This window comes from Lepus europaeus, chromosome 7, assembly GCF_033115175.1.
Source record: "Lepus europaeus isolate LE1 chromosome 7, mLepTim1.pri, whole genome shotgun sequence".
Lineage (NCBI taxonomy): Eukaryota > Metazoa > Chordata > Mammalia > Lagomorpha > Leporidae > Lepus > Lepus europaeus.
In genome coordinates, this window is record NC_084833.1 from 114,413,071 (window position 1) to 114,484,542 (window position 71,472).

The window sequence follows — 71,472 nt, forward strand, 5'->3', positions numbered from 1 at the left end:
GCTTCAGCCTGGCCCAGCCTCAGCCGGTGCAGACATTTAGGGAGTAAACCAGCTGATGGAGGATCTCTCTCTTCTCTCTTCCTCTGTCGCTCCTCTCTCTGTGTAACTCTGACTTTCAAATAAATAAAAAATGAGTCTTTATAAAAAAAAGAAAAAAATTTCTCATCAGTACGTTTCATATTTTTCATTTCCTGAGACAATGTTTTAGATACATTGAGCTAGATAAAATATGTTTTTAAAATTAATTTTGACCATTTTTAATCTTTTACTATGTCTAACTAGGAAATTTTTAGTTTCTTATGTAGTTTACAACTACTCTTATTGAACAGGATAGTTCATAATGAAGTAGCACCTTGACAGTAGTGACGCCATTTTCGAGCACCTAAGGCTCCATCTTGAGAAAGCACCCCCCACTGTGAGACTCTGGTCTGAAACTGCGATCTAAAACTTAGACAATAGCAGCCCCCTGCAGCCCACTTGGCAGAACATAGGAACTCCCTAGCGTGATCGCTCAAGCTTAAAACAGATAGGCTGCACCTGGATTAATGTTATGATTGTAATCTGTCTATGTCCCAGAGATGATTTAGGTCAACACTTGGACTAACGTCATGACTGTAACAGGTATTGTTAAGATTGTAACTGGCATTGTCAAGATTGTAATTGACATTAGTTTCACGTAGCACTTAGGTCAGCTTGACCCTGGTAAACATGTAGCCCTCTCGATCCTAGCAACCATCTCTACCCCCTCTCCTCCTTGTGGTTTTTGCCTTTATAAACCCTGTTGCTTTGAGCTTCGGGATTGAGATTCCTTTAGGGCATGAGCCCGCTCTCCATAACCAGCAATAAAGGACCATCCAGTTTTATCAGTGTGTGGTGTTCCTCTGTTGGCACTCACTCAACAACCACAGTAACACCCCATGTTAAGGACTGGAATTTTATTCTAATTTGAAGAGGCCTATTGTGCTATTAGAAGGGTTTTTTTGTTTGTTGTTGTTAAAATTTACTTATTTGTTTGAAAGCAGAGTTACAGAGAGAGAGAGAGAGAGAATCTCCCGTCCTCTGGTTCACTCCTCAAATGGCTGCAATAGCCAGAGCTGGACCTATTCAAAGCCAGGAGCCAGGAGCTTCTTCTGGGTCTCCCATGTGTGTACAGAGGCCCAAGGACTTGGCTCATCTTCTGATGTCTTTCCAGGAACATTAGCAGAAACAGGTTTGGAGTGGAGCAGTCAAGAATAGCTATGCCACTGCACCAACCCAGAGGGTTTTTTTTTTTTTTGTTAAAGAATTATTTGTTTGTTTTGAAAATCAGAGTTAGAAAGCAGAGGGAGAGAGAGAGACAGAGAGAAGGCAGAGAGAGAGAAATCTTCCATCTGCTGATTCTCTCCCTAGATGGCTGCAACAGCCAGGCTGAAGCCAGGAGCTAGTAACTTTATTTTGGTTTGCCATGTGGGTGGCAGGGGCCTGACTCTTGGGTCATCTTCCACTGCTTCCTCCAGACCTTTAGCAGGGAGCTGGACAGAAGTGGAGCAGCCAGACATGAACCTGCACACATACAGGATGCCAGCATAGCATGTGGCAGCTTAACCTGCTTCGTCACAATACCAGTCCCCAAGAGATCTTTAAATAGGGAGGGATTGAGTGCCAGAGTTATGGTGTAACATGGTAAGCCACCTCCTGCAACGCTGGCATCCGTATGAGCACTGGTTCAAATCCTGGCCCTGCCCCTTCCAATCCGGCTCACTGCTAATATGCCTGGGAAAGCAGCAGCAATGGCTCAAGTCCTTGGGTCCCTGCACCCATGTGGGAGACCTGGAAGAAGCTGGCTCCTGGCTTCAGATCAACAGAGCATGGATGTTGCGGCCATCTGGGGAGTGAACGAGCAGATGGAAGATCTCCCTCTCTGCCTCTGCCTCCTTGTAATTCTGCCTTTCAAAATAGATGGATTAATTTTTTAAAATATTTATTTATTTGAAAGTCAGAGAGAAAGTTACACAGAGAGAGGAGAGGCAGAGAGAGAGAGAAAGAGAGAGAGAGAGAGAGAGAGGTCTTCCACCCGATGGTTCACTCCCCAATTGGCAGCAAAGGCTGGAGCTGCGCCAATCTGATGCCAGGAGCCAGGAGCTTCCTCCGTGTCTTCCCATGCAGGTGCAGGGGCCCAAGGACTCAGGCCATCTTCTACCTCTTTTCCAGGCCACAGCAGAGAGCAAACAGGACTGCAGGCAGTGGCTTTACCGGCTACACCATAGCACCAGCCCCAGATAGATTAATTTTAAAAAGTGCCTGGGTTCAATACTTGGCTCTGCTCCCAAGTCTAGCTTCCTGCAATGCAGACCCTGGGAAGAAGTGTTGAAAGGTCAAGTAATGGGATTCCTGTCACCCACGTGGGAGACCTGGATTGAGTTCCCAGCTCTGGCCTCAGCCAACAGGCATTTAGGGAGTGAACCAACAAATGGAGCATCTCTGTCTCTCTTATTGTGCATGTCTCTCTGTCTCTCAAATAATTTTTTTCAGAGAAGAATGTTATTTTTGGAAATATTATATGTAGAGATTTTCTATTGTTCTGCTAATATAAAACACTGATTTTTCAGCTAATAAATATTTCAGAACGTTACACATTTGTAATGATTTTATTGCCCTTTCATACACATCAACACCCCAGCGTAAGTCATAGATTAGCTGGTAACCCCAGTTGCTGGAGAGTCTCCTAACGGGGCAGCATACAGAAGCATCTGGATTCATAGAGAGAATAAACATGCAATGCCACTCAGCTAGATTCTCCCCAGTGCCCAGTGCCCTCTTAGGTGCATGCCCGTGGTTCACAGCAGGAAGCCAAGCAGTGCTGACTTGACCACCCATAAAGGCAGCAAGAGGCATTTACACATCTCTGGGGTAGGCCCTAGCTAGCACCAAGGAAAGGGATTAGGTGGTACAGAACTGCAAGAACAAAGAGCCCCTGAGAGTCCCTGCTTTAGAATCCCAGTCTGGGGGCCGGCGCTGTGGCACAGCTTGCTAAGCCTCTGCTTGTGGCACCAGCATCCTGTAGGGGAGCTGGTTCTAGTCCCAGCTGCTCCTCTTCTGATCCAGTTCTCTGCTTGTGGCCCGGGAAGCAGTGGAAGATGGCCCAAGTGCTTGGGCCCCTACAACCATGTGGGAGACCCAGAAAGAAGTCCTGGCTCCTGGCTTCAGATCAGCTCAGCTCTGGCTGTTGCGGTCATTTGGGGAGTGAACCAATGGATGGAAGACCTTTCTCTATGCCTCTTCCTTTCTCTGCCTGTAACTCTACCTCTTGAATGATTGAATGAATGAATGAATAAAATCTTAAAAAGAATCCCAGCTGGGAGGGGCAGTGGGTGGGAGCCCAGGCCAGGGGCTGTGCTGCTCCAGGCTGAGGAGTGAGCAGAGCATCTGAAAGCAATCCGTGCCCTTGTGTTCCTCCCAGCATCACTGCCTGTGTGCACCTGTACTGACCCTGCTGAGAGAGCCCAGTTCCATAAGGAAAGCTGGTCCTTTTCTGTCTCAACCTCCCACTTGCAAAGTGGAGAATGAAGTCTGACTCAGTGCTTGGGAAAACTTCACGGCATTACTGAAGTGCCACCATCTTCCAAGGTTTGCCGTAAGTCAGGGATACCAAACTATGGTGTGAATAAAGCCATTCACATCTCCAATTAAAATGAGCACAGAGCTGGATATGGTGCTATGGCATTGTGGGTAAAGCCTCCGCTCCGCCAGCATCCCATATGGGCGCCGTTCAAGTCTTGGCTGCTCCACTTCTGATCCAGCTCTCTCCTATGGCCTGGGGAAACAGTAGAAGATGGCCCAAGTCCTTGGGCCCCTGCACCTGCGAAGGAAACCTGACGGGAACTCTTGGCTTCTGGCTTCAGATTGGCCCAGCTTCGGCCATTGCGGCCAACTGGGGAGTAAACCAGGGGATGGAAGACCTCTCTCTCTCTCTCTCTCTCTCTCTCTCTCTCTCTCTCTCCATCTCTGCCTTTCAAATAAATAAATGAATCTTTTTAAAAAAAATGAACACAGGGAAATAAGCGTGACTGGACCTTGGGAAGTGCAGGCCAGAACACGAACAGAGACTGGTGGTGCAGCTGCCTCCCTTCTTGGGACTGAAACATCTGTGTTTGTTTCGCTGAGTTTGAGCAAGCAGTAGCAGAGTAAAAGATGCCTCCCAAGTCCTCAAGATCTGTGGCAGAAAAACATGATGGTTGTTTTTAATGCCACTATTGCTTTAAAACACAATGTTTTTTCCATTCTGGATGTTGGATGACTATCAGGGTCCTCTTTGGAATTCAGACCCACCTCCACCTCACCCAGCAATACAACCACACTGCTGGGAAACACTCTTACAGCAATCCTGCGGAGCCTCGGGAATCAGTCCTAAGAGCGAGTGAAGAAACACTTAAACAAGAAGCCCTAGGAACTCTCAGCAAGAGCATGAGCACCTGTGGCAGTGAGTCCCGCTCTTACTGCTGCCTCAGCCCGCCCAATTCGGCAGAAGGTTCCCCTCAGGTGAGTGTGGCCAGCAGACGGGCCTCAGCTCTCCATCAAGGGACCCAGGATCCCACTGGAGAGTCAGACCCCTGGCACTTCTCACAAACCCCAGCTCCGAGGTGCAGAGGTTCCATTCCCAGCCAGTGAAGCCACAGTTAGAGGCCCCTGGCCCCAAACAGTAGCTGGGGTCGGGGGTGATGTGTCCTGTCCCTCCCGTGCCCGGCAACTCTGGCTTACGTGGTGACGCCGTGTATCCGTCTCTTCTGCCCTGTCTTGGGCTTGCACTGGCACAGTGCAAGGGTCCTTGATCACGATTCGCGTGTGCTTTCAAGTTCTGAAGACTTCCACTTGCCGGTCTCGTGTGTCAAGGAGCATGTTGCATTTTCAGATGCTGAAGAAGCCGTGCCGAACGGGAATATTCACTGTTTTGTTTATTTTATTACCTGTTCTTTCCTCACTCTTTCTTCCTCATAATTTAGGTCCAGCAAGGTGAGGACTTAAATTCAAGGTCATGGCAAAACATCTGAAGTTCATGGCCAGGACTGGGATGGTGCAGGATGGAAATGTAGAAGGTGCCTAATGACCCTAAACAGGATCCTCACTCACAGAGGACATTAAGCGACAGTGATACTATGAGAAGCCTTGCCACCGGCAACAGCGGGAAAGTTATAAAACCTGCAGGTGCATCTACAACATGGACATGACGCAAAAGATCAACTTCTGATGCGAAAGCATAGAGTGGGCCCACGGCAGGGCTGCTGGGGCTTGTGGATAGAAGGCCCAGGATGAAACCCTTGTGCATTTTGTATTTCCACTTCTCACCCTTCTCAAACCCTGCTTACTGTTACCTTCATCTACAATAAACTCAATCACATACAACAACCAAAACAAGTTAGGCGCCCCTGCCTCTAGGCACTCGTCCACAGAGAGCAGCGGCCCTCACTGAGGTTCAGTCGTCCACACCCTCACCCTGGCCTTTTGTTGAGCAGCAGAGACCAGCAAAGAAGAACAAGGCTCTTGTCCCTGCTCTGCCCTGCTCAGGAGGCAGGACCGGAACTGTGAGATCTGCAGGCCTCTGCCCTTTGCCCAAGCCCTGGAGCGGTGGCTCGGAGCTTTAGCTCAGGGCAAGAGACAGTTCTTAAGAACAGAGATCGCCGAAGCCCTCCGTGAGAGGAACAAACTTGATTGGAAATAGCGTTCGGTGTTTTCAGGCCTAAGGTTTCTTCCTTAAAAACAGGGGCCTAAAAAATTAAAATTGGTGATAAAATTGGTCCTTAAAATTGGTGATAAGCAATTGAGCGGAGGCTCTTTTCTCCATGTGCACAATAAGCTATACTGTAGGTCAGCAAGTTTACCAGCAAGAATCTGACACAGCCCAGAACTGTCCAGCTGTCCTGGGAGTAGAACAAACCACAGAGACTGATCAGAGCTCGCAGGCATACCTGGGAGATATAGTTTGGGGCGGTGCCGACCACTGCAATACAGGGAGTATCATTATAAAGCAAGTCACACACATTTTTGAATTCCTATTACATATAAAAGTTATGTTTGTGCTATTCTGCTCTATTAAGTGTACAATGGCATTATATCTTTTTTAAAATGTATGTAACTTTTTAAAAATTTTTAATGTTATATTTATTTGAGAGGCAGAAACAGAGAGATGGAAGATGTCTCTCTCTCTCTGCCTCTGCCTCTCTCTGTAACTCTGCTTTTCAAATAAATAGATAAATCTTTAAAAAAAAATGAAAAGAAATGGAATCTCAAGGACATCGGTAAGTGAAGATGTTATAAATAACGTGATATCAGAGGGGTTCCTGCTGATAAGCTCAATAGTAAACTCAACACAGCTGGGGAAAAAATCACTAAACTTGAAATCAATCAACAGAATTATTCAGAATAAAACATAAACCAACACATAGCATCTAGGAGCTATGGATAATATGAGGCTTTCTATGTAATCATCTCATGTGAGTGGTTTCCAAAAGTAGAGGAGAGAAAATTGTCAGAATATATACTTGAGATATAATAGCCAAGATTTCCCCAAAATAATAAAAAACATCAAAGCACAGATCCAAGAAGATGGAAAATCCTGAACAGGATAAATACTGAAAACACCAACACCTTTAAGCTCCTGAAAACAATCAAGGATGAAGAGAAAATCCTGAGGATATGCAGAGAAAAATCTACACAATTATTGAGAGACAAAGGTAACAGCAGAATGTTTGGAACTGGAAAATATCATGTTGAGTGACACAGGCCAGACACAAAAGGCCAAATACCTCATGTACTCTTTCATGTGTGGGAGCTAAAATTTTTTAAGTATTTTATTTGTTTGCTGAGAGGCAGAGTTACAGACAGAGAGAAAGTTCTTCCATCCACTGGCTCATGACTCGGCACTGGCCTTGGCCGCCAACTGGGGAGTGAGCCAGCAGATGGAGGACCTCTTTCTCCCCCTCTCTTTCTGCAAATCTACCTTTCAAATAAACAAATAAATCTTTTTTTTTTTTCAAAAAAAAAAAAAGAAATTATGCTATACAGTAGACAATGGAGTGTTTTCTAATACTGATAGAAAACAACCAAAAATTACAGTCCAGAATTCTTTTTTTAATATAAAAGGGTATCTATTAAATAAATTCAAGAACATTTAAGTTTTTAAAGAAATAATTTAAGACATCAGATCCGTAGTAACAACTTATATAAATACTATTACTTTCCCAAATAGACTAGGTAGATACACTAACACATCAATGTTCAAAATAACGAAATGAATCTATTTTTCTAAGCTATTTCCATTTCCTAAGACGACTAAATGGGAAACTTGTCACCAGATGCACTCCCTCCCCAAGAGGGAGTTTGCTATGCTACCATTGACACGTATGTTTAGAATGTAAAAAATACATAAACCTCTCATCCAAGGCCTTTTCTACTTTGTTTACTTCATTATCGCTCCTCCGATAACACCTGATTCTGTAATCATTCTTCTCTGAGCAGGACCGAATTAGTCAAAGCAGGATGTAGCAGTATGGATGGCTCTAGACCGAGAAAAGCCTCCAGTAAACTCAGTCCTGTCTTTGTTTTTTTTTTTTTTTTTTTTTTTGGGGGGGGGTACTACCTAATGATGCCTAAAATGGTGTGGAAAAACATACACAGAGCAAACTGGAAAAGAAAGGCATTTTGGAGCATCAGTCTTCTCCTTTGTCCTAGAGTTTTCCCTTCTCCAGTATAAGCAATACTATAAATTCCCAGCTGTAAACACACACAGCATCTAATAAAGCACCCAGAACATTTGCTGTAGCACCATACAATTTCCAAGCAGGATGTGTTAGAGGCAAAGAAAATCCGACAATTCACACACCAAAAAATGATTTTATGACTTTCAAAAAATGGACAAATTAAATTTTCAGTGATATTTGCCTCATGACCAACATCTCCTCAGTGTTTTAGCATTCTGAAAAGGTTTAGCAGGGCCGGCGCTATGGCGCAGCAGGTTAAAGCCTTGGCCTGAAGCACCGCCATCCCATATGGGCGCCAGTTCTAGTCCCGGCTGTTCCTCTTCCGATCCAGCTCTCTGCTATGTCCTGGGAAAGCAGTAGAAGATGGCCCAAGTCCTTGGGCCCCTGCACCCACGTGGGAGACCCGGAAGAAGCTTCTGGCCCCTGGCTTTGGATCAGCGCAGCTCTGGCTGCTATGTCCATCTGGGGGAATGAACCAGCAGACGGAGGACATCTCTCTCTGTCTCTACCTCTCTCTGTAACTCTGTCTTTCAAATAAATAAAATAACTCTTAAAAAAAAAAAGGTTTAGCATATGCTTCTAGAAAAGGGAATTGCCTTCTTTCCCTACAAAATTATTACAGCCCAGGCCCTGGGTTGAATTTTCCTAAGCACACATAGCTCATATGATAACTCAGCAAACTATGTATTTTAAATCATTTAATCCCTATCACGTCTGTTAACTTTCAGACTTGCACATCGGGCTGTTATGTACTAGGCTAAAAACTGCTCCATTGTTTGCAAATGTCAGTGAAATAGAGAAACTAAAGCTATGATTCTACTTGAGTGGATTTAACTCAAAGAAGATCACGTTGTTAGCCCAACGAACTATCCCAGGCATTTTTTTTTTTTTTTTTTGACAGGCAGAGTGGACAGTGAGAGAGAGAGAGACAGAGAGAAAGGTCTTCCTTTTTGCTGTTGGTTCACCCTTGTGCTGTGCCAATCTGAAGCCAGGAGCCAGGTGCTTCTCCTGGTTTCCCTAGCGGGTGCAGGGCCCAAGGACGTGGGCCATCCTCTACTGCACTCCCGGGCCACAGCAGAGAGCTGGACTGAAAGAGGAGCAACTGGGATAGAACCGGCACCTCGACTGGGACTAGAACCCGGTGTGCTGGCGCCACAGGCGGAGGATTAGCCAACAGAGGGAAGACCTTTCTTTTCTTTCTTTTTTCTTTTTTTTTTTTTTTAACAGGTAGAGTTAGACAGTGAGAAAGAGAGAGACAGAGAGAAAGGTCTTCCCTCCGTTTGTTCACTCCCCAAATGGCCGCTATGGCTGGAGCTACGCCGATCCAAAGCCAGGACCTAGGTGCCTTCTCCTGGTCTCCCACACGGGTGCAGGGGCCCAAGCACTTGGGCCATCCTCCACTGCCCTCCTGGGCCACAGCAGAGAGCAGGACTGGAAGAGGAGCAACCAGAACAGAACAGGCGCCACAACCCAGACTAGAACCCGGAGTGCCATTGCTGCAGGCGGAGGATTAGCCTAGTGAGCCACGGCGCCGGCTGGGAAGACCTTTCTCTCTGTCTCTCTCTCTCACTGTCTAACTCTATCTGTCAAATAAATATAAAACTATTTATTTATTTGAAAGCAGAGTTACAGAGAGAGGTAGAAACAGACAGAGAGGTCTTCCATCCACTGGTTTACTCCCCAGATGGCTGCAACAGCCAGAGATGCACTGATCCGAAGACAGGAACCAGGAGCTTCTTCCAGGTCTCCCACATGGGTGCAGGGCCCAAGAACTTGGGCCATCTTCTACTGCTTTCCCAGGCCACAGCAGAGAGCTGGATCAGAAGAGGAACAGCCGGGACTAGAACCGGCGCCCATATGGGATGGTGGTGCTTCAGGCCAGGGCTTTAACCCACTGCGCTACAGTGCTGGCCCCTACTGCCCCTTTTATATAACGAATTCCCTGAGGGCTGTGCTTGAGGTGTTTGTATGAAGTAAGAAGTTTTATGGTCAGTCTTCTCTGAGAAATCTGGTCCTGAGAAGCAGGCCCTTGTGAATCACTTGTGAATCTGGGAGTATTAGAATTTATACCCCTGGGGCTCTCACAGAGCTTCCTCAAGTCTTGATCTGGCACTTCCTTGCTACATACTATTGATGTGTCAAAAGTTCTAGCAGCCTGGATAGTTTCCCTGGATCTCTGAATTGTCATTATCTGAGCCAAAGCAGTGAAATCATCACCCGCTCTATAACCCGAATGTCAATCACTGAGCAGAGAAAGGAGTGTGACAGCTGCAGACCACATGTCCATTGCTGTAGTTTGATTGGGGCATTTGGTCAAGACCTCAGGAGCTCTGAGGCCCAGTGTACCTGCCGTGACAGACAGATGCTGCACACTCTACCTGCTGCATAGCGATCACAGGCCAGGCTAGCTGGGCAGAACTGCCAGTTCTCCTCATCACACCACTGTCGACAACTGTGGAAAGTCTTCTTTTCTGTTGCTGACTCTCTTGACAGTGCAGCCACAGGTTCTGACCACTGTGTGAGTTTCACTGCAGGGCTCTCATGTGAAATGGACCTGTGTGTGGTGAAATTTCCGGCTGCATTGCAGACTGGACGGATTTGAGAAGCTGTATTTTTGTGTCATGAGTTCCTTGGGCCAAACCAAAATCTACCAAGGCATTGCTTTTTCAGGCATCTATTGTATAAAAAATTACTGGCCTTAACATCACAGTAGCCAATATCAAACTGCTGAATGTGTTTCAAAGCTCTGAGCAGATTAAATATATATTCCCTACTTCTTGAAAGAAAGAGAATTCAAAATGTCCAAAACAGACTCATGCTCTAGGTACGGCATAGCAACGACTACATGACCATTTTTCCTAAAGCAATCTTTAACTCCCATGATGTTGTCCTGGCCCCTGTGAGGCCATTCAGTGGGGCTGCGGGGTCTGTGGGCCCCTCAGACGTAAGCAGAATGTCCCTCACAAACAGGCTGCTAGCGATGGCTGGAAAGCCTGTCTCCAGACCCACAGGCATCTCCCCCACTAATAGCTTCTTGCGCTGCCTGTGTGACTTTGCGGCTTTAAATCACATCTCCGGGGTGGGTGAAATCAGAGCTGGCAGAGGAGGAGGCTGAGCCCCTAAGGAGATGGGTTGTCTCCAGGAGACCCCACTATGTCCAGGAGCCCCAATCAGTCAACATACAGTGTGTGAAACCCCCGTCCAATGGGTGCCCCCACAGAATGACCCAATGAGAAAGCAGAAATGCCTTAGAAACCCGGGACACTTCCTAAAAGCCAGGGTCCCGCTCAGGCACTCCGCCTGGTCTCCTCTCGGCCCAGACACTTTCTCTGTCGCTTGCCCATAAAATAAAAGTTCCTTTGCTGTCAAATAAAAGTGTCTGCCTCTATGCAAATTGCTTCCCCGCTTTTTATTTCTACACTAAGCTGAGGAAAAGAACTCACGGAAACTGCCCTCCCCTCCGTGACCGGTAACACCTGGCAGTTTACAATTCTGCTCTTGTTTAGTTAAAGAGCCATCACCTGAAAGCCAGTCAGGCAGGGAAGTAAAGGGCATTGGCTCATCCATCAGATCCCCAGTGTCGCCTCCAGCACAAAACAACTGGTTTGCAAAAGTGCAGGCTGAGGAGTCTGTCCACAGCTGGGAGACAGCGTGGTTTCAGGGAGTTCCACTTCTGTGGCTCCCAGATGACCGGGTCACCACCTCCAAGCGTTCCCAAACTCCAGCCGAGAATTCTTAACCCAGCAAAAAATACCTGCTCAAGCCGAGGGTAGAATAAAGATTTTCCTAGGTCAACTGAAGGTGAGATGATTAATTCAACACCAGCAGAGCACTATACAAAATGATAAGGATGTTCTGCACATAGAAGGAAAACGAGAGCAAGTAGAAACTTAAATCTACAACAAAGAGATGAAGAAAACAAGAAATGTTGTAACTGAAGATGGGTGTAAAAGATGTTCTTCAGTTTTTAATTGCTCCAAAAGACAACTGACTATTAAAAGCAAAAATAGTAAGAGTATGGGGCCAGCGCTGCGGCATAACAGGAAAGGCTGCCGCCTGCAGTGCTGGCATCCCATATGGGCACCGGTTCTAGTCCCTGCTGCTCCTCTTCTGATCCAGCTTTCTGATGTGGCCTGGGAAAGCAGTAGAAGATGGCCCCAGTACTTGGGTCCCTGCACATACGTGGGAGACCCGGAAGAAGCTCCTGGCTAATGGCTTCGGACTGGCACAGCTCCAGCTATTGCAGCCAATTGGAGAGTGAACCAGCAGATGGAAGACCTCTCTCTTTCTGCCTCACCTTCTCTCTCTCTCTGTAAATGGGGAATTTGGAAATGGGGAATTTTTATTAGGGTTTTCAACTCTGTACCTGACATTATGTCATCTTAAGACAAATTGTAATAAAGATGTGTGCCATGAACCCTGAACAAACACCAGAAATATTTTAGAAAAGAAGTATAATTAATTAAGCCAATAATGGAAACAAAATAGAATCGTAGAAAATATACAATTAACCCAACATAAGACACAAAATATGAAAATATTTTTCAAAGGGAAAATATCAAAGTAGTACATTTTAATCTAGCCATATTAGTAAATACAGTGAATATAAATAGTGTGACAGCCTTCAATTAAAAACAGAAAAGGTCAAATTGTATTAAAAACCAAGACCAAATATATGCTGTGCTAAAAAAAAATCTTAAATACTTACAAAGATATAGATAACGTTAAAAGTAAAAGGATAGGAAAAGACACATTGTGCAAACACGAATTCAAAGAAAGCCAGAGTGTCTTTATTATAACCAGATAAAGTAGGTTTCAGAAGAGTAAAATATTACCACAGACAACAAAGGACATTAGTTAAGGATTAAAACTGCCAATCCACTAAGAAGATTCAGAGGGCGCCTGACTAGCCTGAGGACTGAGCAGGGTTCCGGGCTTGGGCAGAAAGACAGCCCGGTCTTTGCAGGACTACGAGGCTCGCCAACACAGAGGAAGCCAGCGGAGCTCAAGCCTCAAACTTGTTACAGAAAGACTGATCCCCGCAGCACATAAAGTCCACCTCAATATTGGGTCTGGAGAAAGACATGGGGACACACAAGTCCTCGCAGCCCTGGGATCCGTGCTGGAGGCTGCCACCTGCAGGAGATAGAGGTGACAGTACGTATTGGGGGGAAGCAGCAGCGACCCAGGGACTAAGGAGACACGGGGCGTGGCCCTCAGGAGCCGGCGTTCAGCTGGGAAGGGCACCTGCAGAGCCACCGCCCAGGTGGGCGGGCCGGGCTCCGCCTACCTTCATACACCTTCTTCAGGAAGCACTGCTGGCTTCCCCGAGTCTCACAGATGCTCTCTCGGCTCTCACACGTCCCGGCGGCGTTGAATCGAGGGCACTGGAAGCATTTTAGAGCTGCGAAGACAAACCCGGAGCAGCGAGGGTCTTCCAGCCTCCCTCGCCGCGGGTCGGGAGGGAGCTCAGCCCCGCTGGGATGCGCGGACGAAGGGTCGTGCCCGCCGCAGGCAAGATAAGCCTGAGGCTGGGCTGCCTTACCCCAGAGGGAGCCCGCGGGCAGCCAGGCTCTCGCGTGGACGGTGCCCAGGCCCACCGTCCACCCGCGGCGGGACCACGCCTCCCTGACCTTTCCGTAACAGCTCTCAGCATTTGTCTGCACGGTCCGCGCAGAACCTTCCTTGCCCCCTTTCAGCACCAATGTAGGGCTCTCGGCCAGGAGGCTGGGGGAACTGGGGAGGGCCTGGGATTCCAAGTAAGAAGGGCAAGGGAGGAGGAAGAAAGGGAGGAGCAGAGTGGTGGAGGAAGCCAAGGAGAGAGGGATGGGAGGGCTGGGGGAGTTGGGGAGAGGACAAAAGTGGGTAGAAGTGAAGGCTGGGACCATCACCTCTAAAGGTGCGGCTGGGGCTGGAGCTCCCCCAGTGTGCTGTGTGCACCCAGACACAGCCCTGCCATGCTGAGGACTACCTTGCTCACAGCCCAACAGCACGGAGAGCCCCAGCAGCAGCAGCAGCAGCAGCAGGTGTTTACCCATCCTGGTGGGGCCTCAGGACCAGGGAGCAGCAGAGGGAGCACAGAGCTATGAGCCCCACACCCCCAAAGCCCCGCTTTATAACCCCAGCACGGCAGCGGCGGCCAATGGGAGACTAGATCCGGGGCTGCAGCAGGAGCAGGGAGCCTGGGCGAAGTCCTGAATCCTACCTGGGTCCCTGGCTCAGCTCACCTCCACGGTCCTGCCTGGCAAGCCTTGCACTTTCTTTTTCTTTTTTTAAGATTTTATTTATTTATTTGAGAGAGTCACAGACAATGAGCGGGAGAGACAAGGAGAGAGGTCTTCCATCTGAAGCCAGGATCCAGGAGCTTCCTTCAGGTCTCCCATGCGGGTGCAGGGGCCCAAGCACTTGGACCATCTTCTACTGCTTTCCCAGGCCGCAGCAGAGAGCTAGATTGGAAAAGGGGCAGCTGGGACTAGAACCGGCGCCCATATGGGATGCCAGCACCACAGGCGGAGGATTAACCTACTGCATACAGTGCCAGCCCTCAAGCCTTGCACTTTCATAGTTTGTTCCCACCAGATTTTTCCTGGCTTTTAAGTGGGAGAATCATGGCTGCCTTCCTCAGCCAGATGATTTGCGGGTTTGTGTGGGCTGATGAGCCCTGGTGGGTGAGGCACACAATGGCATGACAATGCCACGATCTCCCACACTGAAGAACACTACTTCCCTGAGGATGGTGTGAGTCCTATTGTCAAATCTCACCATTGATGGACCTGCAGGTGCACCCACACTGTTGCTAAAATAAAGCGTGAGCCCAAAATAGCAGGTTTGAGGTTATCTTCCAGACAAGCTGCAGACTAGAAGCAGAGTTCTGATTGTTTACACACATGGAGCAAAGTTTACATAGTGATATTGAGGAAAAAGTTGGTAGCTTTGGCTTCAGGCTCCTCTGCAGCCAGAGGCTAATCCCAGATCCTGGATCCATTCTTACTCACACATGGGGCAGCTGAAGAGTCAGCACCGCCCCTCCTGTCCGCACCCCTCTCCGAGTTTCAGCATGGGAAACCCACTGAAGTGGAGGGCTCCCTCCAGAGGCACAGGATTCCCCAGCCCAGCTCTGAAGTTCCCAGAGGCTGTGCCGTCTGCCCCACCCTAGAGCAGCACAGATGGCAGGAGCTTGCCACGCACCAGGCATAGTGCAGAATCCTGGAACAATATTGCTTCCCATCCCCACATGACAACCCATGTGGTGGTTGGTAATGTATCCATTTATTGAGGAGCAAACAGTCGGCTAAGAGGACAAAGAGAGAAACTGGCAGATTCTAACCCTAATCTGCAGGCTCCATGGCCTCGGTCACTGCCAGTGCTACCTGAGCTGGGAGGGGTCCCCAGAGCCTACAAGTTGGTGTCCAAGGACAAGATCCCTACTGACAGAGATGCTGCTCATGGCCGCCTTAGACGAAGACGGTCCTAGGGGCCGGCGCTGTGGTGTAGCTGGTAAAGCCGCCGCCTGCAGTGCCGGCATCCCATATGGGCGCCAGTTTGAGTCCCAGCTGTCCACTTCTGATGCAGCTCTCTGCTATGGCCTAGGAAAGCAGTAGAAGATGGCCCAAGTGCTTGGGCCCCTGCACCCACGTGGGAGACCTCGAAGAAGCTCCTGGCTCCTGGCTTTGGATCGGCACAGCTCCAGCTGTTGAAGCCAAGTGGGGAGTGAACCAGCGGATGAAGGACCTACCCATCTCTCTCTCTCTCTCTCTCTGCCTCTGCCTCTCTGTAATTCTAACTTTCAAAAAAACAAATTAATTTTTTAAAAAAAGAAGAAGAAGGTCCCTATCACCAGTCCCACATAATGACAAAAATGCTCAGCAGACATAATTCTCTATAATCTTCTAAAAGTAACTTTTTTTTACTAGATGGTTCTTCTGCAACTGCTACTTAGCTTCATACTAGAATGATCTGGGTGGAGAGGGCCTGGGTCCTGCTATGCAGCTCAGCCCTAGGGGATTCTCCCTACCCTCCCTGGACTCTCCCCTTTCCTCCTTCCAGAGGGCCCAGCTGTCCAAACTCCTCAAGGCCAGGGGCCATCCAGGGCACCTGCTCACAGTCCTTCCTGCTTTGAAAAAGACAGAAAAGACTCATTTTAGCCTGTGGAAGTGCAGAGGACACTGTGCACCCTGTGTGGGCTGGGGATGGGGGCAGCCAATCCCAGAATCCTAGGGTAGACAAGCAGGCATCACTTTAGTAATTATATTCATGTAATTAATAGAATATGTTAACGAACAAGCCCTTTGTTTTCCTAGTACAAACTGCACATTTGAAACTTTCCATATTGACAAAAATTAGAGGGGTGGGAATCGCAAGAGGCAGTGATTACATCCAAGAGCACAGAGACGACAAATGAACAAGGCAGAATTTTATAGAAGATGCTGCAGAGAGATCAAGAGGCGCCAGAGCTGAGGTCACAAAACTTACCACTGCTAATGCCTGGTGCCACAAGATCACCCCCGAAAGGCAGAGGCAATCAGAAGACTACTCACAACCAAGTGCAAACCCTCTGTATACACAGCAACACTCGCTGTCACCTACCTTCTTCCTCCCTGCGTTTGCATCTAGTGTGTCAGAGTGCACAGCGGAACAGGGTATTTGTGTTTGCTCTCTGTATTAGGCGGCTTTCCCTTACTTGACCCAAAATACCTGGGAGGAGAACCCTAGGAGGTTAATAGGTTCATTTGGCTTCCAGTTTGAGGTTCCCCATCCAAAATGGAGCGGCCCACTGGTTCAGGCATCTGTAAGGCATGGGGAACCAGGAAGCAGAGAGAGCAGCTAGGCTGCACTAAGTTTAAATGACCAACCCTCAGGGCCAGTGTTGTGGCAAAATGGGTAAAGGCCCTGCTTGGGACACTGCACTCCATATCAGGGTCCTGGTTCTATTCCTGGCTCCTCTGTTTCCAGTTGGCTTCTTGCTAATGTGCCTGGAAGGCAGCAGATGGTGGCCATCGTATGTGAATGCCTGTAACTCAGAGAGGAGACCCAGATGGAGTTCCTGGAGTACAGTTAACAATCATTTTTCTCTCTGGCTCCAAGTTCTTCTCTGGCTCACCTAATTAAGTACCAAGTCATTGCCTTGGCATTCAAGGTGACCCCCACAAAGGCCCTCACTTGTGCTTAGTACTCTTAATCCCTCACTTGTACTCAGTACTCTCCCAATCTCATAGTTCACCGTCCCCAAGTTGTGACAACCCAAAATGTCTAGACATTGTCACATGTCTCCTGGAGAGCAAACTCCTCCAGTGGGAGTCACTGTTGGAGTTCCATCCCAATGGCCACTTTCATAAACATTGCTCCTGGGGGCTGGTGCTTGTAGCATAGTAGGTTAAACCTCCGCCTGTAGCGCTGGCATCCAATATGGGTGCTGGCTTGACTCCCGGCTGCTCCGCTTCCAATGTAGCTCCCTGCGAATGCACATAGGAAACCAGCGGAAGATGGCCCAAATGCTAGGGCCCCTCCACCCATGTGGGAGACTAGAAGAAGCTCCCTGCTCGTGGCTTCAGGTCAACCCAGCACCAGCCATTGCTGCCATAGGAGGAGTGAACCAGCAGATGGAAGACCTGTCCCACTCTCTGTGCCTGTAACTCCTCCCCTCAAATAAATAAATCTTTAAAAATAAATAAGCATTGTTCCTGACACTCTTCTCCCCTCCCCTTGCCTCCAGTATTTCCTGGTTTTGTTTTACTCTGCCTCCTAAAATTGAGTCATAGCCCGCCTCACCACTACTGTTTGTAAACCTGCCTTCTCTTACATTCCCTTTACAATGTCTTTCAGTTCTTGAGAGACCACACAGTGTAATTTTAAAATAAATCCAAATCAGAAAACAGCTTAGGCTCTGAAGTCAGCTGGGGACTCTGCCTTAAGTTTCAGAGCCGTGGCTTATTCACCATATGATCCTGCAAAGAATCTATCTCTCTTTCCCTCTTTTTCACAGGTTTAAAAAAGAGATAAGGGCCGGCGCCGTGGCTCAACAGGCTAATCCTCCGCCTTGCGGCGCCGGCACACCGGGTTCTAGTCCCGGTCGGGGCACCGATCCTGTCCCGGTTGCCCCTCTTCCAGGCCAGCTCTCTGCTGTGGCCCGGGAGTGCAGTGGAGGATGGCCCAAGTCCTTGGGCTCTGCACCCCATGGGAGACCAGGAGAAGCACCTGGCTCCTGCCATCGGAACAGCACGATGCGCCGGCCGCAGCGCGCTACCGCAGCGGCCATTGGAGGGTGAACCAACGGCAAAAGGAAGACCTTTCTCTCTGTCTCTCTCTCACTGTCCACTCTGCCTGTCAAAAAAAAAAAAAAAGAGATAAAATGGAAAGTGAAGAGAAATTAGGTGATCACTTTCACCTCAGTGCCTGGCAGAAGTCGATAGCTGGAAAAGATTGAAACAAGCAGGGTCCCACTGTGTTCTGGGAGGAAGTCACTTGTCCCTGTGCATCTGAGATGGTTTGGGACAGGGTGTGCATGGCCAGGTCAGGATGGCGGAGCAGCAGTAGAGGGCTGTAGTCAGGGGCTGGCCTCAGGCCTGCAGGGAACTCCTCAGAGCTCTAGGGCTCCTCCCTGCCTGCCACCTGCCCCGGTTGTGTTCACTGGAACCATTGCCCCGGAATGTGTCCAGGACACATTATTATTAGTCAAAGAGAATTCTGGGGTCATGAGATTTATGTGACAAAAAGTCAAAATAAACTAGATAAATAACATATAGCTCAGGCTCTCTGTAAAATAGGGGTAATATATGCCTTGCATCATTGCCATAATGGGTAAATTATAAAGTATAATAACAAGCCATATTTGTTTATATTTATTTATTTATTACAGTATCAGCCAAACTTAAACCCTAAAGGGAATGAGAACCCTCGCATTCGGTGACTAGCCTTTATAATGCCCACTGCGCCAAGCATTATGCTGGGTGTCTGACCCACATTGCCTCATTTAATCCTCCAAACCTGAGACACAGGAACTGATGTTATCCCCATCTTGCAACTGAGGCCACTGAGGCTCCGAGAGGGTCTCTCTGCAAGGTCATGGAGCCACAAACCAGTGAGACTGTATTCAAACTCAAATCTGTGGGCTGGCATTGTGGTGCAGAGAGTTAAGGCACAGCCTGAGATACCAACATCTCATATCAGAGTGCTGGTTCGAGTCCCTTCTGCCCTGTTTCCAATCCAGCTCCCTGCTAAGGGGCCTGAGAAGGCAACAGAGGATGCCCCAAGTACTTGGTTTCCTGCTGCCCATGTGGGAGACCCAGATAGGGAAAAGAAATTTGGGGAGTGAACCCACAGATGGAAGATATCTTTCTCTCTCTCTCTCTCTCTCTGTCTCCCCAACCCCATCACTCTGCTTCTTGAATAAAAAGTAAATCTTTTAAAAAATAAATAAATAAAACACAAATCTGATGGTGCACTTCCTTCTGACAGTGCCGGGAAAAGCCACAAGTCAGCAGATGCTGGAACCTGAAAATACAGAAGAGTCTGCACCAGAAACAACTGAGGTTCTCTCAGTTCTTATCCTCCTCTCTGGCTGATCCAGAGCAAACAGGAGCACAAACTATAAGAGATGCCTCCTGGTGACCACCTGGGCTTCAGAGACCTGCAGGAACAGATTTTGGAAGCAGAATGGACCAGTGGCCGTGGCCTAGAGGGATTTAGCTTTACCATGGTGGCAGTCATCTTGGCCATAACCAACATCTTGGCTACTACCTGGCTTTAGTCCTCATTCCAAAACCTATTGAATAAACAAAGTCATTAAGACAGTCTACCAAGCACTTTACACAGTCACTGATGATTGGAATGTTTCTTAACTGATGCCTAATGTGTTAATATTTCTTGAGAAAGTCTAGGTACATTGAGTTGGCCAAAGGCCACCTTTGTCTAGTTTGGCATATAAACCCCTTCCTCCTGCCTTAGGTTGTAGGTACCTTCACGCTTGGCTGCTGCCCAAAAGACACAGTTCTGTCCCTAATAAGTTATACTCTATGTAACCCTGGACTTGTCTGCCTCTTTGGTCTCCTAGGTGCTTCTACCTTTGACGGCCAGTTTTTGCAAATGGTTTTCCAAAAACACATATTGTTCCCTAGAAAGGTTAGGAAAGAATTCCTGCTGAACAAGTTGTAAGAAGCTTATGAAATGGAAATTCTTCTACTAAGCTTGTCCTGATTTCTCTGAGTTTCAGGTAATTAGGTGATATCTACATGTGTGACTAGTTGTTTATGAAGCTCAGCAGTCCTCCCCCACGCTCCCCTACCACACCTAGCACTCCCACCCACCCTACCAGTTACTCTTGGCTTATTCTTCAGGGACTTACCTCCATGCAAAATATTACTTTCTCTGATTCGGCATTCTTAGCTATCACCTAGTGACTTCTTATGACACAGCAGGATTTACCTCCCTTACACATTCCCCTTCCCTTCCCTCCATGCTGTCTGTAGAACTAGCTCACAATTCAACATGGATCAATGTTTATTCATCCCTGCAGATCTCTATTGAATGTCTAATATACGCCGGGCTGTGGGAATAAAGAAGTGAACACATGGGGCTGGCACGTGGCGCAGCAAGTTTAAAGCCATGGCCTGAAGTGCCAGCATCCCATATGGGCGCCAGTTCGAGACCGGGCTGCTCCACTTCTGGGAAAAGCAGTAGAAGATGTCCCAAGTCCTTGGGCCCCTTCACCCGTGTAGGACACCTGGAAGAAGCTCCTGGCTCCAGGCATCGGATCAGCACAGCTCCAGCCGTTGAGGCCATCTGGGGAGTAAAGCATCGGATGGAAGACCTCTCTTTCTCTGCCTCTCCTCTCTCTGTGTAACTCTGCCTTTCCAATAAGTAAATAAATCTTTAAAAAAAAAAAAGAAGAAGTGAACACACAGATGAAGCCTGATAAACACTCTGATACAAAATATGTCAGGAAGTGACAAAGGCAATGAAGAAAAGAGGAGTTTGAGAGTGTAGACATGACAGGGAGGCCTTTTAGGGACATACTTCTGAGAAGCATATTTGAATCATTCACTAATTCATTCACTCATTTGAATGAAATAAGTGATTGAGGGAGGAAAGCATGCAGTGATTTGCTGCTTAAAAATAAGTCTTCGCTCTTGGTAATGATAAAGAAGACTATTCAAGAGGGGACTGTCATGATGGGCATAGGAATCACAGCAGTAGAGAGAGATTGGGCTTTACCAATGAGAAGGACAAATGGGCTTTACAGCCCAGGAGTAAGCTTGGCAGCAGCAGAGGGGATGTTGCTAAGAGGAAGCACCAGAGCAAGGGAGATTCTTGCTAGCCTGACTCAACAGAATTCTTGCTAGAGGCAGGCCACGGTGGTAAGATAATGAGGTGAGCAGACACCCAGGGTGGGGGATTTTTACTACACTGATTTAGCAGGATTCTTGCTCAAAGTGGATTTCACAAAGATGGAGTGGGAACCCAGGTTCAGGCCTCCTTCAGCAGAGGGCTCCGAGGAGCCTGATGAGTTAGAATGAGGATGGAGCCTTGGTCACTGAGGGAAAAGGACTCCCGGCAGAAGAAGCTGTAAACGTGAAGCCCACCCTGCCTCCTCCGTGGAGGGCATTTGGTGCAGGGGTTAAGACACCACTTGGGAAGCCAGCTTCCCCTATCGGAATATCTGGGCTCAACAGCTGGCTCAGCTCCCACCTCCTGCTTCCTGGTAATGCTCAAGAGAGGCAGAAGGTTTGATCCCTGACACTACATCTGGGTGGAGTTCCTGGCTCCCAGCTTTGGTCAGACACAGCTCAGGCTCTTGCAGGCCTTTGGGGAATGAACCAGTAGATAACCGATCTCTGTGAAATAAACAGGTTTTTATTTGAAAAAAAAGCAAAGGCATTGAAATGGGAGACTATGTTGTTCTGGCCTTAGTGGATTAGCACCCGAGACCTCCAGCCTCTTCTGGTAACTGTTTCTTCCTGGAAAGCTAAGAGCTGCATTTCCCAAATGCCTTTACAATGAGGGTTCTGGATGTTTTCAGTAATTATTTAGAATGTAGAAAAGTGCCATCTTTCTGCTGTGTCTAGGTTCCTGGTGATGAGCATATTGAAGAAATTTGTGGATTTTTTTGTTTTGTTTCATTCTTTCAGCAGGACCAGCATTCTGATATCCAGCTTTATGATGCTGAGGGAAGAGGTAAAAGACAGCCATTTTTTGATGGTGCTGATATAGCAGGCATAATGTGGATTCACAGCTAAGAGACAGGCAGGCAGAAGCTTCTCGATTCCTGAGGCCAACAGCTCCTATGGGAACTCTCCAGGGTGGCTTTCCTGATTGTAACAGAGTAGGCAGCTCCTCCAGGAGGCCAGTTCTAGGAGAGGTTCAGGGAGCCACTCCGAGGCCCAGCCTCCAGCAAACGGCCATACTCAGGTCATTTATAAGCACCCACTTCCTTGTTCTAGTTACCTTTTGCTGAAAATAGATAACCAGACTACTTCCTGTGAACTTCAGTTGAGCCCTGTGATATACTTACATTACTTGCAAAGTAAATGAGCACACTTTTTCTTTTTCCTGCAAATGGTAATTACCTGTGGTATCATCTGCCTAACTCTGACTTGTGGCTAAGCTTTCTACACCCTCCAACAGCCCCTCAATGGAAACTTCCACATGGCCATCAGTGCCATCAGTGAATATACTATTCTGTCACTTTCCTGGAGACTTCCACTTTGAGCCTTCCATTCCTTGCTCTAATCTAGGTGGGTTGTTCCCTAAGCCTGATGCACAGCGGTTATACTGAAACTTACCTTTATTGTCCTCACAGGAATTTCTTTGTGATGTAATAAAAAAAAATCCATGTATCTTTGGTCTTTGACCCTGGCACAAAGTTCCTATAATCCTTGGAATTGATTTCCTTCTGTATGTTAATGAGATAGAGGCCTCATTAGGAGGCCTTCATAGGTTCAGAATTGGGGGGCTGTCATGAGAAAAGTTAGAAAGTTACAAAGTTCAGCTCAGGGGCCAGCACTGTGGGCTGTAAGGTAGGAAGTTAAAAATTAGCCTATGTGTGTGAGAAGGGCCTGAAGAAACCAGCATCTGCTTTGGAAGCCCCAGAAGCCCAGCATCTTGCACTTCAAAGTCCTGCTCAGACCCTGAGAACCTTCCAGGGGGTCCCAGCCCTTCCTCCAAGGAAAGCTCCTGGGAGAATTCTCTCTCCTCAGGACCAAATGGGTTACCTGACCTGACAACATGGGGCAATAAAACCTTCACAGATGCCCTAAGGGAAGCCCCTCTACTCTGCCTGGTGTCAGCAAACCTGGGGAGGAATTTGCTAATTTTCACCCAACAAACCCTTTCACCAGGGCGCCCCATCCTATGTCCTGGACGAGAAGGGGGAGGGAGTAAAGAGACTCCCTTAAAAACCGGGAGTCCAAACAAAGACTGCCCATTCAGCTCTCTGCTCTCTGCTGAGTTGCCCACCTGGCCTGCCTGGGTATATTCTCTCAATCCAACCATGTTACCTCGCTCTCCCCCAGTCCAATTGATGGGCACTTTCTCCCAGTCCTTTCCATTCTGACAGATGCCCTGTCCCCAGTAAAACCTTAGTACTTCACTCTCTGTCTACGCCTGAATTCTTTCTGCGTGAAACCAAGAACCCCACGGCTTCCACAGCCTTTTCTCCAGTGACAGCACAGCAGGCTAGCAACGCTGGCATCCCATATCACAATGTCAGTTGAAGTCCCGCCACTCTTCTTCTAATCCAGCTCCCTGCTAATATGCCTGGGGAAGCAGTGGAAGATAACCCAAATGCTTGGGTCCCTGCCACCCACATGGGAGACCTGGATGGAGTTCCTGGTTCCTGGCTTTGGCCTGGCCCATCCCCAGCCCCAACCATTACAGCCATTTGGGGAGTGAACCAGCCTATAGATCTCTCTTCTATCTACATCTTTCTCTCCTGCGATCTCTCTGTTACTCTGCCTTTCAATAAATAAATCTTAAAAGAAAAAGAGAGAGTTCAATTCCACCAATGGTAATTTTTTTTGAAGATTTATTTATTTATTTATCTGAAAGTCAGAGTTAAACAGAGAGAAGTGGAACAGCCAGGACTCGAACCAGCGCCCATATGGGATGCTGGCACAGCAGGCTGTAGCGTTACCTGATATGCAACAGTGCTGGCCACCACAGCTGACTTTGATTAAGACAAAAGTAATCACTCAGAGAATACACTCCTGGGCTCACTTGGAACCAAAGCCAAAGCAACAAATCAAGTGATATTCTGCATTCCAGCTAAACCATAAACTCTTTTCCAATAAAGCCTACTTCATAAAGAAGAAGGGATGGGTACACCAGGTGGGCAGATGTCAAGGGAGGGACACAGGAGACATGAAGAGGCAAGGTAGCATGACACCTCCAAAAGAGCACAATAATCCTCCAGATTAGATCCTGAATGGAAGGAAATCTATGAAATGACAGCTATGGAACTCAAAATAGTGATTGTAAGGAAACTCAATGAGATGCAAGAAGTGTATAGATAGATCAAAGAAATAAGAAAATATTTGAGTGACATGAATGAAAATATTACTAAGGAGCTAGAACTCATTAAGAAGAACCAAATATAAATCAACAACATATAAATCAACAACAGGAGTCACTGTGCACTTACTCCTCATGTAGGATCTCTGTCCTTTATGTGTTGTTCAATGTGAATTAATGCTATAACTAGTACTCAAACAGTATTTTACACTTTATGTTCTGTGTGGGTGCAAACTGATGAAATCTTTACTTAATATATACTAAATTGATCTTCTGTATAGAAAGAGAATTGAAAATGAATCTTGATGTGAGTGGAAAGGGAGAGGGAGCGGGAGATGGGAGGGTTGTGGGTGGGAGGGAAGTTATGGGGCAGAAAAAACCATTGTAATCCATAAGCTGTACTTTGGAAATTTATATTAGTAAATAAAAGTTTAAAAAAACTCAAAATAAAGTAGTCTAGAATATCAGAAAAAAAAGAAGAACCAAATAGAAATTTTGGAGAATAGATTTTCAATCAGTGAAATAAAAAATATGATTGACAAATTTAACAGCAGAATAGATCAAGTGGAAGAAAAATGTTCTGACCTCAAGGACAAGAATTTTGAAAGAACCCAATCAGACAAAAATAAAGAGAAAAGATTACAAAGAATGAAGAAAATCTACATTAAACATGGGACACCATTAATGACCAAATATTCGTATTATATGTATTCCTGAAGGAGAAGAAAAGGAAAAAGCCACTGAGAACCTACTAAATAAAATAATAGTTGAAAATTTTCCAGGTCTTGAAAGAGAAGGATATCCAGATACAGGATGTACAAAGGACCACAAAGTCTTCTTCAAGGCATATTGCTGTCAAATTGTCAAAAGTTAAAGGAAAGAATCCTAAGGACAGTAAGAGAAAAGCATCAAGTTACATATAAAGGAAAACTAACTAGATTAACATCAGACTTCTCAGCAGTAACCCTACAGTGGGTGATATAGCTAAAGTCTTAAAAGAAAAAAAAACTTCCAACCAAGAATATGATTTATAGCAAAGCTATCCTTTAAAAGTGAAGGAGAAATGAAATATTTTCCAGATAACCAAAAACATAATTCACCACCACCAGCATTACAAGACATTTTGAAGGGTGGTCCTGCATTGGAAGTAAACACGAAAACACATGTCGGCAGGCGCCGTGGCTCAACAGGCTAATCCTCCACCTTGCGGCGCCAGCACACCGGGTTCTAGTCCCGGTTGGGGCACCGGATTCTGTCCCGGTTGCCCCTCTTCCAGGCCAGCTCTCTGCTGTGGCCAGGGAGTGCAGTGGAGGATGGCCCAAGTGCTTGGGCACTGCACCCGTATGGGAGACCAGGAGAAGCACCCGGCTCCTGGCTTTGGATCAGCGCGGTGCGCCAGCCGCAGCGGCCATTGGAGGGTGAACCAACTGTAAAGGAAGACCTTTCTCTCTGTCTCTCTCTCACTGTCCACTCTGCCTGTCAAAAAAAAAAAAAATCAAAGACTATAAAAAAAGACAAAGAAGGACATTATATTTTGACAAAAGGTTCTACTCAGCAAGAAGACATAGCAATCATAAATGTATATGGACCCAAAATAAGACCACCCTATATATACAGCAAATACTATTAAACCTAAAGAGAAGGGGCTGGCACTGTGGCGTAGCAGGTAAGGCTGCCCCCTGCAGTGCTGAAATCCCATATGGGTGCCGGTTCAGGTCTCAGCTGCTCCACTTCTGGTCCAGCTCTCTGCTATGGCCGGGGAAAGCAGTACAAGATGTCGCAGTCCTTGGGGCCCTCCACCCAGATAGGAGACCTGGAAGAAGCTCCGGGCTCTGGCTTCACATCAGCACACCTCCAGCCATTGCAGCCAATTGGGGAGTGAACCAGCGGATGGAAGACCTTTCTCTCTCTCTCTCTGCCTCTCCTTCTCTCTCTGTGTAACTCTGACTTTCAAATAAATAAATAAATCCCTAAAAAAAAAAAACCTGAAGGGAGAGATAGATCATAAAGGAATAAAACTAGAAATCAACAACTCTCAAAATCTAGAAGAACAACTCTCTTTGGTTTGCTTAAATATCAAATTTCTGCAAAGAAAGATGTGCACATCTCTTGTCTAGGGAGGGAGGGAGGGGCAAGTAGAGCCTGCCCATTGGTATTTAGGAAGTTGGGAAGAGAAGAGGACTGGAGAGATCACTGTTAGGTACACAGACTTCCATGGAATCTTGCAGTTGTCAGCATGCCACCCCATCCTCACTCCTAACCCCTGTACCTGTGCTCCCTGCACTAAACCTCTTACTAAAGAACAGATCTCCCGTCTCCCAAGGAGGTAGGGGTGGGGTTGTTACCTAGATATTTGAAATTGGGACTGGCTATCTGGATCTGAACTCTGGAGAAAGGGAAGAGCTGCAGGCCTTAATTCCTCCTATATAGATTTTAAAAAAAAAACAGATTTATTTATTTATTTGAAAGGCAGAGAGAGAGAGAGAGAGAGAGAGGAAAAGTCCTCCATCCATTGATTCAATCGCCAAGTGGCTGCAACAGCCAGAGCTGGACCTATCTGAAGCCAGGAGCCAGGGGCTTCTTCCAGGTCTCCCATGTGGGTAAAGGGACCCAAGGACTTGGGCCATCTTTTTTTTTAACTTTTATTTAATGAATATAAATTTCCAAAGTACAGCTTATGGATTACAATGGCTCCCCCCCCCCCCAATAACTTCCCTCCCACCCACAACCCTCCCATCTCCCGCTCCCTCTCCCCTTCCATTCACATCAAGATGCATTTTCAATTCTCTTTATATACAGAAGATCAGTTTAGTATATATTAAGTAAAGATTTCAACAGTTTGCCCCCATATAGCAACACAAAGTGAAAAAATACTGTTGGAGTACTAGTTATAGCATTAAATAACAGTGTACAGCACATGAAAGACAGAGATCCTACATGATATTTTTTAAAAATTAATTAATTTTCTATGCAATTTCCAATTTAACACCAGGTTTTTTTTTCATTTTCAATTATCTTTATATACAGAATATCGATTCTGTATATACTAAGTAAAGATTTCATCAGTTTGCACCCACACAGAAACACAAAGTGTAAAAATACTGTTTTAGTACTAGTTATAGCATCACTTCACATTAGACAATACATTAAGGACAGATCCCACATGAGATGTAAGTACACAGTGACTCCTGTTGTTGACTTAACAATTTGACACTCTTGTTTATGGCGTCAGTAATCTCCCTAGGCTCTAGTCATGAGTTTCCAAGGCTATGGAAGCCTTTAGGGTTCGCCGACTTTGATCTTATTCCAATAGGGTCATAGTCAAAGTGGAAGTTCTCTCCTCCCTTCAGAGAAAGGTACCTCCTTCTTTGATGGCCCTGTTCTTTCCACTGGATCTCACTCGCAGAGATCTTTCATTTCTTACTTTCTTTTTTTTTTTTCCCAGAGTGTCTTTGCTTTCCATGCCTACAATACTCTCATGGGCTCTTCAGCCAGATCCAAATGCCTTAAGGGCTGATTCTGAGGCCAGAGTGCTGTTTAGGACATCTGCCATTCTATGAGTCTGCTGTGTCTCCCGCTTCCCATGTTGGATCGTTCTCTCCCTTTTTGATTCTATCAGTTAGTATTAGCAGACACTAGTCTTGTTTGTGTGATCCCTTTGACTCTTAGACCTAACAGAGCCATCAATTGTGAACTGAAATTGATCACTTGGACTAGTGAGATGACATTGGTACATGCCACCTTGATGGGATTGTATTGGAATCCCCTGGCATGTTTCTAACTCCACTATTTGGGGCAAGTCCGATTGAGCATTCCCAAATTGTACCTCTCCTCCCTCTCTTTTTGATTTGGGCCATCTTCTACTGCTTTCCCAGGCCATTAGCAGAGAGCTGGGTTGGAAGAGGAGCAGCTGGGAGTAGAACTGGCACCCATACTGGCCCTGAAATCTCGGCTTCTTTAAAAAAAAAATCGTTCCTTTCAAGGCAGAGAGGCAGAGACTGAGACTGACAGGGAGAGAGCTTCTCTCCACTGGTCACTCCCTAAATGTCTGATAAAGTCAGGGCTGGGCTAGAAATTCCATCCTGGTCTCCCACGTGGGTGGTAGGAACACAACTACTTAAAGCATCACCTGCTACCTCCCAGGATCACATTAACAAGAGGCTGGATCAGAAGCCAAGTAGCCAGGATTCCTATTCCAGTGGCTTGTGCTACTGCATCAAATGCCTGGCCCCTCTTTTTTTATTTTTTATTTTTTTGACAGGCAGAGTGGACACACAGAGAGAGACAGAGAGGAAAGTCTTCCTTTTCCGTTGGTTCACTTTTAAGCAATGTTTATTGCATCAACTCACACCTTATTCTGATAGTAATAGGAGGTATAAGCTGACTCTTGCCACTATCTCCCTCTAGAGGCAGTTAGGTTTTACCTCCGCTCTACTAAATCAGTTCCCTCTGTTCTATCTCTTCTATGTGGTCAGTGTAATTTAAGGCTAATAGATATATTCTAGTTTCATGAAAAAATACATGTATCTTCACAACACTAATATCTTAATGTTAACCCATTCTTCTCTTCCCTTTCCAAGGCTAAGATTATAATCATTCACTCCCAGAAATGCATCTTTTATTAGTTTCTAGTTTAAGACAATGAAAATGTTGGTCTCTCACATAACAAATACCAAGCACATTAATTAAGAGGAAGAAAGGCAATAGAGACAAACAGGGAGCTATTTCTTTCAGTAATTCAAAAGAAGATGAGAACCTGAATTTGAGAGCTGGTAAACTGAAAAAACTAGTTAGAGGTAAAACTCATGTAAGGTGTAAAGGGCAAGAGATCAGTGCAGGGCAGCACCCAGGATCCTGGTATTGGTGTCTGAGAGTATGACAGCAACAGTTATCACACTAAAGGTCCCAGGAACACAGCTGGAATGCAAATGATGAATATGATGTTACAAACATTGAATCTGAGATATCGAGAATATCCAGATAGGAACATCCATCTAGTAACACAACATATGACTCTAAACTAAGGAGAGAGGGGTCTAATACCAGAATGGAATTCTTGCAGAGTCTTCAATTTGTAGATGGTGATTGACAGGGATAAGATTTCCCAGGGAGGGGGCTGGCACTGTAGCATAGTGGGTAAAGCCACCGTCTGCAGTGCCAGCATCTCATATGGATGCTGGTTCGAGTCCTGGCTGCTCCACTTCTGATCCAGCTCTCTGCTATGGCCTGGGAAAGCAGTGGAAGATGGCCCAAGTCCTTGGACCCCTGCACCCATGTGGGAGACCTGGAGGAAACTCCTGGCTCCTGGCTTCGGATCGGCGCATCTCCGGCCATTGTGGCCTGTGTCTGTCTGTCTGTCTCTCTCTCTCTCTCTCTCTGCCTCTCCTTCTCTCTGTGTGTAACTCTGACTTTCAAATAAACAAATCAATCTTTAATTAAAAAAAAAAGAGATTTCCTAGGGAGTGTGTGAAGGGTTAAGAGTTCTCATCAGGAAGATGAGATGGAGAAGTACATTGTGGGGCCGGCGCTGTGGCGCAGTGTGTTGAAGCCCTCACCTGAAGTGCTGGCATCCCATGTGGGCTCCAGTTAGGGTCCCGGCTGTTCCTCTTCTATCCACTCTCTGCTATGGCCTGGGATAGCAGTGTAAGATGGCCAAAGTCTTTGGGCCCCTGCACTCATGTGGGAGATCTGGAGGAAGCTCCTGGCTCCTGGCTTCAGATCAGCACAGCTCCAGCCATTACAGCCATCTGGGGGAGTGAACCAGTGCATGGAAGACCTCTCTCTCTCTCTGTAACTCTGCCTTTCAAACAAATAAAATGAATCTTTAAAAAAATAAGTACATTGCAGGAAAATGTAAGTGTGTACAAATATAGATTACATTGAGTATTCATATAATAAGTAGAAGTTGCGTGTGGATGTGGTTTGGGAGAGGGATGGAGGATGGGAAGGGGAAAAGTAGAAAGATGAGACTGAGGAATTGAATACAGGGACACATTGTGGGAAACTTTGATGCTTTCCCCTGATCATAGCACTGCATATTATTGGAGATTAACATGCTTTTCACACACTGTCCCCTTCTGCACTACTTGTGGGAAGCCTCATATGGCTAATACGCCTATGTACCCACCATAGGCTTCTCAACATGGAGCACAATGCCCCTCCATTTCAGCTCCATGAATTGCATAAAGGCCGATCAGGCAGCCTGGCCCTCGAATTTTGTGCAGAAAGGATGATAGTAAAAAGTTAATCCATTCAGGTTCTCTATTGAAAACTTTGAGGGCAAGGAAAGTGAATAATGTATATTAGGGCCAGATGTCAGAAGACAAAGAAATACACCAGGAGAAGTCAAGGGCAAAACATAAACCATGAATGAGCAGAAGTCATGAGTAAGCAGAATAAATGAACACTCCAAAACCACAAGAAAGCAAATGTCACAAATAATAAAAATTGAGTGAGTGAATGTCACAAAATAAAGAGAACAGAGGACAGTCAGCTCAGAACAATAAGAGCAGTAGAAACACAGTCACTGAATAATTCACAACTAGAAGAAATGAAGACTCACAAGATAACCAGATTACTAGAGTGCCGTGTGTCCAGAGCTACGTCCAGGTCACAGACTGTGTGCAGGTCTTCATGACGTCCAGCCTAGATGGGGTATACTCCTACCTGGATATTGACATAATTCTTCATTATTTAAAATGAACTGCAGGGGCTGGTGCTGTGGCATAGCAGGTAAAGCCACTGCCTGCAGTGCTGGCATCCCATATGGATGCTGGTTTGAGTCCTGGCTGCTCCACTTCTGATCCAGCTCTCTACTATGACCTGGGAGAGCAGTAGAAGATGGCCCAAGTCCTTGGGCCCCTGCACCTGTGTAGGAGAACCCGAAGAAGCTCCTGGCTCCTGGCTTTCAGCAGATTGAAGATTCTTTCTCTCTCTCTCTCTCTCTCTCTCTCTCTCTCTCTGTCCTTTCTCTGCCTCTGCCTCTCTGTAACTCTGCCTTTCAAATAAATAAACAAATCCTTCAAAAATAATAAAGTAAACTGAAGGAGGCATGACATGTCTCATCTCCTACGTGTTTTTGTTACTATCCTCCGGACTCTTTGACTGGCTCATCCTTCCTTTGGCCCACAGTAGTGGTCTTAGCACGTGAGTCTAAATGACCTTTCAACTCTGCTCTCTAGAGTTAGTTGTCTCCATTTCTGTGCAACAACTATAAATTCCCATGACAGGACTCCATTTGACTCAGCTCATCTTTTTAACCAGGCCACAACAATCACAAGGGCTGAGCTGACTGATTCTTTGGTTCATTCAGGGGCATTAGAAGCTGGAACATTCGCTCACCCAGGATGGAAGAGATTCATAGAGGAAGGAGGTAGGGGCTGGAATGCCTCTGGATGCCTTAGCTCAGAACACTTCAAGTCCCAGTGAATTCTCTGGAGCCACTGTCTTCTTATACACCGTGGACTCAGGGGCTGATTTGGGTGTGAAGTGCTAGACTGCTGGGCACAGGGAGAAAGTTTCCAAGCCAGAACCCAGGGAAAGCCAGACCAGGTGGGACTGCAATCCAGTCTTCTAAAGCCAACCTCAGTCTGGAGAAAACCCAGAGATAAGGCAGGGAGGTCCTAAAATCCTGGTAATTGCAAACAGGGGTACCACTAGGCTTTAAACAGCTGGTAGGTTGTATAGATAGCAGTTCTCCTTTCCTGCTTCAACCCAAGAAAGTCTGATCCAATGTGACCTCATAGCTGTTTCTCCAAATTTAGTCCCCATGAAAAAAGGAATAATAGCATGTGCTTTCATGATTTTGTCTATAATAGAAAGCCCAGCCAGAAGCTGCAAAATCCTAGTTGTTTTCTTCAAAGGTTGGGAGTCCTTTTGTAATGTGTATTTACTTATTTTTTATTCAGCGAGCAGAGAGAGAGAATCAATCTAGCATCTGCTGGTTCACTCCCCAAATGCTTGCAACACCCAGGGCTGGGCCAGGAGCCAGGTGCCCAATACTCAACCCAGGTCTCCCACATTGGTGGCAGCAACTCAACTAAAGAGCTCCAACGACCTGGTGACAGGGGCCCAACTACTGGCTCCCTCCCAAGGGATGCATTAGCAGGAAACTGGAATAGGACGCAGACCAGGGTCTCAAACCCGAGTGGCATCCTAACTGCTGTACCAAGTAGCCCGCCCCCTACCCCATACACACACTGCCTGAAATCCTACTTTCATACTCCAACTCAGTCAAGTAGGGAAGGTGATCCTGCTTTCTTCAGCAGACCCAGAGCCTTAAGCATGGCCACACTAGTGCCTCTTTACAGAGTCTCCTTCATGCGGCAGAAAGAGACCCAGAAAAGGCAATTCATTCATTCATTCAGGAACAATCTATTTTTTTTTTTTTTACAGGCAGAGTGGATAGTGAGAGAGAGACAGAGAGAAAGGTCTTCCTTTTTGCTGTTGGTTCACCCTCCAATGGCCGCTGCGGCCAGCTCATCGTGCTGATCCGAAGCCAGGAGCCAGTTGCTTCTCCTGGTCTCCCATGCGGGTGCAGGGCCCAAGCACTTGGGCCATCCTCCACTGCCTTCCCGGGCCATAGCAGAGAGCTGGACTGGAAGAGGAGCAACCGGGACAGAATCCAGCGCCCTAACCAGGACTAGAACCCGGTGTGCCGGCACCGCAAGGCGGAGGATTAGCCTGTTAAGCCACGGCGCTGGCCAGGAACAATCTATTAAGAACTCATTATGGGGGCCGGTGTGTGGCACAGCGGGTTAAAGCCCCGGCCTGCAGTGTCGGCATCCCATATGGCACTGGTTCAAGCCCCGGCTGCTTCACTTCCAATCCAGCTCTCTGCCATGGCCTGGGAAAGCAGCAGAGGATGCCCTAAGTCCTTGGGCCTCCGCACCCCTGTGGGAGACCTGGAAGAAGCTCCTGGCTCATGGCTTCGGATTGGTTCAGCTCCAGCCATGCAGCCATTTGGGGAGTGAACCAGTGGATGGAAGACCTCTCTCTCTCTCTCTCTCTCTCTGTGTGTGTGTGTGTGTGTGTTTGTGTCTACCTCTTTCTCTGTAAAATTTGCCTTTCAAATTAATAAAATAAATCTTTTTTTTTTTAAAAAAAGTATACTACAAACTTATAGTGATAAAACCGGAATGGTACTGGTATTAAAAAAAGAAACAAAAAGAACCTATAATGGGGCCTGGCACTGAGGCGTAATAGGCTAAGCCTCTGCCTGTGACACCAGCATCCCATACGAGCAGCAGTTCATGTCTGAGCTGCTTTACTTCTCTCTGCTTATGATCTGGGAAAGCAGTAGAAGATGGCCCAAGTCCTTGGGCCCCTGCACCCGTGTGGAAGACCTGGAAGAAGCTCCTGGCTTTGGATCGGCACAGCTCTGGCTGTTGCGGCCAATTTGGGGAGTGAACCAGTGGATGGAAGACCTCTCTCTCTGCCTCTCCTTTCTCTGTGTACTCTGGCTTTCAAATAAATAAATAAATCTTTAAAAAAAAACCTATTATGTAACAATCAGTGTTGCTGGGCATTTGTAGGCAGCCCATAGACAAGTCATAGACAAGTCAAGGTCAATCTTGGCTTGTGGAATACCTGGGGTGAGAAAGTCCTGTACTCCCATGTTGAAGGAGAATGATCAAACAAGAACACTCTGCTAAAATTAACTATGTTATGAATGTGTTGGAGAAAGCCCGATAAGTTGCTTGCATGTGTTGTTAACTTCTGAGTTGCCTTGAGTTACATCTGGTTATGCATAAATATCTCTGAGACACTGGAATAAATGAGCCTTGATCAGCCTTGTTTTGGCTCCATTCTCTGTGCCCTTTGTCCCTCTTTTCATTCCCACTCCCTCCTTCAGGTTCTGTTCGACTGGTGCAGCTGGCCCGCACAGGCATTGAGGCTACAATGGTGATCAATACAAATAGGGTCCCACCATTCAAGAAAGTTGGAGTCAAGTGAGGGAAACTAACATTAAGCAAATAATTATAACAGGGAAGATAGACCTAGTCTAGATGCAGCACTCGGTGGTATAGGTAACAAGGTGGTTTAGGAGAGCAAGTCAGGGAAGAAGCAGGAGACGGGAGCTGAGGATCTCTGCCAACCAATGCTCCAAGAGTTCTAGGTTTCCAGCAGGTGGATGCCTCTCGGCAGCCATCTTCTCAGTTTGTCTGCTCCTTGATGAAGTGACTGCTCAAGACACAGCTTTCAACTACCCCTGTTCACCCCTTTACTATGCCTGCATCTGTGTAAACTCTCTGCACTTACCTATTTGAGTTTGTCAACTGTTTCCTGCCAAAACCATGAGTGATCTAACCCCATAGGAAGACACTATTCACAGAAGTTGGCAGAGCTAAGGAAACAAAATAAAAGGAAATCAGGACATGCAGATTTCAGCAACAGCAACAAATGGTTATTAACCCCAGGACAGAGAGGCAAGGATAGAAAACACATTACCAGAGCCTAGGTAAAAGCTGGAGCCTTGGAAGGGAGGACAAACAACAGGAGCTTTGCCATGTAAAGACCCAGCCTCTCCCTTTCTCCCTCTCCTGCCCTCTGTTCCTTCCCCTCCAGCCTTCTGTTGGCTAAATCCAACCTGAAGGCAGCCCCATCCAGCACTCGGGTGACCAAGTCAACAGAGGGAACCTTCTGGACTACAGATCAGGGCCAGGAAAAACTGATCTAGAGAGCCAAACAGAAAATAACCAGCTAGTCATACCTGGTTAGTTAAAGTGCCAGGATACTTTTAAAAAAGACATTGGACATCTTAAACTTTATTACTGAAGGACCCCAAATCTGGGAATCCAACGTGCTTGGGTGATCGCCCAAAGACCCAAAACTCCAGCCCAGTAGATGCAAAAGCAAGAGGATATTTAATAAAACGTTTGTGCAAATGGGCTCCCCAGCACCACAGGCAGCAGAGCCCTGAGCAGGGGTTACAGCAGTTTTTAAAGACAATAGCCACCTGATTAACATATGTATGCGGGGCGTTTGGTGATTGGCTATTTTGAAGGGCAAACTCTTGTTTCGATTTTAGTGAGGGAAGGGGTAAGTTTATACAATGGTCACAGAACCTTATTGCAACTCTTTTCTGGACTCCTGCAAGTGTTATCGCGTCAGACAGTTACACAGAGCAGTTTCACAAGGTTATTCTGCAGGCAGGTGGAGACACAGTTATTTTAAGGGATGTCTACTGTCAGCAGCTAAACTTTTTAACCCTTTACTATAATATTTTAATATTTACTTTTAGCAGGGGTCTTACATTACAAAGTACACAAATTATTTTGGAAATATGTTTTTGGTTTTAAGATGGGGCAGATTAACCCAACACACCATCTTTTTTTTTTTCTTTTGACAGGCAGTGGACAGTGAGAGAGAGAGACAGGGAGAAAGGTCTTCCTTTGCTGTTGGTTCACCCTCCAATGGCCACTGCGGTCACCGCCAGGTGCTTCTCCTGGTCTCCCATGCAGGTGCAGGGCCCAAGCACTTGGGCCATCCTCCACTGCACTCCCTGGCCACAGCAGAGAGCTGGCCTGGAAGAGGGGCAACTGGGACAGAATCCGGTGCCCCGACCAGGACTAGAACCCGGTGTGCCGGCGCCGCAGGTGGAGGATTAGCCTAGTGAGCTGCGGTGCCGGCCAACAACACACCATCTTACACATAGAAAATATCCATTAGTCTTCACTAGTGAAATCTGCATTGGTTATTATGGGTTGGCCTGGCTGAAAAGACGTTAGTGTTGTGAGGAAACATGGATTGTCTCTGAGGCTCTAATATTCTGCTCACAGTTCTAGAATTCTGCTCAGTTTCTTCATAGCTCTAGGGTGCCCTACACCAGGGTCCCTCTCTCCCTATATCCAGATGAACAAGTGTATCTTACTTATGGGTCTTTATCTGCTGGGATCCGCCAGAGGTGAGTCTTCTACTACCAAGGCTCTGGGTGATGTGTAAGGGACATTAAGGTGTTTCAGTCCTTGAAGAAGGAGGACAGAGCTCTTAGCTACTCACACCAAGCTGACTCAGAATCAACAGTAACTCAACAAGCCCGACTCTGAAAGCTTCCAAACCAGCTGATTTCTCCTAGTTATAGTTTATGGTCGGAGGGGACCACTGGCCTGGCACAGCTCTGGTTCTACTCCTTCAGCCATGCCACATTCGTATCTGGTGCTCTGTGAGAAGGGAGGATAGGCCCATGGGTTCAGAGGTACAGTGAAGATTTATCCCTCCAGCTACGTGTAAGAGATCCTGTGCAGGTAATGTGTCAAGGAAAGGTGAGAGATGAGGGTGTGATGTGTCCAGAAAGCTATCTCAGAACACAGCAGGGCTTAGGTCAGAGACTTTATAAGCCTCCACATGGCTGTGTTCCACCCACCCAGATGTCTACATCTCCTCTTTCAGAATTTCTTAACCATATGGGCTGTGTTCCCTCCTGAATCCTGCAGGAGACAGAGAAGTCATGAGCTCTGAATGATTGGTGAAATCTCAGAGACTTAGCTGTTTGCTTTGTTAGACTTTGAAAAGTTGGCTCAGAAACATAGATACACAGCCACCAGATGGCAGTATGTGTCAGTCACACGGTAAAGCAGTAAGTCAAACTTAAGAACCAGTAAAAAATTCACATGCTTTTTCAAACCTCCTTTGTATATCAGAAACAACTCTTTGTTAAAACTTTAGTTAACTGCTGAACAACTAGTCAAGCAGATATTTATGTAACAAGTTCTTAGAATAATCACCTCCCCAAAGCCTGATTAAATCTTACCTGTTATATTCTAAAGCTGCTCTTAGAAAGTCATTGATAGGAGCTGTGTTGTGGTGTAGTGAGTAAAGCTCCTGGCATCCTATATGAGCCCCAGGCTCAAGTCCCAGCTGCTCCACTTCTGATCCAGCTCCCTGCTAATGCACCTGAGAAAGCAGCAGAAAATGGCCCCACACTTAGGCCCCTGCTTCCACATGGGACACCTAGATAAAGCCCCTGACTCCTGGCTTCAAGCTGAACCAACCATGGCCATTGAGGCCATTTAGGGAGTAAGCCAGCAGGTAGAGGTCTGTCTCTGTAACTCTGACTTTCAAATAAATGAATAAATCTTTTTTAAGTCACTGATGAATACTACAAAGAACCCAGGATATATAACTAGTGCAGGATTCTTAGACTACCTCAGTCTCAAAGGTCCTGTGATTCCGCTTAGGTTTTGGCTGGGTTAGTAACTCAGCTGTTGCAGTCTACTTGTCCTCCTTTAGGTTGCTCAGTCTAATCAAAGAGGAACCAATTAGTTGTGCTTTCTTTCACATTCAAATGAAATTCACACTTGAAGAATATTTGTCTGGTAGTCATTAATGAGATGGATAACAGGTGGAAGGGATTGGCCAGAAGAATCTTGCAATTCCTAGTGTAAGATGAGGGGAAAGAAAGCAAAATTAATTTGGTCCTTAGATAATAATGTACAAGATACTCCACAATTTATTTTATAGAACACTTGAAAACTCCATGAAGTTGGTGTAAGTAGTATGTCACGAGGAATCTCAACTCAAAGAAGTTAACCCAATAATTTTTTGATCTTAATTTATAGCAACTCTGCTTTCCCCAACCCATATGGACTGTGGACTGAATATGAGAAAGAACTCGACCTTATCAAATAAAATAATCCCTTCTGATAATTCTTGTGGGCCCACTAGGTATTTGTCATCTTCTATAGTTTATTCTGCCCAAAGTTTAACATCTTCCACCCTCGATTTAGGCTAAAATTACTCAGCCACTGGAAACTAACTGCTTTCTTCTCACTCTTCTTGCCTTTCACTCACTGAGGACCTGGAGAGAGGGTTGTGGGAGAATGCTGGTGACATGAGCGACAGTGCATTGACTTCCTGGTGCTGGCAGGGAGGCAAGTTCATTTTCCTTCGGGCACTTTTGGCTCAAGACTGAGTGATCCAACTGTGCAGTTAATATTATGTATCTTCAAACTCTTCCCTCCAATCCCAGAGGTGGTCTCTGTCCGCCATGGTCTCTTGGAGCACTTAGTTGACTTCCCCTGGCATCTGTACTATCTTCGGGTACCTGATCTAGACCCACAGGAAACCGAGGTGTGCTGAACTAGCCCCTCTCTAAAGAAACATAGTCTTTAATTCTCTCCCTCACCCCTGCCATCTCTTTTCTGTTCCTTCTCCATCCCAGGAGCATCAGGTCAGCCTGATGAGCCTCCTGGCTCTATGGATCATCAATCTTCGATTCATCAACTTTCAGGTGAATACTTTCCACTTGGAAACCCTTCTGATGCCGAGGCTTTATATGAGACATCAGGTGAGAACGCGTTAATTGAGCATGGTTCCAGTGAGCATGGCACAAGCGAGCACACTTCTGGTGACCAGCCTTCAGGAGACCAGCCCTCGGGTGAAAAATCTGCAGCAGAAATGCCTTCAGGTGAACAAATTTCAGGTGAACTGTCCGCTGCTTCAGGTGAACACGGTTCGGGTGAACAGGCCATTGTCACTTCAGGTGAACACGGTTCGGGTGAACAGGCTGCTGCTTCGGGTGAACAGGCTTCAGCTGAAAAGCCTTCAAGTGCACCAATTGCAAGCACATCCTCAGGTGAGCCACATTTGGACCAGTGCCAGTCCTTGACTTCAGGTGGGAAGTGCGGAACAGTCAGAAAAAAACAACTTTAGGTCAGTGGTACAGGAAAAAGAACTGGTAATACTTCACAAACAGTTCTCCCAAAGGTGCCTGCACAATGACGCCAGGAGGCATGTTCCAGGTTTTAGGGGGTGTTGAAGGCTAAACAATTTGGAGGAAGGCCTCTCTCTAAGAAAACTAGCTCAAGGCCAGCGCCGCGGCTCACTAGGCTAATCCTCTGCCTTGCGGCGCTGGCACACCGGGTTCTAGCCCCGGTCGGGGCACCGATCCTGTCCCGGTTGCCCCTCTTCCAGGCCAGCTCTCTGCTGTGGCCAGGGAGTGCAGTGGAGGGTGGCCCAAGTGCTTGGGCCCTGCACCCCATGGGAGACCAGCAGAAGCACCTGGCGGTGACCACAGTGGCCATTGGAGGGTGAACCAACGGCAAAAGGAAGACCTTTCTCTCTGTCTCTCTCTCACTGTCACTCTGCCTGTCAAAAATAAAAATTAAAAAAAAATAAATAAGAAAACTAGCTCAAAGCCAAAATGCCAGTAGTGCCTCCAACTCCACTCCCCACAAGAAATTATGGATACATATGCCCATGACCCCCCTGGAAGGGGCTCGGGGAAGTGCAGAGTTCTGAAGACTAACCTTTGTTAGCTTTCATCTAAACCTGCCTCTTAGACTGTGTGAAGACGTTGTGTGCAGACCCCATAGAGTTCTAGCACTGCAGCTGCTGGTTCTTTCTTTATCTTTTCTTTTTTGAACATATGAAGCATGCAGATGGTTTTGCCTGTTACATCCAGAAATAAGTTCCCAGGACAGTTGCAGTCTTCTGGCTCTTACTTAAAAGAGGGTATTCGAGAAAGGAAAACAAGACCCAAGTTTGATGCCTCAGCTATTACTAGACATAAATGCTTCATATTTCACCTGGTTACACAGCACTTTTATTATAATTTTTCAGATGACAGAACTGAGGCTAAAGTCATATTCCAAATGTCACGTGCATAGAAAGAGGTAGATCTTGGATATAAACCTAGTGCTTTCTAAAGCCCATACTCTTTCTACTTCTCTATGTTCCCTGAGCTAGATGAGCAGTTGAGGTAGTAAATGAGGCAATATAGAAGCATTTTACAGAGAATAGCTCCAGTAACCTTCAGTAAGGTCTGTTTGAGTATGGAGAGTATTGCACACTTGTTACAGGGTTTGCAGAGCTAGAACATTCAAACATAGCTAACTAATTAATCAAATTTGACTCTTTAAAGTGTTTGTGCCTTGTGGGTAGGAGCCAGTCACACAATGCATTGTTCCTATTAAGTCAGACATGACAGAATCATAGATGTCTAGGAAGCCATTGGGGTATGGGTTGGAGTAAGTCAGTATTAGACAAATTTGAGATTCATCAGCAATGACAGCCATAGACCAAGCAGTGAGAATAAGGAGTTTCCCTGACACCAAAAAAAGAATATGCACCAAGAGACACAGGGTCTCAGGTCCCTAACAAGGATCAAGAAATCAGTGTGTTGGATCCAGGCTATCTACTGTCCTTCATGCCTCCCCAGATGTGTGACTCACACCTGGCCCATAAAGAAATGTCATCACGCATATCTTAAAATTTTCAGGTCTAGTAGATTGCCACACATGTTCTTTCATGACTGATGAAGGAGAATGTCTTCATGGAGAGGGAGTCTGCACCACTCAGAATTCCCAGCAGTGTATGCTAAAGAAGATCTTTGAAGGTATGTGGGGACTTCATGAGGCAATTTTTTGTCAGAGAATACATCAAGCAACTTAAGAACTGCTAGGGGGCAGTAGCATGACAGGGCCTAAGGAGGGATCAAGGGACTTGGAGAATCACTCTTATCTTTCAGAGATTAAGAGCAGAATCCTATCAGCACAGCTCCAGTCCTTGCGGCTGTCTGGGGAGTGAACCAGCAGATGGAAGACCTCTCTCTCTGCCTCTGCCTCTCTGTGTAACTCATTCAAATAAATAAAATAAATCTTAAAAAAAAAAAGAGTGGAATCTTAGGTACTTATGGAGAAGCAGAGGCCCTTCCCAGCAGGTCTAAGATTTTCTGAAAGGAGGCAAGGAGACTGGCCCTCTCTCCCCTTTAATGAAACATGTGACTTGCCTTTTGAGGCACTGAGACCGTGACTGTAAGCTCAGGACTGTTTCTATCTTGTCCTTCATGGCTACATGTTCCTAGCACCTAGCACAATGTCCATGCATTTAGTAAATATTGGATGAATAAATATTGACTGAATAAAGTAATAAGCAATGGTCAACAAATCTACACTCACAGGTGGTCAGACTTGTCTGTGTATATTCCTATACTTCTCTACCCTTACACTCCTCATTTCTACAATAAGACATCTTGGGGGGGGGGTGTGGTGTTTGGAGCAGTGGTTAAGACACTGCTTGGCAGCAGAAGATGGCTTAAGTTCTTGGGCACCTACCTCCCATTTGGGTGACCAGGATGGGGTTTCTGGCTCCAGGTTTCAGACTGACTTACCCCCAGATGTTGTAGCCAGCAGATGGAAGATCTGTGTGTGTGTGTGTGTGTCTCCCTCTCTCTCTGTAATTCTGCCTTTCAAAGAAATAAATCTTTGGGGCAGCCACTATGGCACAGCATAAGCTGGCAACTGCAATGCCAATCTCCCACTGTGACTCCAGCACTACACTTCAAATCCAGCTTCCTGCTAATGTACCTGGGAAAGCAGTGGAAGATGGCTCAAATACTTGAGCCCCTGCCATCCATGTGGAAGACCCAGATGGAGTTCCAGGCTCCAGGATTCTTGGCTGGCCCAGCCCCCACCGGTACAGCCATTTGGGGAATGAATTAACAGATGGAAGATCTGTGTGTGTATGTGTATCCCTCTCTCTCTGTTACTTTCAAATAAGTCTTAAAAAAAAAAGATGCCCACATCTGATACTGGCGTGCCTGGGTTAGAACCCCAGCTCCACTCTAATTCCAGCTTCCTGCTAATGCATACCCTGGGAGCCAGCAGATGATGATGGCACAAGTACCTGGGCCCCTGCCACCCGAATGGCAGACTTGGATTGGGTTCCAGGCTCTTGGCTTCAGCCTGATCCAGCTCTGGCTATCCAGGCATTTGGAGAATGAGCCAGAAGGTAGAAGATCTCTGTCTCTCTCTCTGTCTCTCTCTCTGTCTCTCTGCCTTTCAAATAAATATTTCAAAACTTAAAAATAATAAAGTAAGAGATCTCAGTTACTTTCATCCTATGAACCACACTTTCTGACTCTCCTTGTAGTTGATGGTCTCTTGTTTGAAATGCAATCTTCCAGTCTGCAAGCTGTGACATTTGCCTTCTCCTCCCCTCAGACTCCAGTTTGCTGATTGCAGATCTTGGGAGTTAACCTCCAGAATATGTGTGAGCCAATTCCTATAGCCTTTCTCTCTCCCTCTCTCTCTCTCTCTCTCTCTCTCTCTCTCTCAGCTCCTCCCCCACCCTGTTCCTTCCTTCCTCCTCCCCCCCCCTCCTTCCCCATCTCTCTGTTGTTCTGCCTTTCAAATGAACAAATAATCTTTTAAAACAGAAAGAAAGGCTTTGGGGGATATTTACAGATTGTTCAGTGGCTGTACCTGAGCAGCTTTTAAAAGATCCTAATGCTCTGGCTGCATCAAAACAATCAGGATCTCTGGGAACGGAATTCAGGCATCAACTGACAGAGGTTTGGAGAAGGTGGTACACACATATACAATGAAAACGAGCCAATTTGAAGAGGAAGCCAATGAGTTTCATTTTGGAAACAGTTTTAGATGTCCTTAGCACCATGGAGATGACATTCAGTTAGTTGGAAATGGGAGAATTGAACTTGAGAGGACAGAGTAAATATCCCCAGAGGAGTAGACAGAATACTAGGAAAGATCATGTCAGAGACAGAGTCAAGAAAAGAAAGGGCACAGTCAACAGCACCATGTGCGTGGCCAAGAAGAGTCCCGAGAAAGGGCATAGAATTCGATGGGTAGACCTAAAGTGACCTTTGAGAGGGAAGTTTCAGCACAGTGGGGTGTTGATTCAGAGTACTAGGGGCCAACATGTGAATGGGAAGGAAGTTAAGGTGAGGGTAGCCAGCTCTCTGGAGAGGCATGGGGGGAGAGGTAGGACAGTAGCATAGTCCAAGAATATTTTTGAGTTTGAAGGAACTTGAACATGTTTATAAATGAAAGTGGAGACCATGGAGAAGAAGACATTAAAGAAAGGAATGGGAAACCCATGGGAGAAAGGTCCTAGAGGAGACAGACAGAAGGGAAGTGCAGGAAGAATATCTAAGTGGAGGTCTTGGCCATCCCTGCGTGGTGACATGGGGACTATGGATAACGGCTTCATTTGCAGGAGGAAGCCTTCTGCTCACACAGTCTGTCTCTTCTCCTTTCAGGTGGAAATCTCCAACTCATGGTTCAAGGGTGTGAGAACTTTTGTTCATCTGTGAACCTCTACTCCCGCGGAATCAGAATGCAAATTACATGCTGCCGGAATCAATCTTTCTGCAACAAGGTCTAGAAGCCTATGCCCTTGTTGCTTGCTCTGACTCAGGCAGCACGAGGCCTTCATCGCCCTACTCAGCTCATTTATATTTTGTTTCTTCCTCAGTCAACAGATAATCACATCTCTCTCTGCCTGAGCCTCAGACAGGATGCTTCCAAATATCTCTCCTTTCCTGTTCTTCTCTGTCCTATCTTCCCTTCTCCCCCTCTCACAATACCGGATTTACTTTTTAAATAAATTCTACATGATTAAAGAACCACAGGCTCCAGAAAGACTTACTCCCATCAGTTCGGTGGCTGGGTCAGCCTGAGCTTCCTTCCACCCCACACACTAAAATGGGTGCATTTTGTTACCATTCTACTTTTGTGAGAGTGAAGTGGTCACCTAGGACAGCAACAAAAGAGGAGTGCAGGGTATGTATTATCTTTTACAATGCTTAAACAACGTCGTAAGTACTTTTCTCTGACATCTCCTTCCGGTTGTCTTACAGTATTTCCCCTTCCACTTATTATGATATGCAAACCTCAACCCTTTCTTGGCTCATGAGTTTTTACTCATTAATAGTTTACAACATAATGATAATGATAAAATTATTTCACTTTACTTATTTGCTATATAAATACCCAGCAGTTCATAGTGATTAAGTCTCTTTCGTGTATGTTACCAGATCATCTGCGCAGCATAAAGGAATATAAGTGGAAATAATAAACGGTCTCTCACCTTAAGACGTTTTCACATATGATGGCCCCATTGGATCCTCAGAAAAGAGCTCTGATGGGTAGCTAGAAAAGACAATATTATACTTATTTTATAAATAAGGAAATGTGACACAAAGATGTTTATTTTTTCATGCTCCATGTTCCAAGTTTACCAAGTTTACAAGAGCTAGCGACAGCCAGAACCAGATTTCAAAACCCAATCTATAGAATCTCAATCTGATCTCTTCTCTCACATAGCCAGAAACTAATCCTATCCTCCTGCCCAAGCCCAGCTCCTTCCAGGCAGGGCTCCTAATACCTCTGTTGAAAGGCTCCTGAGCTCAGCCGCATGGTCTTAGATGTTTAGCTGTTTGGCCTAGGAGTTAAGATACCCATATCTCATTTCAAGGTGCCTGGGTTCAGTGCCTGCCTCCTGATTCTAATGCAGATTCTGTGGTGCAGCACTAGTGGCTGAAGTATTTGGGGCCCTGTCACACCGGTGGGAGACCTGCATTGAGTTCCTGGTTCCCAGCTTCAGCCTGGCCCAGTCCCAGTCATTGTGGGCCATTGAGGAGTGAACCAGTGGATGAGAGCTCTTTATCTATGTTATCAAATTATTTTAAAAAATTAATGACTATTTGGAAGTTCTTTCAAAAGAATTAAGAATAAGTTACCCCTAATAACAGTAGGTGAGATGTGTACGTTTGTGCCTCACAGTCCACACATCGCAGAGTGATAAAAAGCCAGTCTAATTGATTGCAAGAACACAGCTTGGAACTGGCAGAGCAGCTGCAAAGTTTTTGGAAAATCCTGGAAAGAACAGAACTATAAAGGGAATAAACCCAAACTTGTTGGGATTTCACTGACTCCTGTAGGCTTGACAACAATAGCAGCTAGAAAAACTGAGCAGAGATTTTAGCTGAGTCTACAAAGGAGACAGTTTGTGTTCAGGTCCTCCAAGTTAACGATCCACTAGAATGAAAATCTACACGCTTTAGAGGAACATACAAGTCCAGAATCTCCACAGCTAACCATTCACTATGTCTACTATGTAATAAAAAATATTAGACCTAGAAAAAACAGGGGAATGACCCACAGCCAAAAAAAAAAAAAAAAAAAAAAAAAAAAAAAAAAGCAATCAGTACACCCTGACCCCCAAAGGAAGCAGATACAGGGCTTAGTGAATAAAGGCAAAAAGCATCTACTGAAGATGTGTTCAAGAACCTAAAGCAAAATAGTGTTATGTGAATTAATAGGCAATTTTAACACAGACACTGAAGCTATGAAAAACAGCAAATGGAAATTTTAGATCTGAGTACAATAACTGGAAATCAATCACTAGGTAGTTTAACAGCAAATTACAGACCTCTTAAGAAGTCACCAGAAGCTGGCACTGTGGTGTGGTGGGTTAAACCACAGCACCTGCTGAGCTGGCATCCCATATTGGCTTTGCTTCGAGTCCCGGCTGCTCTACTTCTGATCCAGCTCCCTGCTAATGAGCCTGGGAAGGCAGCAGAAGATGGCCCAAGTCCTTGTGTCCCTGCACCCACATGGGAAACCCAGACGAAGCTCCTGGCTCCTGGTTTCAGATGGACCCAGTTCCAGTGTTGTGGCCACTTGGTGAGTGAATCAGCAGATGGAAGATCTCTGTCTCTCCCCCTCTCTCTGTAACTCTGCCTTTCAAATAATTAAATAAATTTAAAAAACCCCAGCAAATTTGAAGATAGATCGATAGTAAATATCCTATCTGATGAACCAAGAAAAAAAAGGAAAATGAAAAAGTCTCAATGATTTGTGGAACAATATAAAAAAGCATACAATTGGAGCTCTAGAAAAAGAGAGGGAAAACAAAACAGAGAAGACACTAAAAAACAATAGCTAAAATTTTTCCAAATTAGGTGAAAAAATAAACTTTTCTTTCTTTAGAAAGTTCATGGAAAATTTGTATTATGAAAAACTATGTATGAATTTCAAGAATTTTTGTTGCAAAATAAACATTTTGTTTCTCATGATTTTTTTAAAAGATTATTTATTTATTTGAAAGAGTTACACAGAGAGGCAGAGAGAGAGGAAGAGAGGTCTTCCATCTGCTGGTTCACTCTCCAACTGGCCACAACACCCGGAGCTGCACCGATCCGAAGCCAGGAGCCAGGCCAGGAGTTTCTTCCAGGTCTCTCATGTGCGTACAGGGGCCCAAGGACTCGGGCCATCTTCAACTGCTTTCTCAGGCCATAGCAGAGAGCTGAATGGGCAGTGGAGCAGCTGGGACTTGAACCAGTGCCCAAATAGGATGCTGGCACTGCAGGTAGCAGCTTTACTCACTACGCCACAGTGCCGGCCCCTCTTATGAATTTTTAAGTCCCCTCATAGGCCTAAAAAGTTCTGTGAACCCAAGGCAGGATAAATATAAAGAAAATTAACTAGGTATATAATAGTCAAATTACTGAAACTCAATCAGAAAATTTCAAAATTGATCTAAAGAAAAATATACGTAACACATAGGAGGTCACTGATACAAAAATTGGCTGACTTCTCATCAGAAACTATGAAAAACAAGGGGCTGCCATTGTGACTTAGCAGGTAAAGCCACCGCCTGCAGTGCCAGCATCCCATGTGGGCACCAATTCAAGTCCTGGCTGCTATACTTCCAATCCAGCTCCTTGCTAACCCACCTAGGAAAGCAGCAGCAGATGGCCCAAGTCCCTGGGCCCCTGTACCCATGGGGGAGGCCTGGAGAACGCTCCTGGCACCTGGCTTTGAATCAGCCCAGCTCCGACTTTAATGGCCATTTGGGGAGTGAACCAGCAGATGGAAGATTTTCTCTCTGTCTTTCCTTCTCCCTCTCCCTCTCCCTTTCTCTGTAACTCTACCTTTCAAATAAATAAATAAACATTGAAAAAAAATGAAAAACAGAAATCAAGAGAATGACACCCTTAAAGCAAGGAAAGAGGAAAAAGCACCTATCGGCTAGAATATCATCTCCAAGATAATTATGCTTCAAAACTGAAGGCGAAAAAGACATTTTCATATAAACAAAAACCAACAGATTCCACGAACAGCAGACCTGCAAGACAAGAAAAACTAAAGGATGTTCTTCATGGTAATGGGAAATAACATCACATCAGAAATGCTGTAATACAGGAAGAAAAGAAAAGCACCAGATAATCTTACGGCATGCCTACTATTTTAAAGTTTTTTTTTTTTTAATTTTCATTTTATTTGGTAGACAGAGAAAGAGAGAGCCTCCATCTGCTCTCCAAATATCTACAAGAGCCAGGGACGGACCAGGCTGAAGCCAGGAGCCCAGAACTCAATCCAGGTCTCCCACATGGGTGGTGGGGACACAAGTACTTGAGCCATCACCTGCTGCCTACCAGGCAATGCATTAGTAGGAAGCTGGACTCCAACCCAGGCACTCAGATACGGGATGCAGGCTTCCCAAGCAGTGTCTTAACTGCTGCTCCAAATGCCCATTTCTATGGGGCCAGCATTGTGGGATAGTGGGTAACGCCTCCACTTGCAGTACCAGCATCCCATATGGGGGCCAGTTAAAGTCCCAGCTGCTCCTTTTCTGATCCAGCACTCTGCTACAGCCTGGGAAAGCAGTAGAAGATGGCCCAAATCCTAGAGCCCCTGCACTTGTGTGGGAGACCCGGAAGAAGCTCCTGGCTTCTGACTTGGGATTGGCTTAGCTCCAGCCATTGTGGCCACTTGGGGAGTGAACCAGTGGATGGAAGACCTCTCTCTCTCTCTCTCTCTCTCTGTTTCTCTGTAAATCTGCCTTTCAAATAAACAAATAAATCTTTAAAAAAAAGTTACACTTGCTTAAAGCTAACATTATTTTTGGTATAAGTGAATATATTTTAAGTGAAGTAGTATAATATAAACTAATTTGAATGTGGTAAGATGTAGTAATCCTTACAGAAAACAGTGTTGTTTTTTTTTTAAAGCAGAAAGGTATAGCTAATAAGCCAATAAAGAAATTAAAATGGAATTCTAAAAAATATTTGCTTCACATCATTTAAAGTAGAAAAGGAAGCACAAAAGACGACGATGAGTTGGAGCAATAGAAAAATGGCAGACATAAAATGAAGTACAAAAATAGTAATTGAGGACAGGGGTCAAGGGTTTGGCACAGCCAGTAAGCCACTTAACATCTCAAATCAGAGTGCCTGGGTTTGAGTCCTGGCTCCACTTCCAATCCAGCTTCCTGTTAATGTACACATTAAGAGGTAACAGAAGATGTCCCAAGTGGCTGTGTCCCTGTCACCCATGAGGGAAATCCAGATTGAGTCTGGGCTCCTGTTTTCAGCCTGGCCTAGCCCTGGATGTTTTAGGTTTTGTGGAATGAACCAGTGGATGAAAAACTCTCTCCATCTATATCTTTCTGTTTTTCAGATACATTTTTATTTTATTTCTTATTTTATTTGAAAGGCAGGATTACAGAGAGGAAAAGGCAGAGAGCAAGAGGGAGAGGTCTTCCGTCTGCTGGTTCACTCCCCAAATGGCCACAATGGCCAGAGCTGGCGCCGACCTGAAACCAGAATCCAGGAGTTTCATCTGGGTCTCCCACACGGGTGCAGGGGCCCAAGAACTTGGGCCATCTTCTATTTCTTTTCCAGGCCATAGCAGAGAGCTGGATTGGGAGTGGAGCAGCAGGGACTCTAACCGGTGCCCATATGGGATGCCAGCACTGCAGGTGGCCACTTTATCTGCTACGCCACAGCATCAGCCCAACAGATCAATTTTTAAAAAGCAGTAATAATAATCAAGGACACATCATCAGTTCAGTGGTCTTCCTATGAAAAATGTATAGCTGAACCTAATCATGCAAAAATGTCAGCCAAAACAAAGTTTAGGGAAATTATGCAAAACAACTGTCAAAAATGCTAAAGTTAAGAAACAAACACTGAAGAAATACTCCAATGAATGGAGATGGAGGAGATATAAAAACCATCTTTAGATTTGAACATCTGGAGAAAAAAATTATAAAAGACATTATTAGAACAATTGGCAATATTTGAATACAGGCTGTGAATTAAACAATAGTATTATATCAATGTTAAGTTTCCTGATTTCTGTTAACTAGATTGTCTATGGAAAGACAGTCATTCTGAAGAAATACTTGCACATAATAATTTTACTCAGATGAAAAATAATAGCAATTGAGAGTTAATTGTGGGATTATTTGGACTAATCCTCACAATGAAAAAAATAGTTAAAAATACTGCAAAATATTTTAAGTATCTAAAGAGATAACAGGATAGTGTGGAATTAACAGGTAAAAGTTAAAAGTTAAACAGAACTCAGGAAATGGGCTACTGAAGCCACTTTTTCCACTCACTAAATTGGAACTTTTATTTTGAAAGCCTCATAGGGTAGAAGGGACAGAAATGAACTCACAGCCCCACAGAAGGTAAGAGACCCTGCAAGAATTATTCCCTCAGGTGGAGAAGAACCTGAAGAAAACCAGCACTCTCACCGAACTGAAGCCCAAAGTCCACTCTCTGAAGAGTACAAGACAGCTCCAGTGTTGAATCTGATATATTCAAAGTGGTTCCAAAGTCACAGTGCCCCAAAGTACCCAGAAAAAACAAACTGACATCATCTCTTATGCCCCAATTTATTCCTAATTCTTCAAGTATATTCATAACAAAAAATAAACTAGTACAAAAGGAAAGAAATTATCATGAGTAAGAGTAGAAAACACCACATGGAAACAGATTCATAGACTTCAAACAAATTGCAAATACCTACAATTATGTACAAGAACACGTACATGCACAGAGAGAGATAGAGAGGGAGAGAGATATTATGTAGGATGTAGCACAGTGGCAGAAGATAAGTGATTACGAGACACAGAAGACAGAATATCTAAAGTTTAGCTTCTTGAGAAAGAGATAAAAAGTGGGGCAGGGCAATCCTCAAAAAGATAATGACTCAGTTTTTGAAACTTTGATTTGAAAGGCAAAAATTCAGTCTAAGGCCAGTGAATCCTAAGCAAGATTAACAAAATCCACATATATACATATCACTGTAAACTGTAGTTACTTTAAACAAATAGTAAAAAAATAAATAAAAAATAAAAATACAACCAAAAAGAAAAGACAAGCGCTCTTGAAAAGAACAGCTGTTAAACTTACAGCCGACTTCTCAACAGCAAAAACGGAATAATGTCATCGCCATGCTGCAACAGAAATCCCACTTCGGTAAAACAGTATTCTTCATGAACGGAGGTCACATAAGGTGTTTTTACACAAGCAGAAACCTAATGCTCATCCTCAGCAGACCGCCACTAAAAGAAAATCAAATGGATTTCAGACAAATACCTGGTTCGAGTCCTGGCTACTGCACTTCTATGTAGTTTCCTGCTAATGCACATCTTGGGAGGCAACAGATGATGGCTCAAATACCTATGTCCCTGACACCCATGTGGGAGACCTTTATGGTGTCCCAGCCTCAGCTGTTGCAGGCATTTGGGAGAGTGTTGTATAATGTATAGTTGTATAATTCTAATCCTGTGTTAACAGGTATACCATGTATCAATACGTAATTTGTGACATCAGTAAAACTAATCAGGGAGAAAGAACAAAGCTATAAAAGACATGTCAAAGTTAAGCTGTGGGATAGGGGCAGTGGTTAACCCAGAGGTTAAGATGCCATTTAATAAGGACAACTGCATCCCATACTGGAGTACCTGGGTTGGGTACTGTGGCACCAGCATCCCATATGGGCGCCAGTTTGAGTCCCGGCTGCTCCACTTCCAATCTGGCTCTCTGCTACAGCCTGGGAAAGCAGCAGAAGATGGCCTATGTGCTTGGGCTTCTGCACCCACATAGGAGACCCAGAAGAAGCTCTTGGCTCTTGGCTTTGAATCCGCCTAGCTCTGGCCATTGTGGCCATTTAGGGAATGAACCAGCTGATGGAAGACCTCTTTCTCTGTCTCTCCTTCTCTCTGTAACTCTGCCTCTCAAATAAATGTAAAAAAAAGAAGTAAAAAAAAAAAAAAACCACAACAATTAAAAAACTAACCAGAACATGAACAAAATTCATGAAGAAATATTTCAACAATGATACAAACAGTAAATAAGCACAGGAAGAGATGTTTAACATCATTAGACACTAGGGAAATGCATATTAATCACAATGAGATATTCTACTCAAATGTTGGTGAGGATGTGAGGAAACCAGTAATAGTATTTATATAAGCTGTTACTATGGATCTGATATCTTAAATTATTTCTTTAAAAACTTAAATGTCCTTGAATTTATTTAATAAAGTTACCCTTTTATATTAAAAAAAGAATTCTGGACTGTAATTTTTGGTTGTTTTCTATCAGTATTAGAAAGCACTCACTCCATTGTCTACTGTATAGCATAATTTCTTTCTTTTTTTTTGGAAAAAAAAAGATTTATTTGTTTATTTGAAAGGTAGATTTGCAGAAAGAGAGGGGAAGAAAGAGGTCCTCCATCTGCTGGCTCACTCCCCAGATGGCGGCCAAGGCCAGTGCCGAGTCATGAGCCAGTGGATGGAAGAACTTTCTCTCTGTCTGTAACTCTGCCTCTCAGCAAACAAATAAAATACTTTAAAAAATTTAGCTCCCACACATGAAAGAGTACATGAGGTATTTGGCCTTTTGTGTCTGGCCTGTGTCACTCAACATGATATTTTCCAGTTCCAAACATTCTGCTGTTACCTTTGTCTCTCAATAATTGTGTAGATTTTTCTCTGCATATCCTCAGGATTTTCTCTTCATCCTTGATTGTTTTTCAGGAGCTTAAAGGTGTTGGTGTTTTCAGTATTTATCCTGTTTAGGATTTTCCATCTTCTTGGATCTGTGCTTTGATGTTTTTTATTATTTTGGGGAAATCTTGGCTATATATATATATTTTACAGGCAGAGTGGATAGTGAGAGAGAGAGACAGAGAGAAAGGTCTTCCTTTGCCATTGGTTCACCTCAGAATGGCCGCCGCGGCCGGCACGCTGAGGCAGGTGTACCGCGCTGATCTGATGGCAGGAGCCAGGTGCTGCTCTTGGTCTCCCATGCGGGTACAGGGCCCAAGCACTTGGGCCATCCTCCACTGCACTCCCGGGCCACAGCAGAGAGCTTGCCTGGAAGAAGAGCAACCGGGACAGAATCTGGCGCGCCGATCGGGACTAGAACCCAGGGTGCCGGCGCCGCAGGCAGAGGATTAGCCTATTGAGCCACAGTGCCGGCCAGCTAAATTTCGAGTATATATTCTGACAATTTTCTCTCCTCTACTTTTGGAAACCACTCACATGAGATGATTACATAGAAAGCCTCATATTATCCATAGCTCCTAGATGCTATGTGTTGGTTTATGTTTTATTCTGAATAATTCTGTTGATTGATTTCAAGTTTAGTGATTTTTTCCCCAGCTGTGTTGAGTTTACTATTGAGCTTATCAACAGGAACCCCTCAGATATCATGTTATTTATAACATCTTCACTTACCGATGTCCTTGAGATTCCATTTCTTTTCATTTTTTTTTAAAGATTTATCTATTTATTTGAAAAGCAGAGTTACAGAGAGAGGCAGAGGCAGAGAGAGAGAGACATCTTCCATCTCTCTGTTTCTGCCTCTCAAATAAATATAACATTAAAAATTTTTAAAAAGTTACATACATTTTAAAAAAGATATAATGCCATTGTACACTTAATAGAGCAGAATAGCACAAACATAACTTTTATATGTAATAGGAATTCAAAAATGTGTGTGACTTGCTTTATAATGATACTCCCTGTATTGCAGTGGTCGGCACCGCCCCAAACTATATCTCCCAGGTATGCCTGCGAGCTCTGATCAGTCTCTGTGGTTTGTTCTACTCCCAGGACAGCTGGACAGTTCTGGGCTGTGTCAGATTCTTGCTGGTAAACTTGCTGACCTACAGTATAGCTTATTGTGCACATGGAGACAAGAGCCTCCGCTCAATTGCTTATCACCAATTTTAAGGACCAATTTTATCACCAATTTTAATTTTTTAGGCCCCTGTTTTTAAGGAAGAAACCTTAGGCCTGAAAACACCGAACGCTATTTCCAATCAAGTTTGTTCCTCTCACGGAGGGCTTCAGCGATCTCTGTTCTTAAGAACTGCCTCTTGCCCTGAGCTAAAGCTCCGAGCCACCGCTCCAGGGCTTGGGCAAAGGGCAGAGGCCTGCAGATCTCACAGTTCCGGTCCTGCCTCCTGAGCAGGGCAGAGCAGGGACAAGAGCCTTGTTCTTCTTTGCTGGTCTCTGCTGCTCAACAAAAGGCCAGGGTGAGGGTGTGGACGACTGAACCTCAGTGAAGGCCTCTGCTCTCTGTGGACGAGTGCGTAGAGGCAGGGGCGCCTAACTTGTTTTTGGTTGTTGTATGAGATTGAGTTTATTGTAGATGAAGGTAACAGTAAGCAGGGTTTGAGAAGGGTGAGAAGTGGAAATACAAAATGCACAAGGGTTTCATCCTGGGCCTTCTATCCACAAGCCCCAGCAGCCCTGCCGTGGGCCCACTCTAGGCTTTCGCATCAGAAGTTGATCTTTTGCGTCATGTCCATGTTGTAGATGCACCTGCAGGTTTTATAACTTTCCCGCTGTTGCCGGCGGCAAGGCTTCTCATAGTACCACTGTCGCTTAATGTCCTCTGTGAGTGAGGATCCTGTTTAGGGTCATTAGGCACCTTCTACATTTCCATCCTGCACCATCCCAGTCCTGGCCATGAACTTCAGATGTTTTGCCATGACCTTGAATTTAAGTCCTCACCTTGCTGGACCTAAATTATGAGGAAGAAAGAGTGAGGAAAGAACAGGTAATAAAATAAACAAAACAGCGATATTCCCGTTCGGCACGGCTTCTTCAGCATCTGAAAATGCAACGTGCTCCTTGACACACGAGACCGGCAAGTGGAAGTCTTCAGAAATTGAAAGCACACGCGAATCGTGATCAAGATCCCTTGCACTCTGCCAGTGCAAGCCCAAGACAGGGCAGAAGAGATGGATACACGGCATCACCACGTAAGCCAGAGTTGCCGGGCACGGGAGGGACAGGACACATCACCCGTGACCCCAGCTACTGTTCCGGGCCAGGGGCCTCTAACTGTGGCTTCACTGGCTGGGAATGGAACCTCTGCACCTCGGAGCTGGGGGTTGTGAGAAGTGCCAGTGGTCTGACTCTCCAGTGGGATCCTGGGGTCCCTTGATGGAGAGCTGAGGCCCTTCTGCTGGCCACACTCACCTGAGGGGAACCTTCTGCCGAATTGGGCGGGGCTGAGGCAGCAGTAAGAGTGGGACTCCACTGCCACAGGTGCTCACGCTCTTGCTGAGAGTTCCTAGGGCTTCTTGTTTAAGTGTTTCTTCACTCGCTCTTAGGACCGATTCCCGAGGCTCCGCAGGATTGCTGTAAGAGTGTTTCCCAGCAGTGTGGTTGTATTGCTGGGTGAGGTGGAGGTGGGTCTGAATTCCAAAGAGGACCCTGATAGTCATCCAACATCCAGAATGGAAAAAACATTGTGTTTTAAAGCAATAGTGGCATTAAAAACAACCATCATGTTTTTTCTGCCACAGATCTTGAGGACTTGGGAGGCATCTTTTACTCTGCTACTGCTTGCTCAAACTCAGCGAAACAAACACAGATGTTTCAGTCCCAAGAAGGGAGGCAGCTGCACCACCAGTCTCTGTTCATGTTCTGGCCTGCACTTCCCAAGGTCCAGTCACGCTTATTTCCCTGTGTTCATTTTTTTAAAAATGATTCATTTATTTATTTGAAAGGCAGAGATGGAGAGAGAGAGAGAGAGAGAGAGAGAGAGAGAGGTCTTCCATCCCCTGGTTTACTCCCCAGTTGGCCGCAATGGCCGAAGCTGGGCCAATCTGAAGCCAGAGCCAAGAGTTCCCTTCAGGTTTCCTTCACAGGTGCAGGGGCCCAAGGACTTGGGCCATCTTCTACTGTTTCCCCAGGCCATAGGAGAGAGCTGGATCAGAAGTGGAGCAGCCAAGACTTGAACGGCGCCCATATGGGATGCTGGCGGAGCAGAGGCTTTACCCACAATGCCATAGCACCATATCCAGCTCTGTGCTCATTTTAATTGGAGATGTGAATGGCTTTATTCACACCATAGTTTGGTATCCCTGACTTAGGCAAACCTTGGAAGATGGTGGCACTTCAGTAATGCCGTGAAGTTTTCCCAAGCACTGAGTCAGACTTCATTCTCCACTTTGCGAGTGGGAGGTTGAGACAGAAAAGAACCAGCTTTCCTTATGGAACTGGGCTCTCTCAGCAGGGTCAGTATAGGTGCACACAGGCAGTGATGCTGGGAGGAACACAAGGGCACGGATTGCTTTCAGATGCTCTGCTCACCCCTCAGCCTGGAGCAGCACAGCCCCTGGCCTGGGCTCCCACCCACTGCCCCTCCCAGCTGGGATTCTTTTTACGATTTTATTCATTCGTTCATTCATTCATTCAAGAGGTAGAGTTACAGGCAGAGAAAGGAAGAGGCATAGAGAAAGGTCTTCCATCCGTTGGTTCACTCCCCAAATGACCGCAACAGCCAGAGCTGAGCTGATCTGAAGCCAGGAGCCAGGACTTTTTCTAGGTCTCCCACATGGTTGTAGGGGCCCAAGCACTTGGGCCATCTTCCACTGCTTCCCCAGGCCACAAGCAGAGAACTGGATCGGAAGAGGAGCAGCTGGGACTAGAACCAGCTCCCCTACAGGATGCTGGTGCCACAAGCAGAGGCTTAGCAAGCTGTGCCACAGCGCCGGCCCCCAGACTGGGATTCTAAAGCAGGGACTCTCAGGGGCTCTTTGTTCTTGCAGTTCTGTACCACCTAATCCCTTTCCTTGGTGCTAGCTAGGGCCTACCCCAGAGATGTGTAAATGCCTCTTGCTGCCTTTATGGGTGGTCACGTCCTCACTGCTTGGCTTCCTGCTGTGAACCATGGGCATGCACCTAAGAGGGCACTGGGCACTGGGGAGAATCTAGCTGAGTGGCATTGCATGTTTATTCTCTCTATGAATCCAGATGCTTCTGTATGCTGCCCCGTTAGGAGACTCTCCAGCAACTGGGGTTACTAGCTAATCTATGACTTACGCTGGGATGTTGATGAGTATGAAAGGGCAATAAAATCATTACAAATGTGTAATGTCCTGAAATATTTATTAGCTGAAAAATTGGTGTTTTATATTAGCAGAACAATAGAAAATCTCTACATGTAATATTTCCAAAAATAACATTCTTTTATGAAAATATTACTTGAGAGACAGAGAAACATGCATAGTAGGAGAGAGACAGAGATGCTCCATTTTTTGGTTCACTCCCTAAATGCCTGTTGGCTGAGGCCAGAGCTGGGAACTCAATCCAGGTCTCCCACGTGGGTGACAGGAATCCCATTACTTGACCTTTCAACACTTCTTCCCAGGGTCTGCATTGCAGGAAGCTAGACTTGGGAGCAGAGCCAGGTATTGAACCCAGGCACTTTTTAAAATTAATTTATCTGGGGCTGGTGCTATGGTGTAGCCGGTAAAGCCACTGCCTGCAGTCCTGTTTGCTCTCTGCTGTGGCCTGGGAAAGCAGTAGAAGATGGCCTGAGTCCTTGGGCCCCTGCACCTGCATGGGAAGACGCGGAGGAAGCTCCTGGCTCCTGGCATCAGATTGGCGCAGCTCCAGCCTTTGCTGCCAATTGGGGAGTGAACCATCGGGTGGAAGACCTCTCTCTCTCTCTCTCTCTCTCTCTCTGCCTCTCCACTCTCTGTGTAACTTTCTCTCTGACTTTCAAATAAATAAATATTTTAAAAAAATTAATCCTTTTATTTTGAAAGGCAGAATTACAAGGAGGCAGAGGCAGAGAGGGAGATCTTCCATCTGCTCGTTCACTCCCCAGATGGCCACAACATCCGGAGCTCCGTTGATCTGAAGCCAGGAGCCAGCTTCTTCCAGGTCTCCCACATGGGTGCAAGGACCCAAGGACTTGAGCCATTGCTGCTGCTTTCCCAGGCATATTAGCAGGGAGCCGGATTGGAAGGGGCAGGGCCAGGATTTGAACTGGTGCTCATACGGATGCCAGCGTTGCAGGAGGTGGCTTACCATGTTACACCATAACTCTGGCACTCAATCCCTCCCTATTTAAAGATCTCTTGGGGACTGGCATTGTGACGAAGCAGGTTAAACTGCCACGTGCAATGCTGGCATCCTGTATGTGTGCAGGTTCATGTCTGGCTGCTCCACTTCTGTCCAGCTCCCTGATAAAGGTCTGGAGGAAGCAGTGGGAAGATGACCCAAGTGTTCAGGCCCCTGCCACCCACATGGCAGACCAAAATAAAGTTACTAGCTCCTGGCTTCAGCCTGGACATTACAGCTATCTAGGGAGAGAACCAGCAGATGGAAGATTTCTCTCTCTCTCTCTCTCTCTCTCTCTCTCTCTCTCTCTCTCTCTCTCTCCCTCCCTCTGCTTTGTAACTCTGATTTTCAAAACAAACAAATAACTCTTTCACAAAAAAAAAAAAACCCTCTGGGTTGCTGCTGTGGCATAGCTATTCTTGACTGCTCCACTCCAATCCTGTTTCTACTCATGTTCCTTGGGAAGACATCAGAAGATGAGCCAAGTCCTTGGGCCTCTGTACACACATGGGAGACCCAGAAGAAGCTCTTGGCTCCTGGCTTTGAATAGGCCCAGCTCTGGCTATTGTAGTCATTTGAGGAGTGAACTAGAGGATGGGAGATTCTCTCTCTCTCTGTAACTCTGCTTCCAAACAAATAGGCCTCTTCAAATTAGAATAAAATCCCAGTCCTTAACATGGGGTGTTACTGTGGTTGTTGAGTGAGTGCAAACAGAGGAACACCACACACTGATAAAACTGGATGGTCCTTTATTGCTGGTTATGGAGAGCGGGCTCATGCCCTAAAGGAATCTCAATCCCGAAGCTCAAAGCAACAGGGTTTATAAAGGCAAAAACCACAAGGAGGAGGGGGGTAGAGATGGTTGCTAGGATCGAGAGGGCTACATGGTTACCAGGGTCAAGCTGACCTAAGTGCTACGTGAAACTAATGTCAATTACAATCTTGACAATGCCAGTTACAATCTTTTTTTTTTTTTTTTGACAGGCAGAGTGGACAGTGAGAGAGAGACAGAGAGAAAGGTCTTCCTTTTGTCGTTGGTTCACCCTCCAATGGCCGCCGCGGTAGGCGCGCTGCCGCCAGCGCACCGCGCTGATCCGATGGCAGGAGCCAGGTGCTTATCCTGGTCTCCCATGGGGTGCAGGGCCCAAAGACTTGGGCCATCCTCCACTGCACCCCCTGGCCACAGCAGAGAGCTGGCCTGGAAGAGGGGCAACCGGGGCCAGTTACAATCTTAACAATACCTGTTACAGTCATGACGTTAGTCCAAGTGTTGACCTAAATCATCTGTGGGACATAGAGAGATTACAACATAACATTAGTCCAGGTGCAGCCTATCTGTTTTAAGCTTGAGCGATCATGCTAGGGAGTTCCTATGTTCTGCCAAGTGGGCTGCAGGGGGCTGCTATTGTCTAAGTTTTAGATCGCAGTTTCAGACCAGAGTCTCACAGTGGGGGGTGCTTTCTCAAGATGGAGCCTTCGGTGCTCGAAAATGGCGTCGCTACTGTCAAGGTGCTACTTCATTATGAACTATCCTGTTCAATAAGAGTAGTTGTACATAATTGATTTAACAGTACATTTATAAAATTAGCTTTAAATAATGACTATGTTTGTCATTCAGATCACAAGATCCCCTAAAATGTAACAATTTATCCCTTAGGAGTTGTGTACTAACTCAAAAAAATAAAATATGAATATAAAAAAAAAAAAGAGTAGTTGTAAACTACATAAGAAACTAAAAATTTCCTAGTTAGACATAGTAAAAGATTAAAAATGGTCAAAATTAATTTTAAAAACTTATTTTATCTAGCTCAATGTATCTAAAATATTGTCTCAGGAAATGAAAAATATGAAACGTACTGATGAGAAATTTTTTTCTTTTCTTAATAAAGACTCATTTTTTATTTATTTGAAAGGCAGAGTTACACAGAGAGAGGAGCAACAGAGGAAGAGAGAAGAGAGAGATCTTCCATCAGCTGGTTTACTCCCTAAATGTCTGCACTGGCTGAGGCTGGGCCAGGCTGAAGCTGGGAGCCAGGAGCTTCTCCCAGGTCTCCCCCATGGGTGCAGGGCCCCAAACACTTGGTCCATCTTTCTCAGGTGCATCAGCAGGGAGCTGCAGGGAGCCATATGGGATGCTGGCGCCCCAGGCAGCAGCTTAATCTGCTGTGCCACAGTGCAGCCCTCAAGTTTTCTCTTGTGTTCCACATCTGAAGCTGACGTACAGCCCACCTGTTTGGAGTTGGTGCATTTCACATGCTCGGTGGCCACAGGTGGCCAGTGGCTACCACACTGAATAACGCGGGCACAGAAGGTCCTTCGCCACGTGGCCCCTGATGACCCCTTCGATCTCACTTTGTAACACTCTTGCCCTCTGTCTCTTTATCCCCGCTGTCCTTTTCATTTTCCCAACTGGTGAAGCTCACGCTGTCCGAGCCTCTGCCCTGCCCGTGTGTGTTCCTGGAATCAGTTTCCTGAGAGCTCTCCCGGTTGTGGGAAGAGTAGGCCTTTACCTTTCTCCTTCTTTCAATCATTCAGGTTGGAGTTAGGTAAGCTCTCAGGAAGAATCTCCTGGCCACCCTGTCTACAGAACTGCTCCACTTCCTCACCATGCTGTGCTCTGCTTACTTGGTGTTATAGATTCCTGCTGAGCCATGGGGACTTTAAATAATCTTTTTCATTCATTCACGGTCAGCTATTCCTTCCATTTATTGGTTTAGAGTTTAATTCAATGAATGATGTGTAAGGTTTGAGCGGAGGGCCTTTTCCTCTCATTTTCATTGCAAGATGCCTGACACCTGGAATAGCCCTAGTAGAAAACAGGTGCTCCAGGGGCCGGTGCTGTGATGTAGTGGGTTAACTCACCACCTGCAGTGCCAGCATCCCATATGGTCGCCGGTTCGAATCCCGGCTGCTCCACTTCCAATCCAGCTCTCTGGTATGGCCTGGGAGAGCAGTAGAAGATGACCCAAGTCCTTGGGCCCCTGCATTCATGTGGGAGACCTGGAGGTAGCTCCTGGCTCCTGATTTAAATCAGTGCAGCTCCGGCGATTGTGTCCAACTGGAGAGTGAACCAGAGGATGGAAGACTCTTTTTCTCTCTCTCTCTCAATCTCTGCCTCTCTCTCTCTCTCTGCCTCTCCTTTGAAGGAGTTAAACTCAGTCATGTTGAAAATTAACATCTTATAATAACAAGCCTCCTCTTGCCTTTGAGTTTTCTTCAAATCCGGGAACTGGTCCATTAGACCGATGGCTAAGCCAACAAAATAAAGACCAGGTGGCTAGGCCTATGGGATGCTTGTGTAAAATAATACCAAAACCTCTGATCCTATGCTGAACTCACTGGCTAAGTACTTGCCAGAAAGAATGGACCCTATGCTAAACTTAAAAGAGAAAGAAAAACAAAAAGAAAAAGAAAAACAGCTTACTCGCTTGAATAGTAGCCAATTATAGGACAAGAAGAATTTAGAACACGAGCCTATCAGATGCCGTATAGCTGAACTTGTATGTTCAACTGTATAAAAACCCTAACGACCTTACTGTAGGGGCCGCCGATCCAGCCCAGCTGCGCCTGGTGTGGACGTCGGACCAAACTCGAGTTTGAAATAAAACTCGCGTTTGCATCAGCCTCGGCTCCTGGTGGTGTTAATGGATGGCAATTGGACGTTTCGGGTACAACACCTTCTCTCTCTGTGTAACTCTGCCTTCCAAATGAATAAATAAATTAAAAAAAAAAACACACAGGTGCTCCATATTTGCTGAATAAATGCACCTGGCTGCTCCACTTCCAATTCCTGCTGGTGCACCTGGGGAAGCAGTGGAAGATGCCCTAAGCTCTCAGGCCCCTGTACCCATGTGGGAGTCCTGGACGTAGTTCCTGGCTCCTGGCTTCAACCTGGTGCAGCCCTCGCCATTGAGGCCATCTGGGGAGTGAATCAGCAGATGGAAGATTTTCTCTCTCTCTCTTTGTCTCTTCTCTCTCTGCATAACTCTGACTTTAAAAATAAATAAATAAACCTTTAAAAAAAGGTATTTAAAAGTTGTGTGGGGTTGGGGGGGGGGAAGAGAGAGGGAGAGAAAAGTAAATCTGTTTATGGGTTCATTCCCCAAATGTCTACAACAGCCAGAGCTGGGTCAGGCCAAACGCCAGGAGCCAGGGACCTGTCTGGAGGCTGAACCCCTCCAGGCCAGTGGCCAGACAGGCCTGAAGCGCATCGCTGAAGCTCCCGATGTTTGCAGTGCCCTTGCCTCAACGCCTCCAGGCTTTGGAGAGTGAGGAACGCTTGTGCGAGATTTAGGGCAGCCAGCAGTGCTTCCTGGGGGAGGTGTATGAAGGTAGGCAAGGCCTGGCACATCTCCTGGGCTGACCTTTGCCAAGCTTGGGGCTGGGAGAGGGTGTTCCGGGAAAGGGTGTGACAGGAACAATCCAAGAGACTCCTCTGACCATGCAGGGTGCCTACAGGGTTCAGGAGCGTGGACCTCCTAGAAGCCTGGGACCAGGGCACCATATGTGGGAGGGCTGCTGTGTTTTTCATTTGAATGAGTGAGGCAGTGTCCTCTGGTTCTGTCACTGGGCTGAACTGGAGTTCTGTAGGGCTAATGACCAGCAGAAGTGGATGCACTGGTCCACAGATTCATTCAGATGTATTTATTGAGCACTATATGCCAGGATATGCTGGACCCCACCCTCATGCGTCTGCAACCCAGGTCTCTGGGGTCTCACTGACGCTATTCTCTGCCTCTCTCCAGATGACACCATTTCCTACAGAAACCAGGGTTGTAGTCGACTGGGCAATCCTGCAACACTATGAACCATACTATTCCAGTAGATATGAAACACTACATTGATTCACCTCTCTGCAAGGAGTTCTAAAGACCGAACCGGCTTTGTCTTGATGTGGGTGTGTGCCATGTTTGTTTACTGTTTTCAGTAATAGCAAAAAGAACATCTTTGTACATCATATAGATTTTATGTCTAGCTAGCATGATTGCTTCAGGCTGGATACCTCTACTTCATTGTTGTAACATACCATGTCCCTAGTCCTGAATGGTCTTTGGACCCATGAAATCTTTACTTTATATATACTAAATTGATCTTCTGTATATAAGGATAATTGAAAATGGATCTTGATGTAAATGGAATGGGAGAGGGAGCGGGAGATGGAAGGGTTGCAGGTGGGAAGGAAGTTATGGGGGCAGGAAAAGCCACTGTAATCCAAAAGTTGTACTTTGGAAATTTATATTTATTAAATAAAAGTTAAAAAACGATATGTTTATTTATTTGAAAGGCAGCGTTACAGAGAGGCAGTGGCAGAGAGAGAGAGAGAGAGAGAGAGGTCTTCCATCCACTGGTTCACTCTCTAAATGGCCACAATGGCTGGAGCTGTGCTGACCTGAGGCCAGGAGCCAGGAGCTTCTTCCAGGCTTGTTAGGAGGGAGCTGGATCAGAAATGGAGCAGCTGGGACTCGAACTGGTAATTTTAATGAAATCCAGCTTATTAATCCTTTCCTCCATTGATCATGCTTTGGTGTTGTATCTGAGAAGTTGTCACTACACCCAATGTTTTCTAGAATTCCTCCTGGGCTATCTTCTATGAGTTTTGTAATTTTGCATTTTACAGTTGGGCCTGTGATCCATTTTGAGCTAACACTTACAAAGTGTGTGAAGTGTGTATCTAGATTGATTTTTTAAAAGTGGACTTCCATTTATTCCAGCACCATGTGTTACGAAGCCTGTTTCTGCTCCTTGGTATGGTCTTTGCTCCTTTGTCGAACGTTAAGCTGACTGTATTTATGAACAGGTATTTCTGGTCTCTGTTATCTTCCATTCATCTACTGACCCATTCTTTGGCCATTCTACATTTTGATTACTGTAACTTTACACAAACATTGAAGTTAGATAGTGTCAGTCCTCCAGGTTTGCTCTCCTTTGAGATGGTGTTGGCTGCCCTGAGTTTTTTGACTCTACATGTAGACTTTGGAATCTGTTTGTCAATATCTACCAAGCAACTTGCTGGGATTTAGATTGAGAGATTGTTTTTACTCTAGGGGTCGATTTGGGCAGATATAGTGTCTTGTCAGCACTGAGTATTCCTGTCTATGTATATGAAAGAACCTTCAATTTATTTAGTTTTTCTCTGATTTTTAAATCAGAATCTTGTTTGTCATACAGATCTCATGCATATTTTTTAGATTTTTACCCATGTTATTTTATTTTTGAGTGCTTATGACTTCTGTATATTAATTTGATATATTGCAACCTTACTACAATTGCTCATTAGTTCCCACAGTAGTTTCTGCCCTTTTAGGATTTTCTACATGGACAATCGTATAATCTGTAAACAAACACAGTTTTATTTTGTCTTTCCCAATATGTATCCCTTATATTTCCTTTTCTTGTCTTATTATAGTATCTAGTACTTCCAGGATCATATTAAAAAGAATGATGAGAGGGGTCATCCTTGCCTCCTTCCTGATATTAGTGGTAAAGCTTGTTATCAGTAAGTCAAATGTCACCAATAGGGTTTTTGTAGATGTTCTTTATCAAGTTACAAAAATTTCCTTCAATTTCTAGTTTACTGAGAGTTTTTAATCAGGAATAGGTATTGGATTTTGTCAAATCTTTTTTCTGGGGCTAGCATTTTGGTACAGGAGTTTAAATTGCCTCTTGTGACACTGGCTTCCTGTTTCAGAGTGCCAGTTTGAGTACCAGATGTTTCACTTCTTATCCAGGTCCCTGCTACTGTGCCTGGAAAGGCAGCAGAAGATGGCCCAAGTCTTGGCCCTCTGTCACACACACAGGAGCTGTGAATAGAGTTCTACCTCCTGGTTTTGGCCTGGCCCAGCCCTGGCTGTTGCAGCCATTTGGGGGCTGAACCACTGGATGGAAGATCTTACTCTCTTTCTTAAAAAAAAAACAACAAACTTTTATTTAATAAATATAAATTTCGAAAGTACAACTTTTGGATTATAGCAGCTTTCCCCTCCATAACCTACCTCCCACCCGCAACCATCCCACCTCCCGCTCCCTCTCCCATCCCATTCTTCATCAAGATTCATTTTCAATTATCTTTAGATACAGAAGATCAACTTAGTAGTATATACTATGTAAAGATTTCAACAGTTTACACCCACACAGAAACACAAAGTATAAAGCACTGTTTGAGTACTAGTTTTACTGTAATTCTCATAGTACAACACATTAAGGACAGAGATCCTACATGGGGAGTAAGTGCACAGTGACTCCTGTGGTTTATTTAACAACTGACACTCTCATTTATGACGTCAGTAATCACCCGAGGCTCTTGTCATGAGCTGCCAAGGCTGTGGAAGCCTGTTGAGTTCACAAACTCTGACCTCATTTAGAAAAGGCCATAATAAAAATGGAAGTGGATGATCTTTCTCTTCTTTTATTTAATGAATGTATTTTTACATAGATACAACTTTAGGAATACAGTGGTTCTTTCCCCCATGCCCCCCACCCCACTCCCATCCCACCTCCCATTCCCTCTCCCATTTCCATCTTCATTACGGAGCACTTTTAGTATGACCAACTCTATGCTAATCATAGATTTCAACAATTTGCCCCGATGCCCACACACAATCTATAGAGTACAGTTTGGGGAGAGAATTTGCAGTCAATTCTCATATTACAATTCAATAGGAACAGAGGTCCTATCTGGGGAGCAAGTGCACAGTGACTACTGTTGTTCCTTTAACAACTAACATTTGTTTTTTATGACATCAGTGATCATCCGAGGCTCTTGTGGGCTGCCAGGGCTATGGAAGCCTTTTGTGACCATAGACTCCGTCGGTATTTGGACACGGCCATAAGCAAAGAGGATGTTCTCCTCTCCCTTCAGAGAAGAGTGTCTCCTTCTTTGATGACCCTTCCTTTCCTCTGAGGTCTCTCAGAGATCTTCCGTGTAGGATTTTTTTCCCCACAGAGTCTCGTCTTTCCATGCCTGAGGTGCTCTTGCAGGCCTTTCAGCCTGACCAGGAAGCCTTATGGATTGATTCTGAGGTCAGGGTGTTATTTACTGTGAAAGTCATTCTCGGAGTCTGCCATGTGGACTGCTTCCCATGTTGGTCCTTCCTTCCTTTTTTAATTCTATTACTTTTACTGGGTACTTGATGTTATTTATGCCGTCCCTTTTGAACTTAGGCCGGTCTATGTGTTGTCTTTAACATTTAATATGATCATTGTAACAGTGAAGATGGTGTCTATACCACTGATTCTTATGGGTTTGGAGCCCCATGATTAGTTCTAAGGCTATACCCTGAGAGGTGAGTCTATGTGCCTGTATGCAGAACTACACTGTTTTTTAGTTTTAGACTTCCTCCTCCATCTCTTATTGCCTCCCTTGTTTTTAACTGGGATCTTTTTCCAACTGCATTAAAATAAATACAATTAACTCTGTGTTACATAGAGAGTTCAGCATATAGTGTGAAGTAGAGAGATGAGAGAGAGAAAGGAAACAGAAAATAACTGACAAAACAAAACAAAAAGGATATACACAGTAAAAAGTCACAATGGTTAACTGTCTCCTCGATAGTCAGGACAAGGACTATTCAAGTCATTGATTCTAAAAGTGTCTATTTTGCTTCTATAGCTTTCATTTTAGGAGTGCTATTAATCCTCACAAATCGGAAGATCATAGGGTATTTGTCTCTTTGGGACTGGGTTATTTTACTAAGTATGAGATTTTCCAGCTTGCTCCATTTAGTTGCAAAGGACCAGATTTCATCCTTTTTTTTTTTTACTGCTGTGTAGTATTCCATAGTGTACATATCCCACAATTTCTTTATCCAGTCTTCGGTTGATGGACATTTAGGTTGCTTCCATGTCTTAGCTATTGTGAATTGAGCTGCAATAAACATGGAGATGCAGATAGTTCTTTTGTTTACTGATTTCATTTCCCTTGTGTAAATTCCCAGTAGGGAAATGGCTAGGTCATATGGTAGGTCTGTATTCAGGTTTTTGAGGTATCTCCATACTGTTTTCCATACAGTGGCTTCACCAGTTTTCATTCCCACCAACACTGGGTTAGGGTGCCCTTTTCCCCACATCCTCTCCAGCATTTGTTGTTTGTTGATTTCTGTATGAGGGCCACTCTAACTGGGGCGAGGTGAAACCTCATTGTGGTTTTGATTTCCCTGATGGCTAGAGACCCTGTGCATTTTTTCCTGTGTCCGCTGGCCCTTTGGATTTCCTCTTCTGAAAAATGTCTGTTAAGGTCCTTGGCCCATCTTTTTATTGGGTTGTTTGTTTTGTTGCTGTGGAGTTTCTTGATCGTTTTATAGATTCTGGTTATTAGTCGTTGATCAGTTATGTAGTTTGCAAATAATTCCTCCCCTTCTGTTGGTTGCCTCCTCACTTTCCTGACAGTTTCCTTTGCTGTAAAGCAACTTCTCAATTTGAAGTAATCCCATTTGTTCATTTTGGCTTTGACTACCTGTGCCTCTGGGATCTTTTCAAGAAATTCTTTGCCTGTTCCCATGTCTTGAAGGGCTTCCCCTATGCTCTCGATTAATTTTGGAAGATCTTACTCTCTATCTCTCTTGCTCCCCCCACCCCTTCAAATAACTAAATAAACTTCAATTCTTTTTGCCTGTACTGATATGATGATTTGCTTTTCCTTTTGCAGCCTGTTGATGTGAATGTGACCGCTATAATAATTGATTTTTCAGTGTTGAAGCAGTCTGGCATGCATGAGATAAACCTCACTTCATTTTGAGGTATAATTTTTGTATGGATTATTAGATTTGATTTGCTACTATTTTGTCGAGGATTGTTGCATCTATGTTTGTGGGAAATACTGGTGTGTGACTTCTTTTCTAGTAATGCCTTTGGTTTTGGTGGCAGGATAATTCCGGGCTCGGAAAGGGCTAGGAATGTTCCCTCTGCTGTCTTCTGGAAGAAATGGTGGAGGATTGTGTAATTTCTGCCTACTATGTCTAGTATACCAGACAACCGATTTGGCACTAGTGCTTTCTGTTTAGGAAGGGTAATTATTCAGTTCCTTAAGTAGACTCAGTTTTATTCAACATTCAACTTGTCTATTTCTTCTGTGATTTTTTTTTTGACTGCTTAGAACTTATAATGGGAGGTTTTACTTTTTTTTTTTTTTGACAGGCAGAGTGGACAGTGAGAGAGAGAGACAGAGAGAAAGGTCTTCCTTTTTGCCATTGGTTCACCCTCCAATGACCGCCGCAGTTGGCGCGCTGTGGCCGGCGCACCGCGCTGATCCGAAGCCAGGAGCCAGGTGCTTATCCTGGTCTCCCATAGGGTGCAGGACCCAAGGACTTGGGCCATCCTCCACTGCACTCCCTGGCCACAGCAGAGAGCTGGCCTGGAAGAGGAGCAACTGGGACAGAATCCGGTGCCCCGACCGGGACTAGAACCCAGTGTGCCAGCGCTGCAAGGCGGAGGATTAGCCTAGTGAGCCGCGGCGGCGCCGGCCGAGGTTTTACATTTTTAAATGTTGTTATGTATATGATTAGAATTAACATCCTTTCTTTTTTCTTAAAGATTTTTATTTTTATTTATTTATTTTTTTTTTTAACTTTTATTTAATGAATATAAATTTCCAGTGTACAGCTTATGGATTACAATGGCTTCCCGCCCCCCATAACTTCCCTCCCACCCGCAACCCTCCCCTCTCCTGCTCCCGCTCCCCTTGCATTTGCACCAAGATTCATTTTCAATTCTCCTTATATACAGAAGATCAATTTAGTATAAAGATTTCAACAGTTTGCACCCACATAGAAACACAAAGTGAAACATACTGTTTGAGTACTAGTTATAGCATTAAATCACAATGTACAGCACATTAAGGACAGAGATCCCACATGAGGAGCAAGTGCACAGTGGCTCCTGTTGTTGACCCAACAAATTGACACTCTAGTTTATGGCGCCAGTAACCATCCTAGGCTGTCGTCATGAGTTGCCAAGGCTATGGAAGCCTTCCAAGTTTGCCGACTCTGATCATATTTAGACAAGGTCATAAAAGACAGAGTGAGGATAGTAACCAATGATCCTAAGAGTGGCATTTACCAGGTTTGAACAATTATACAGCATTAAGTGGGGAAGAGGACCATCAGTACACACATGTTGGGAGTAGAGTCATTGGTGGTAGAGTAGAGGTTATGATTACAAAGGAATGAGGCCCAAGTGCACTAGACAGGGCCTAGAACAAAGGACAGAGTCATTATTAGAGGAGCTAAGAAAGGTGCTATCTAAGCTACAATTAAGTTTTCTGATTGAGAGGCAAATAGAACCTGATAGAAGGGGCTTGATAATAATCTGGTGGGCTTTAGGCCTTGTAAGTTGAGAGGCCCAGACCTATCTATCTCTTCACATGGGGTATATCCTAAGGGAGGTGTGAACCTCCTAGGGGAAGGCACTCTGTTGACTTTCATTACTTGGCTGGGCTGGGAGGAGAGCTGGCCAGGTAAAGGCAGGGGGCATCTCTAACAAGAAATTTACAGTTCTGCCTGCAATGTTGCTGACCCTACTTGACCATCCCCTCAGCTGCAGTGGTCACTTTGGAAGTTGGGCTGAGTGAAGGGCTTTTCAGCTTAGAGCCAATAAGATCTGTGGCTCTGACCTGGGCATCCTTCGACTCCAGGGCAGGTCCATTTCCAGTGATCCAACTCTTGGCAGAGCTGCCAGGGCTCTTCACAAGCTGACTTCTGCTGAAGCCCAGGCTTACCACATTGAAAGCCACTGCAGTGGACTGGCCTGTTGGGTCTCCTTGAGGGCAGATCACTGTACAGATCAGCCAGTAATAGGCCTGCCACCCATTGCTTCTGATGCCTAGCTTTCTTTTCCTCCTGGTTTGTGTTAAAGCAGACCAGAGGATGCAAGTCAAGGGAGTGCCCTTGTCCCATCTCTAATCTTCGGTGGCCTGAACTACAAGTCTATAGTCACAGGCATGTTCTGTAGTAGTTTTTCTAAGGTAGACAATGCCCATGAGGAAAATTATATTCTCACTTTAAAACTTTCTTTCCCTTTGGTCTGAAAGGGAGGTTTTTTCTACTTACTGTATACTTTGCTGATGGCGAAGTGAATCTAGCTATGAGATTATTATTTGAGTTCTTATTTTGGCTATGCTATTGCAGAAAAATGTTAGCCATCTCTTTTATAAGGTCTAAAGATTAAATTGTGCATCCTACAGATTCCTTCATAATAGAATTAGTTTCCTACCTTGAAGAGAATAGAAAAATGAAAGAACAAGTTGGGCTTAGAATAGAGAAATGAGGGAGCAAGTCCTAGATCGCTTGCTGACAATAGCAATATCACATGAATACTTAGCAAACCGTTTCAACCATTAGATAACAACTTAAGAAAACATTTACCAGAAGGTCCAATGCCTTCTGTAAATTTTAAGAATCATGTATTTGAAAACACGTCTTAAATATCTAACATGGTGTAGTTTGTTTAGCCAGTAAACTTAAGCACAACCATCTAAAATGTTTTTAATTTCTTTCTACCAACAAGTCTAAAACATATGATACACAGATTCAGGTCACACAAATTAAAATGTATCTTTGATTGATTTTAGCAGCTTAAATTTATGGACAATCTTATCTATAAGCCATTTAAAATAAAACTCTTAATAAAATTTCCCCATGTGGACATACAATATGTACACACATACAATATAGCATAATAGACCAATATAGCATATTTTTATTTATTTATTTATTTGAGAGGTAGAGTTACAAACAGAGAAAGGGAAAGACAGAGTGAGAGCGAGAGCGAAAGAGAGAGAGAGAGAATCTTCCATCAGCTGGTTCACTTCCCAAATGGCTGTAATGGCTGGAGATGAGCCGATCTGAAGCCAGGATCCTGGAGCCTCTTCCAGGTTTCCCACAAGTGCAGGGGCCCAAGTACTTGGGTCATCTTCCACTGCCTTCTCAGGCCATAGCAGAGAGCTGGATCGGAAGAGGAGCAGCTGGGACACAAACCAGCACTCATATGGGATGCTGGTGCCACAGGAGGAGGCTTAGCCCACTACACCACAGCACCAGCCACTGAACATACTTTTATATGGTTTATTTTCTTTTGCTTTTTACAAATTTTTACTTCTTTACTTTTCTTTCTTTCCTTTTCATTCCCTTCATTCTTTCCTTCCTTCCTTCCTTCCTTCCTTTCTCCTTCCTTCCTTCCTTCCTCCCTCCCTCTCCCTCTCTCCCTCTCTCCCTCTTTCTTTCTTTCTTTCTTTCTTTCTTTCTTTCTTTCTTTCTTTCTTTCTTTCCTTTCCTCTTTCCCTCTTTCTCTCTTTCTCTCTTTCTCTCTTTCTCTCTTTCTCCACTTATTTGAAAGTGACACAAAGAAGAAGAGATAGAGAAAGACAGACAGATTTCCATCTCCTGGTTCACTCCCCAAATGGCCACAGAAGCCAGGGCTGGGTCAGCCTGAAGCCAGGAGCCAGGAACTCCATTCCAGGCCTCCCACATGGATGGCAGGAACTCAAAGTTTGTGTCCCCTCTCTTTTTCTGACATCACTGTAGGTATGTGGCTGTTAAGAGAATAGTAAAAAAGGCTCAGGGCCAACGCTACGGCAAAGTAGGTTAAGCCTCTGCCTGCGGTGCCAGCATCCATTTTGGGCACTGGCTCAAGTCTCAGCTGCTCCACTTCCAATCTAGCTCCCTGCTAATGGCCTGGGAAAGCCATGGAAATTGGTCCAGGTGATTGGGCCCCTGAACCCATGTGGGAGACCTAGAAGAAACTTTTGGCTCCAGGTTTCAGATCGGCCCAGCTCTGGCTGTTGTGGTCATTTGAGGGAGTGAAGCAGTGGATGGAAGACCTCTCTCTGTAACTCTGCTTCTCAACTTAATAAATAACTTTTTTTTCTTTTTAAAGGGGTGCATCCCAGTGTTTAAAGTTGCTACTGGGGCACACGCATCCCGTATCAGAGTGCCTGGCTCAGGGTCTGGTTCTGATGCAGCTTTCTGCAGTTGTGTGCTCTAGGAGGCAGCCGACGACAGCTGAAGCAGTTGGGTCTCTGTTACTCACATGGGAGACCCAAATGGAGTTCCAGGCTCTGGGCTTTGGACTGGCCCAGCTAGATGGAAGATCTCACTCTGTCTCTCTCTGCCTTTCAAAGAAAATAACAATAATAAAAAAATAAACAAACTGTACCATGAAAGCAGATGCTGTGGGCTTCCCAGCTTCAGTCATGTCATGGGAAATGGAAAAAATCTGTCTGCTGAGCCAGAAGTCTGGAGACATCCCAAGACAGCAGAGGCATGAACATGAGATAGAAGTGACATTTGAGTTTTCAGAGTTTCTGCTGGAAAACTGGGTACTTGGAATT

At 45.4% G+C, this 71,472-nt stretch overlaps 1 protein-coding gene and 2 pseudogenes across 2 annotated transcripts; 2 read left to right on the forward strand and 1 right to left on the reverse strand.

Annotated features, from left to right (window-relative positions):
* The first annotated feature begins 5,011 nt into the window (after positions 1 to 5,011).
* Positions 5,012 to 5,695, forward strand: LOC133763979 (small ribosomal subunit protein bS21m-like; annotated as a pseudogene).
* A 30,394-nt stretch (positions 5,696 to 36,089) lies between these two features.
* On the forward strand, positions 36,090 to 43,361 carry LOC133764770 (acrosomal protein SP-10-like). Of its 2 annotated transcripts, XM_062198455.1 has the most exons (5): positions 36,090 to 36,141; positions 38,398 to 38,466; positions 38,524 to 38,811; positions 40,456 to 40,572; positions 43,237 to 43,361. In XM_062198455.1, exons 1-5 carry the CDS (start codon positions 36,090 to 36,092, stop codon positions 43,359 to 43,361), a joined length of 651 nt encoding a protein of 216 aa, XP_062054439.1. The 2 variants fall into 2 exon arrangements, with proteins under 2 accessions (XP_062054439.1, XP_062054438.1); XM_062198454.1 differs by having other exon boundaries at positions 38,398 to 38,811.
* A 10,143-nt stretch (positions 43,362 to 53,504) lies between these two features.
* LOC133763980 (small ribosomal subunit protein bS21m-like) lies at positions 53,505 to 53,782 on the reverse strand (annotated as a pseudogene).
* Between the last annotated feature and the right edge of the window lie 17,690 nt (positions 53,783 to 71,472).

What these genes read in the sequence shown, in the direction of transcription:
- LOC133764770 (XM_062198454.1), top strand. Translation starts at nt 36,090, where the DNA reads ATGAACAAGTGTATCTTACTTATGGGTCTTTATCTGCTGGGATCCGCC. An exon ending in TCTGCTGGGATCCGCCAGAG is followed by an intron (nt 36,142 to 38,397) that starts GTGAGTCTTCTA and finishes TCTCCATCCCAG; the next exon opens with GAGCATCAGGTCAGCCTGAT. An exon ending in GCTAAAGAAGATCTTTGAAG is followed by an intron (nt 40,573 to 43,236) that starts GTATGTGGGGAC and finishes TTCTCCTTTCAG; the next exon opens with GTGGAAATCTCCAACTCATG.